The sequence below is a fragment of the Cololabis saira genome, chromosome 20 (genome assembly GCF_033807715.1).
Source record: "Cololabis saira isolate AMF1-May2022 chromosome 20, fColSai1.1, whole genome shotgun sequence".
In the NCBI taxonomy this organism is placed as follows: Eukaryota; Metazoa; Chordata; class Actinopteri; order Beloniformes; family Belonidae; genus Cololabis; species Cololabis saira.
Window position 1 is genome coordinate 34088569 of NC_084606.1, and position 60948 is coordinate 34149516.

At 38.0% G+C, this 60948-nt stretch overlaps 3 protein-coding genes across 5 annotated transcripts; 2 read left to right on the top strand and 1 right to left on the bottom strand.

The window, feature by feature from the left end:
* The first annotated feature begins 19195 nt into the window (after positions 1-19195).
* Positions 19196-20836, top strand: sst5 (somatostatin 5). The gene is made up of 2 exons (XM_061710212.1): positions 19196-19318; positions 20617-20836. Exons 1-2 carry the CDS (start codon positions 19196-19198, stop codon positions 20809-20811), a joined length of 318 nt encoding a protein of 105 aa, XP_061566196.1. The 3' UTR covers positions 20812-20836.
* Positions 20837-22290: 1454 nt separating this feature from the next.
* trip6 (thyroid hormone receptor interactor 6) lies at positions 22291-41243 on the bottom strand. Of its 3 annotated transcripts, XM_061709547.1 has the most exons (12): positions 41147-41232; positions 40675-40715; positions 40206-40320; positions 37147-37357; positions 36338-36441; positions 35379-35492; positions 31274-31852; positions 28983-29079; positions 28722-28891; positions 27083-27261; positions 26871-26991; positions 22291-24205 (listed from the first exon to the last, which is right to left on the bottom strand). In XM_061709547.1, the coding sequence occupies exons 4-12, from the start codon at positions 37346-37348 to the stop codon at positions 24074-24076; spliced, it is 1698 nt and encodes a 565-aa protein (XP_061565531.1). In that variant the 5' UTR covers positions 37349-37357; positions 40206-40320; positions 40675-40715; positions 41147-41232; the 3' UTR covers positions 22291-24073. The 3 variants fall into 3 exon arrangements, with proteins under 3 accessions (XP_061565531.1, XP_061565532.1, XP_061565530.1); XM_061709548.1 differs by lacking the exon at positions 40206-40320 and having other exon boundaries at positions 28983-29076; positions 41147-41243; XM_061709546.1 differs by lacking the exon at positions 40206-40320 and having other exon boundaries at positions 41147-41243.
* A 7978-nt stretch (positions 41244-49221) lies between these two features.
* On the top strand, positions 49222-59629 carry bcl6b (BCL6B transcription repressor). Its single transcript, XM_061709549.1, has 12 exons — positions 49222-49350; positions 49511-49588; positions 50377-50582; positions 51467-51715; positions 52515-52643; positions 52822-53014; positions 54361-54572; positions 54657-54751; positions 56025-56168; positions 56259-56389; positions 59132-59269; positions 59426-59629. Exons 3-12 carry the CDS (start codon positions 50392-50394, stop codon positions 59564-59566), a joined length of 1623 nt encoding a protein of 540 aa, XP_061565533.1. The 5' UTR covers positions 49222-49350; positions 49511-49588; positions 50377-50391; the 3' UTR covers positions 59567-59629.
* Positions 59630-60948: the final 1319 nt, after the last annotated feature.

Here is a 60948-nt window from a genome sequence, read left to right on the forward strand (position 1 = left end):
AATTGTGACTCACCAACAGCCTCAAAGTGAGGATCTTCTCCAGTGACGGTGAGATCAACAGCTATCATGAAGTAACGATCATGACACTCCATTTGAAGAACTCCTGAGGACAAATAAGGTCTATAACCAAGATCTCTACTAAATTATTTTAGACCAAAGATGTTTACCAACCTTCCTCAAGATCACCACATCTTGCAACTGACCACATAGACAGGATCAAGACCACACTGTAACAGAAGCATAGGTGACAAATATTAACTGGTTGCAGTATATTCTGTTTGGGGACTTGCATCTCAATAGCATACCCAAAGCTAAACTTGAAAGCCATAGCTGCTGATGAATGGTCAGTGTCTAACGCTAGCACAGCTGCTAGCAAACTACACCTACTGACCAACACAAGCTCAAGTAAAGCACTTGTTCCTGACCAGACAGGCACCATGTAGCACAGCCTTACACACCAGCTTTTATGAGCCCATTCCCTCATCAGCCAAACAATCAATCGATCAGGAACCTACACAGGTGCAGCTGTGCAGTCTTGTTGCACAGGTGATGTGATCATATTAGGATGGCAAAAGTCCCAAACAGAAATATAACACATAGGAGTTAATCCCCATGATCAATATGAAAGATTCGAATCGGGATACCCAATTTTAAAGCAGACATTTTGATTTTTTCTAACAACACACGTGATTCTTGCTATTTCATATTTCAATACGGCCTCCATAACTCTAGCAGTACATGAATTGTGGTAACGCTACTACCCCCTTCAATAATCCTTTGACAATGAATAAATGTACATTTAAAGCGTCAATAGGGTTTATTATTACAATATCTGAATACCTAAAACTAATACAATAATACTAATACATTACAATGATCGCTCCAGCATCCTGATACATCAGAGCATCAGTTGTAGCAGTATGGAGACAGACGTCCACGTGACTCACACTGACATTAGAGAAAAAGACAACCAGAGGTTCAGTGCTGTTTTCAAATTAATTACTTTGTTTTTACTATTCTGATTTTTTTTCTCTCCCATTTGTCTTTTATCACAGGTAGGTTTTTCCTTCTAGCTTTAACTCAGAATCCATCGGGATAAAGATAAGATGACCTCATCCTTTTCAAGGATATAGTTCATTATTTCATTATACTATTTTATCTTCAGTTTATTCTCTAAAATCTGTTACTGAACAAATGTGAGCAAATGAGCTACCTCTGGTGTAGTAGTGTGTAGATGTACTATATGAGAAGATTCTCCGCTACGTCCCAGTATCTCTTCTCCCTCTGCTTAGAACATGCAAGCAAGGGGAAAAAACAAATTTTCATTTTCTTTGTCTAGGTACAAATAATTTCAATAATGTAACACCGGTATATGATTGATGAACGAACTTGTGCTGTAATGACGTGGAATCTGAATGATTTCTGAACCTCAGGAGGTCCTTTTTTGTAAAAATTGTAGAATGACCACTACGTGAACAAATACCTATTAGATCTCTGTTGAATGTAAAAGGAAAAAAAGAACAAAAATACATATAAAATGATTTTATGTTTTAGTAGCTTATTGGAGACTTGTGGGAGAGAGTGATTCTTTTTGATGTGAATCTGGGGCTTTGCAACCAGAGGTGTCAAATAACGAAGTACAAATACTTTGTTACCTTACTTAAGTAGAAATTTTGGTTATCTATACTTCACTGGAGTAATTATTTTTCAGATTACTTTTTACTTTTACTCCTTACATTTTCACGCAATTATCTGTACTTTCTACTCCTTACATTTTAAAAACAGCCTCGTTACTCTATTTCATTTGGGCCTTTAAAAAAAAAACTATCCAGTTAAATTGCTCCATCCGGATAGAGTGAATTTGGTTGTGGTTGTTTCAGATGTTCTTGTCCAGTTTTGTTCTTACATCCGTTCCCTCAGATTCCTGCAACTAAACTTGGATGTACATTCCAATAAAGGTTAGGATAAATGATAACATGCCTCTGAAGTTTGACTTTTTGCACCATTACAATACTTATAGGCAACTAGTCATCATATCTGCTGCTCTCTGAAACACATGTTAATGCTCAATAGTACACATATATGGTTCTTTAATATATTTGCATTATACTAAGATGCATTCATTTTCAATGGCTTTTGTCCTTAATGGCTTTTTTCCCCCTTACATTACTTTTACTTTTATACCTTAAGTAGTTTTGAAACCAGTACTTTTATATTTTTACTTGAGTAAAAAACTTGAGTTGATACTTCAACTTCTACAGGAGTATTTTTAAACTCTAGTATCTATACTTCTACCTGAGTAATGAATGTGTATACTTTTGACACCTCTGTTAGCAACTAAGCAGAACCTTTCTTCGCACAATAAAAATAAAACTTACCTTATTTAAATAGTTTCACACCAACATTATTTTAAAGAAAAAGTGCTCTACATCCAAATGCATTTTATTTTCTTTAATCCCAATGGGGTAATGTTTTACATACAAGTATCAAGAAACAACACTTGAAAGGCAGATTTTAATCTGAATTTCACACACACACACAAACACACACACACTAGTGTCGACAGCTTCTCTACGTGTTTTCAATCAAACGTTGCTGGAAGACAGACATACTCGTATCGTCTGCAGGGTAGCGGCACTGGATCGTCAGCCTGTAACAGACAAAACCTCTATAAGATCACATGATACTTGCTCCATAAAAGATTCAGTTGTGCATAGTTTTCTCACTTGTATGGAGCATCCCTGTGTATTATAGGACGTTCCAACGGCAGGAAATCTTGAGTATAACTGATCTGGTTTTCATAAACCAGAAAATCTCCCTTGGCCTACTGAGATTCAAGGAGATCAGATCAAAAGGCCAAAAAGCCAATTTTTCAAGTGGATCTCGGGTAAACCAAATCCTTTACCGTGACCGTGGTGCCACAGGAGTTGAGGCTGAAGCTGAAAAGGGCTCTGGCGCTGTCCGTCTCTACGGGGACACAGCTGGGGTCCAGCAGAGTGGTTTGGTTGGGCTGGACAGGTGGGATGGTGTGGGTGGTGTCAACAATGGCAACCATCTTCCCCTCCGGCAAACAAACTGTCACAGACGCAGCGCATGACAGTCGTTGTGAAGTACAGCTGGCCCAATGTGGTGGTAAAAAATAACAACAGGCCTAAATTTTGATATTTTTCTTTCTTTTTGTACCTAGAGCTTCTCTAGCCGGAAAGTTGCATTTGTGGACGAGCCTGTCGTGTTCTTCTAAAGACTCTGCGCCCACAATAGATACGTTGACTCCAGCAACAACACCCTCCAAAGACAGTTTCTACAGAATGAAAAAGCAGGAACAGACACGACATATGATCATTACAGCCAATGTTTGGGACATTAAAAAAAAAACAAGCAGTGAATTTTACAATACATAGGTACAGGACTGTCTCAGAAAATTAAAATATTGTGATGAAGTTCTTTTTTTTCTGTAATGCAATTAAAAAAACAAAAATGTCAGAAGTGACTTTCGTTTGTTGTGGTATTCTTGATTTTTTTTAAATTTTTTATTTTATTCGTGGTTTTCTCTCTTAATTGTGCACTGTAGTACATGTGTACTCATACCCCTCTGCCTATGGACTACTCACCCTCATAGGGATTATGTGACACACGGACAATGAACAGATGCAGAAACCCACGGACTACTTCATGCTGGCACCCTTGCTGTATCTTTGGCTATATGACTGCACTATATGTCTGAACTTCTTAAAAGAAATAAAAAGAAGTTAAAAAAAAAAAAAATGTCATACATTCTGGATTCATTACAAATCAACTGAAATATTGCAAGCCTTTTATTATTTTAATATTGTTGATTATGCCTTACAGTTTAAGATTAAGATTCCCAGAATATTCTCATTTTTTGAGATAGGATATTTGAGTTTTCTTAAGCTGTAAGCCATGATCAGCAATATTAAAATAATAAAAGGCTTGCAATATTTCAGTTATTTGTGATGAATCCAGAATGTATGACATTTTTGTTTTTGTAATTGCATTACAGAAAATCACAATATTCTAATTTTCTGAGACAGTCCTGTATAACAAACAGTAAAATCCCCTCTTCTTTTTCTTCCTTCTTTTTTTAGTCAACAGAGATATACCCTTATTGTGACATGCATACATTAAAAAGACATAAAAGAGATCAAAAGGAAACTCTTTTCTGTCACTAATTGAACAACAGCGAATGTATTATACTTCCCAGAGATAAGGCTAATGAATGTGAATGTTAAGTAATTTGGTACATTGAATGAGTGAAACGACCTCATAGAACATCCCAGGGCTGTTGAAAGGGATCTTCAAAGTCAAGACGTCCTCCTGCGCCTCCACTTTGAACGCCCCCATCTCCACCAGCTCCCAGTCCAGCTGGTGGGCTCCGAGGAAGAGCTCCCACTGCAAGTCTGAACGGGCCCCGTGGTACAGCAGCACCAGCAGGTGGCTGTCTGTGCACTTCCCCTCCAGCCTCGGAGAACCTGGATCTGACACATGACAACGTAACAGAAACAGAGGAAATGCAAAATGTCATGTGTTCTGCTTGACATCCATGAAACCAAGATCCCTTGACGCTACACCAGCATCGCCTTTAGCCCGTCACATAGGGGGCTGGACCCTATTACACATCAAAAATAAATACAAGGAGCATTATACTAGGACATTTTAAAATATACAATTTATTACATTAGTTTCAGGTTGAAACTAACAAACTTAAACAGCTTTATTTCTTAAACCAACATGAGTTTGTACATGATCTGGCAACAGCCGGCGACGTGAGTGTATGAACTTTAACAAGTCTGAGAAATTAGTGCAGACGTTTATTAAGCTTGTCATGGAGATGCTCGCATGTAATTGGATCACCTGCTGTGACAGAAGATAAGTGAGACAGATGGGGTTCTGACTATAGCTGAACAGGAAGAAATGATTGTCCCCGAAGTCACATTATGTAGCAATACCACTTCTGATCACGTCGGAGCAGGATATCACAAGAATGTTTGTGTGTCAGCCCCTGGCATAAGATACAATGATGTGCACCTCCAGTGGGACAAAGTGGGATTACGAGACAGGCTGGTCCAGTGACACTTTTGACAACATAGATCAGGGGTCGGCAACCCGCGACTCTAGACCCGCATGCAGTTCTTTAGCGCCGCCCTAGTGGCTCCTGGAGCTTTTTTAAAAATGTTTGACCTTTTTTTTTTTTCTTCTTTTTTTTCTTTTTTTCTTTTTCTTCTGTTTTTCTCTTTTTTCCTTTTTTTCTCTTTTTTTCTTCCTTTTTCCTTTTCTTTTTAATCTCGACATTTTGACTTTTTCCTTGAAATTTTGACTTTTTTCTCAACATTTCGACTTTTTTCTCGAGATTTTGAATTTTTTCTCAACATTTCAACTTTTTTCTCAATATTGTACTTCAACATTAATCTTGACATTTATACATTTTTCCTCGACATTTTGACTTTTTTTCTCGAAGCGCATAATGAAAGAAAAATCTTCCTCCTCTGAAATATTATTTTTAATTTCTCCTGCCAGACGTAACAAAAAGAGTCACGTGGAAAGACATTAGCATGCTACATTTGCAGCCGAGGACCCAGTTATAACTAATATAGATCCATGCAGCATGTGTTGCCTTCATTCTAAAGCTTATACAAGACTTTTCATTTTTTGCGGCTCCAGACATATTTGTTTTTTGTGTTTTTGGTCCAATATGGCTCTTTACACATTTTGGGTTGCCGACCCCTGACATAAAGCATCTGCATGCCCCATAAGTCATATAGGTCATAAGTGGTATTACTACATATAGTGGCTTTAAATCTTAATGCTAACAAGTAAATCTCCAACTTCCCCAGTTTATATGTCAAAGAGTCAGTGAGCAGGAGAGTGAGCAAATGTGTTCTATTTTAAGTCACCTTTGTCAAAAATGTCTGCAAAATCAAAATGAAAATGTTATTTATGATAAACAAAACAAAAACACTCACCTGGGTAGTTTATGCTGTGCTGCACGTTGGCGTGATGATAAAACACGTCGCCACTGGGCGTGATGGAAAGAGTAAAGATGAGGGTGAGGCTGTACGTCTTGTACCCACCTCCTACATGCTGGAATAAGAGCACAGCGTGTGTCATCTACTCTGATTGTGAACCCGCTGAAGTCCACTCAGCGTCGGCCTGTCTCACCTCAGGGATTATTTTTGGGTGTGATGTAGAGAAAGTGAGCTGGTAGGAGTAACTCCCGTTGGAGTGAGAGAGCCTGGTCACCGTGAGGTCTGTATCACTCTGGTTCTGAGTCCAGGTTAAAAGGTCTCCACCACCATCTACCGTCACCTTCTGAAGATGCACGTCAGGAGTGAAGAAGCCCAGCGTGACGGAAAACAGCTCCTTAGATGAGACTTTATCTAAAAATAAAAAAGATCTTCAACCAATAGATCATAAAAGAGTCACAAAATTAGCAACTTCTTGGGTCACTTGGCTCACAACTTATTTCAAAACTTAAAACGTCATCACCCTGCTTGACGTGCTCTTATCACGCTAACAGAGTCTCAGTGGCTGAAAATAAAACCAGTGAAGCACAAAGCCTGCAGCCTCTGCGAACTCCAATTGTTGATAAGTTAATGTTAAGTTAATGCATTTAATTTATGAAAAAACAAATTTTGTAGAAGAAAAGTGGAATGGCACATTTTTTCGCAGACTAACACAACACGGAATATTTTGTTTTAATTTTTATCACTTAAAGCAGCACTATGTAACTTTTCCACCTTAATCTAATATTTCATCATCATCATTGTGATGGTACATCAACTTCCAACAGGTTTAATGAACCTCTGTCATGGTCTGAGGGGTCTGTATCACCTTCACTGGCACTATGTAACTTTGAGGAGCATGGTAGGAACCCTTCCACACTAAAAAACTACACATTTTTACGGCTTTGACTGCTTTACGGCATACGTCACTTCCCCCTCCTTCCCGATTCGTAGTCGAGACGAAAATGGGCGGGGCTTGGAGCTCAGAGCTCAGCAGAAGCTGGTAACCCGTTGCTGCGTTGTGGCTGCAGCAGCTCCACACAACAGACGTGGGGAAAAGATCCTAATGGTTTAACTTTTCACCGGTTTCCTGCCTGGAGGCAGAACCAGGGAGGCCGAGTATCTGAGATAACGAAGAGTCGTCGGCTCGGTTGGATCACGGCTGTAACGACCAAACATAACCTTCCACAGTAAACCATAAACACTCACACAGACCGGGGTCGGATCAAAACACAGGTTTTATTCCCCACTTCGCCAGCTAAACGCAGTTGCTGGCCAGCTCTCTGCGGTGCGATTAACCCCAATCTTCAGATAAAACTAGTTTGTTGAGGAAAATATATTAACTCTATTTGTAGCTGCAGAGGGAAAAAAAATCTCACGAGGAAAACAAAAATATTGCTCACGCCTCGGAGCCTCTTCACCACAATATAGCAGTCAAAAAAAAAGAAAAGAGAAGTAAGAGGGATACAAAACATGTACTGTATGTTGTACTATTATACTAATTTATTGAAACACATGGCGAGTCAAACATTTACCAAAGCAGCTGCCAAACACTCCTAAACAAGGTAGCCTAAGACGTGGGTTGTGCAGAACTGCGGCATCGGAGCTCCACTCTTTGATAGGGATTTCATATGGACCCAAAACCGTTAATAATCATTATTTTCTCCATATACCGCTCCCTGGATTCCTTGTTTAAGGTATCCTGGTAAATTCCAGTTTCTTTCCAGCAGTTTAACATCGTTTTTTTTGCGTTCAGTCAGTTCACTTGGTGAAACAGAAAAGTAGTTTTGAAAGTCCAGGGACAGTTTTCCGTTTTCCGGCAGTACGCGCTGGTGCTCATGGGAAACGTAGTGTTCTTTCTGGTAAAGCACTACCGCTTTTGTCCAAAGGAGCCGCCAAACTCAACAAAAGCTGAAAGTTACGTTGTGCTGCTTTAAATACACATATGATTGACCGAGGAAGCCTCACTGTTGGTCAGGGTCAGCGTTTGTGGGATGAGGGGAGTCTTCAGGTGCCTGAGGGATCGATACTGTGTGAGAGGCCACCGCTGGTCCGCCCACTGACTCATGAAGAACAGATCCACCGACATGGACTGACTGTACTGTCTCCTCACAACACGGCTCTGGAATGATCACAGCACACACAACAAAGGGTGAAAGCCATTTTACAAACTCTGCAGTACTGACTTTTAATGTCATCAGCTGGCAGAGGTGTCAAAAGTATTCACATTCATTACTCAGTTAAGTATAGATACTAGAGTTTAAAAATACTCCTGTAGAAGTTGAAGTATCAACTCAAGTTTTTTACTCAAGTAAAAGTATAAAAGTACTGGTTTCAAAACTACTTAAAGTATAAAAGTAAAAGTAATGTAAGGGGGAAAAAAGCCATTAAGGAAATTGAAATTGAAAAAGCCATTAAGGAAATTGAAATTGAAAATGAATGCATCTTAGTATAATGCAAATATATTAAAGAAGCATATATGTGTACTATTGAGCATTAACATGTGTTTCAGAGAGCAGGAGATATGATGACTAGTTGCCTATAAGTATTGTAATGGTGCAAAAAGTCAAACTTCAGAGGCATGTTATCATTTATCCTAACCTTTATTGGAATGTACATCCAAGTTTAGTTGCAGGAATCTGAGGGAACGGATGTAAGAACAAAACTGGACAAGAACATCTGAAACAACCACAACCAAATTCTCTCTATCCGGATGGAGCAATTTAACTGGATAGTTTTTGTTTAAAGGCCGAAATGAAATAGAGTAACAAGGCTGTTTTTAAAATGTAAGGAGTAAAAAGTACAGATAATTGCATGAAAATGTAAGGAGTAAAAGTAAAAAGTCGTTACTCCAGTGATGTATAGATAACCAAAATTTCTACTTAAGTACGGTAATGAAGTATTTGTACTTCGTTACTTGACACCTCTGTCAGCTGGGAACGTTCATTCCCTTTGCTCGTCTTACTTACCTTCACATGTGCACCCTGGACTCCTGTAGGAATCCTGATCTCCACCTGCCCCTCCCGCACGCCGATCCTGTACCCCCTCTCTTGAAGTTCAGGTCCAGTCAGCGTCTGGCCACTCACCCCCACTCTGATGCCTCTGTGCCCAAACTGGCCCTGAACTAGTGGAGGAATGACGTAAGGGACGCTCCACAGCAGATCAGAGCCATCGGTTGTGGGCACATCTGATGGTGAACAAGAGGAAAGACACACAGCAGATTCAGAGAGGTTATATTAAACTGCACTGCAGCAATTACCGGATGCTCATGAACTGTACTAACTCATGGCGCAGGCTACCGAGGTGTCAAAAGCCAGGAGGCTGCCTTGGTGTCTGTACAAGACTGAAGCTCTCACCATCTCTAAAGAAACCCCTTGTTCCTAAAGGAAAAGTACACACAATCAGCTGTGAATTGCAAGGATAAAACACCAACAAAAACGACAGAATAAATTAGCCTGATCTTTTCTAACACTTCAACATAGGGCTGGGCGATATGGACCAAAAGTCATATCTCGATATTTTCTAGCTGAATGGCGATACTCCATATATATCGATATTTTTTCTGTGACATAATTAGGGTTTCCCCCAAAGCATTATAGCATAGCTTCTCTGTTAGCTTCATCTTTTTCTGAGGCAAACCCTTAAAAAAACAGTCAGTTTTAATACAAAGCCTCGTGCCAAATGTCACACAGGCTCCTTTATTAACAGAGGTCTGCACAATATCAAAATGTATAAAACAAATGAAATAAAAATAAACTGCCTGCATATATAGAATAAAAAAGCTTCTTGAATAAAATAAAACAAATATCCCTTTCCTGCATAACAATTAAATTAAAATACACTGTGCAATTAATACAATGTAGACAGTAACAGGCAGACTTTTCCACTGAGGTTGACAGTTGTGACAATAACAAAACATTTGTGCAAATCTTAAATAAACATGTAAACAGATATTGCATCTCTTTGAGCAAATCTCAAATAATTACAACAACCCAACTACTGTACATTTTACAGATTTTGTGCCAGGAAAACTAACCTGTCAACACTGTCAGGTTTCAGCACACAAAGGTACTTTTTTGCCAGTGAGAGGGGTCAGCGTTGATGTACAGTCAATTTGTCGCAAAATAAGCTATATCGATATAAACAATATTGTCTTGTACAGTACTCTAGTTGAGGGGGGATGAGGGGGGATGGCATCCCCCCTGAAATAAAAACCGTCAAAATCATCCCCCCTGTAAAACTGCCATCCCCCCTTTCCATCCCTTATGTCATTTCATCAATGAATGTGGTTTTACTGCTATTTCAACATTTAGATTCATCACCAGAAAAATAACACCAGAAAAATAACTTATTTGACAATTTTCACCTGTTTCAAGTAAATTTTCAATTGAAATAAGTAGGAAAATCTGCCAATGGGACAAGATTTATCTTATCATTACAAGCAAAATCTTGTTCCACTGGCAGATTTTTCTACTTATTCTAAGTGAAAATCTACTTGAAACAGGTGAAAGTTGTTGTTTTTTCCAGTGATGAGTCTTCTTTTAAGTGTAATGAGATTTTCTTTACTAAAATGAGACATTTTAACTAGAAAATAAGACAAATATTCTTGTTAAGATTTTGAGTTTTTGCAGTGATCCATGTTACTTATCCTGTGAAGGACAGAGTCATATTGATAAGTTCAGAAAAGTGTTTTTTATTGTTGTGTTTTGATCTATTTGATGTAAGCCCAGTGGATATTTAAAGCTTACAGAAGGCTGCATTTAACTGCTGCTATGTCATTCCTGCAGTATTTCTGCAGGTGTTTTGGTCACTGCTATTATTTGTAATATATTATATTATTTGTAATCAGCACAAATTATCTGTCCCCATATGATAAAATCCACCACCCCCCCTGATTTCTTTTTACAACTCGAGTACTGGTCTCGTACCATATCGCGTTTGAAAATATATGGATATATATTAAAATCTGGATATATGGCCCAGCCCTGCTTCAACACCTTGATAGGGTAAGACCGTGAGGATGAGTAGGGACAGCGGAGCGTGAGTCGTGACTTGTGCAGGGAGACTCTGTAACCCAGAGCGGCTGCCTTCCTGACGGACACGGCTTTCTCCGCTGGCTGGTCGGCTCTGTGGAGCATGACGGTCATGTCCGCCTCGTAAACTCCCTGTTCGGTGACAACACATGCTTCATCAGAAAGCTGGAAGCGAGTACAATTTTGTAAAAAAAAAAAAGGAAAGATTGATTACCTGGAAATATGCCCTTTACTTACATTTTTTTTATTTTGGGGGAAGATAAATTGCTGGATGGACACCTACGAAGTAAAACACAAGGTCTGATGGATCGCTGCTTCCTCGTGCGTTTAAAAAAAAAAGGAAATGCCCTTAAGTCTAGATGTCCTTCTGACTTTTGATGGATCACACTGGCTGGAAACTCTGACCTTTAACCAGAGGTGGGTAGTAACGAGTTACATTTACTCCATTACATTTACTTGAGTAAGTTTTGGGAAATTTTGTACTTTTAGGAGTAGTTTTGAATCACTATACTTTTTACTTTTACTTGAGTAGATTTGTGAAGAAGAAACTGTTCCTCTTACTCCGCTACATTAGGCTACGTTGAGCTGTTACTTTTCTTTTATCCCTTTTATCCACGTACGCGTCAATCTCATGACATCACTGAGTGATTCTTTGGGAAAAATGTTTGTTTTTGCATGTTTTGTCACATTTACACAGACTCAAACACACACAGAGTTTCTATGAGTTCATGTGCTTGTTCTAGTTCTGCCTGATTAAAAAAGAAAAGTACAAAGGCTTGAAATTTTGTGCTACTTTTGCTTAATTTATTTTTTTATTCTGTTATTATTTTAATTATTTTATTATTTATTAAAGTACTTGAATTTACTTTAAGATTATTTTAATGTAAGCTATTTTTTTATTAATTTTAATTATTTTATTGATTTAATTTGCCTGAAGATGATTATTTTGTACTTTTGTCTGTTTGAATGGTTGTGTTAAAAAAATAAATCAGACGTTACTCAACAGTTACTCAGTACTTGAGTAGTTTTTTCACCAAGTACTTTTTTACTTTTACTCAAGTAATTATTTGGATGACTACTTTTTACTTCTACTTGAGTCCTATTATTCTGAAGTAACAGTATTTTAACTTGAGTACAATTTTTGGCTACTCTACCCAGCTCTGCCTCTGACAAGCAGCTCAACCTACAGCAGGGAAGCATTTACCTCCATGTAGTTTTCCTCACAGATGATCTCCCTGGGGCTCCAGGGCTCTTGCAGTGAGCAGTGGAGGGAAAAGGGGTGGGCAGCGACCTTCCCGCTCCCCTGCAGGTACACAAGCCGAAGACCAAGATGGAAGTCTGAGCCGGTCTGCAGAAAAAGAGACAGTTTTTACAAGAACAACTCCATCCAGCAAGCTATCAGAGCAGCACATTTAACCAGAGGTGTCAAGTAACAAAGTACAAATACTTTGTTACCTTATCTATACTTCACTGGAGTATTTATTTTTCAGACGACTTTTTACTTTTACTCCTTACATTTTCACGCAATTATCTGTACTTTTTACTCCTTACATTTTAAAAACAGCCTCGTTACTCTATTTCATTTCGGCCTTTAAATAAAAACTATCCAGTTAAATTGCTCCATCCGGATAGAGTGAATTTGGTTGTGGTTGTTTCAGATGTTCTTGTCCAGTTTTGTTCTTACATCCGTTCCCTCAGATTCCTGCAACTAAACTTGGATGTACATTCCAATAAAGGTTAGGATAAATGATAACATGCCTCTGAAGTTTGACTTTTTGCACCATTACAATACTTATAGGCAACTAGTCATCATATCTCCTGCTCTCTGAAACACATGTTAATGCTCAATAGTACACATATATGCTTCTTTAATATATTTGCATTATACTAAGATGCATTCATTTTCAATGGCTTTTGTCCTTAATGGCTTTTTTCCCCCTTACATTACTTTTACTTTTATACTTTAAGTAGTTTTGAAACCAGTACTTTTATACTTTTACTTGAGTAAAAAACTGGAGTTGATACTTCAACTTCTACAGGAGTATTTTTAACCTCTAGTATCTATACTTCTACCTGAGTAATCAATGTGAATACTTTTGACACATCTGCATTTAACCGCACCCACCTCACTGTTTACATGACAGGCCAGAAAAGAAGCACGAAACACCAGGTCTCCGACGGCAGTGACGAGGGCGGTGTAGCCACACAGCGTGGCCTCATGACGAGACAGGAAGTGAACTCCCTGCTGGTCTGGGGACATGTAAAACAACTTTATAGTCAAGAATTACACTTATATAATCGCTTGAGTTGGACATATGTGGTACCTTCAAAATCTATGCGGACGGTCCGACTGACGAAGCTGGATTTGACCGAAAGCCAGAAGTGACGGTCAAGACATTTGGTCTGAAATACTCCTAAAATATAGAGTAGCATCAGTTGTTTTTTTATTAAATAAAATAAGGGTGCTTGTATAAAAAACATTTCAACACATCTTGAATTGAAAAACAGGCTTTGTTGGATAATCTTGCTTCCAAAATATGTTTTTTTTTTTTAACTTTTGATCTTTATTTTAGTCCCATGTCCACCTACTGTATATTACACAAGTCCAAAATCAAAACCCCTAAAAAGAGACAAACTTAGATTATTTAATGTTTACTTTGTTACAAAATGTGGAAATAAACATTCCAAAACCTATCATCCACAAAAACACTCAAATTAAATGGAACTGCATCACATTTCCACATCAAGCCCTTTCCTATACAGGACTGTCTCAGAAAATTAGAATATTGTGATAAAGTTCTTTATTTTCTGTAATGCAATTAAAAAAACAAAAATGTCATACATTCTGGATTCATTACAAATCAACTGAAATATTGCAAGCCTTTTATTCTTTTAATATTGCTGATTATGGTTTACAGTTTAAGATTAAGATTCCCAGAATACTCCAATTTTTTGAGATAGGATATTTGAGTTTTCTTAAGCTGTAAACCATGATCAGCAATATTAAAATAATAAAAGGCTTGTAATATTTCAGTTGATTTGTAATGAATCCAGAATGTATGACATTTTTGCATTACAGAAAATAAAGGACTTTATCACAATATTCAAATTTTCTGAGACAGTCCTGCATTTACACCTTTGGATACACAGGTAATTTCTCCGCAGGTTTTAAATGATCCGGTATCAGAGTTGGGTCATTGACTTGGATATAGTCACACACTCTAATGTTTTTTAGGTGCAGGAATATTTCTCCCTGTTTATGGATGGTTTTGTAAAGGCTGATTTATGGTTCCGCGTTACACCAACGCAGAAACTACGGCGTAGTGTACGCGACGACGCCCACCGTACGCCGTAAACTACGCCGTCGATTTAACGCAGAACCATAAATCAGGCTTTAGTTTCATGTGTCTCACCTGCTGGGATTGAACTGCTGCCGCACAAACAACCGGCGTGGAGCAAGAGGACGCTGAAACAAACACATTATATCACTTAACTGCTACGAACTGTACTGTTACTAAAATAGCTCAAACTTACCCATAAAATGTGTAGAAAGTGATTATTGTACGCCTCTTCATGGTAATTAATTAAGACAGAATGACAGTCGTGTTTACGGGTCCTTCTTCTTCTTTTACTTAAATGTTGGTAAATCAATTCTGCTTTCTCTAATGTTTTCTTTATAAATATGACATTTAAGCATTCACATCTGTCTAAGAAGTTACAAAAAAAAAAAATCAAAACGCAAAAAAAAGTATTCCTATACGCATTTATGTAAAGCGTTTATATCGTTTAACGTAATTATTTAGATGTTAGTTAAAAACAGCGACACCTGGTGGTCAAGTAGTGACACGTCACTGAGCAACAGCGAACTGAAGCGCAAGATCCACTTTACACATACAAGTCATTTTCTTCAAAATATCATACATTTATATCAAATTGTAAATTATACAATATAAATCAAGTAAAATGTTAATTTTCTTCATAAACATTCCGCAGCCTCAACCACACAAGGGCAAAATACCGTCTTAGGGATGATTGAGGCCCCAGATCACCTCAATGTGGCCATCTTTAAATAAAAGTGATACAAAACAAAAAAAACATGGATTTCCAAATGAATACAAATGCATAAAATGTTTTTTACTGTACAGACCAATGTAGTACTAGTTGATCAAGGCTTCATCTGATGCTGAATTGAAATAATAACAATAACGATGATGAAACTGGCTGGTAAGCAGTCATTTAATTGAATCATCAAACCTGTGTCCCCTTGTCAACTTAAACTGTAGATATTGCACTTTGAGAAGAACTGTTGCACACCACTGACCTAGACACAGGAATTCCTGCAAGGACAAATGGATACCATTACATCAACCAAAAGTTGAAAGACTTGAACTGAATTGAAATAAATACTAACACGAGTGCATTAACTTGAACAAAACCCCTATTCAATGCACACTCGGCCACTAAAGATATCAACAAAACAATTTCAATCTGCATTTTACTCTTTTAATGCACCAATCTTTTGAAAAAGCAGCAGGTCTTGTCTTTCTTGGTCCTCTCTTGGTCTTGTTGAAGTCTGACTTACCATCTGCAAATAAAGCTGACGTAATAATACACTGGCAACCTTAAACTTCCCGAAACACTTGAGAAACTTTGACAACATTTCATATCATCTAACAGCAGGTACTGAGGCGTCATCTCCATCCCCGGCAGCACAGCTGGAAACCTCCTTCAAGCGCAGCTTTCACTTCTTGGAAAACGCTGGCGGGAGTCAAGTCGTGTCATTATTAAAAACCAATTATCTGGCTAATCAGCGAGAGTCCTGTGGAGAAAAATCAGAAGGGACAAAAACATAGTCATAGAAAAGGTCACCATCGTCTATTTAAAGAACAAGATGTGAAGATTTGGTCATTATCTGCTGTGAGACACCACCACTTGACAGCAAACTTCCACTTTCCCACAGTCTGGAAAATTCATGTCTTTTTCATGTGGCAATATATTTACATCTTCAGATGATCTATGATGATGAGGGGATGTCTCTCTCTGGATGACACTCTACTGCACATACAGTATATGCAAACTATATCAATGTCAACTATGCAGACAAAAAACACTTCTCCTTGTCCTTTGTGCACATCACTACAATCAATCAAATTCAGTTTTACTTTCACTCCCAAACCGACTTGAGGGAGTTTGTATGACTTTCTGCAGCTCCGTCAAAGCATTTTCTTCACCTACGACTGTAATAGTTGTATCTCGAATGCTCCGAATGGGATTCCCAACTCTCAAGTTAGTGCAATCCACCAACACTTACCTTAATACCTAAAGAAGGGATGAACTTCCGTGAAAAAGTACCATATTTTCCGCACTATAAGGCGCTATAAAAGCCTTCAATTTTTTCAAAAGCTGACCATGCGCCTTATAATCCGGTGTGTCTTATATATGGATCAATATTGAGCCGCAACTTCAACCACTTCTTGACAGATCAGCCTTCCGCATCAGTTCCGAAACAGCTTTTTCTCTCTTCTCCCTCTGGATATTTTTCAGCAAAGGCTCTATGTGTATTGTTGAAATGTCTTGCGACATTTGACCGTTTATTGTTAGGCAGTTTTTCTCCACAAATTAGGCACACTGGTAGGCCACTCTCATCAGAGGTAAATGCAAATGAATCTGCCCAGGCATCATTGAATGTTCCATTTTCTTCAGATATTTTTCTTTTCTTACATTTCTCCATACTTGGCCTTGCTGGGGTTGAGAGTCGCAACAATGGATGACGTTTTGGTGGGTATACCGGTGTTGTGCCGGATTCAGCACCCCTGCCGTGAAAAGCACCCCCTCGTCGTATACACAATGACAAAAATTATATTCTCATTCCACACACTCACATGAACACATACTTGAGAGTTTATATTCAATGATAAGTAGACCAAGAAAAAAAACTTGACACACTGACACTTCAATATATTTATATATACACACTCACACAAACACATACTTAGGAGTTTATATTATATATATTTACAAATATTATGGAAGACAACACAGTAAGCAGGCTATTAATTAATGACATCAATAACCATTTTCCCGATTTTTGTTATCTGTGACTGTGATTGTGGGAAAGTATGACTATTGTGGAATCCATGAGCGCATTTAAACATGAATCATTAACACAAAACTGGACGCTAAACAGTGTGTACGACGAGGGGGTGCTTTTCACGGCAGGGGTGCTGAATCCGGCACAACACCGGCTTTCGCGAGTATGACGTTTATTTTGAGCGACGAAAAACAATAAAATATATTTATTCTAATATGTCAATGTAGCAGTGTGAGTGCCACGGGGCCCGACCGACAGGATGGAGAGACACGGAGTTTAGTGCAGACCCTTTTTATTTGTCACCACACACGTGCAGAAGCACCTTCACACAGCTTCTCCGACCAGCAGCTCCTTCGACCCCTTGCTGCTGTCCAGCTCTGCCTTATAAGGCAGGCAGGGTGGAGAGCGGCAGCCACTCAGGCGGATGGGACACAGCGTGTGTCCCATCAACCTCTCCACCCTGCCACAGTCAAGATCACAATAATCTTCCAATTTAGAACTAAAATATTAAAGAACTAACACAAATAAAATACACTTCAATTAAATACTTTTTTTTTTTTTTTTGTAATTTATTTTCCCAAGCCACTCCGGAGCCGCGGGTTGAGACCCTTGGTCTAATGGATGCAGAACGTCACCCCAGCCCTACTGTAGCGTCTTATAATGCGGTGCGCCTTATAGTGCGGAAAATACAGAAGTTATTTTCTAGTTTAGTCTAAAAACGCTGCACAGCAACAGGTGTGGCATTTAGATGTTAATTCTCCTTTTCCTTTTCTCCCCGTTGATGTAAAGTGATGGGGTAGTGTTGGACAGGTCATCAGGGTCCAGGCTGCCTCATTAACATTTGAGTCACACCGTGTCATTAACAGCACCGCGCAGCATGCAGCTCCTCACACGACCAGACCCCTGCAGAGATGCTCGGTCCAGCTGGGACTGATACAAGCCGTTATATCAGACTACACTCAGTACTCGAGTTGTAAAAAAAAAAATCAGGGGGGATGGTGGATTTTATCATATGGGGACAGATAATTTGTGCTGATTACAAATAATATAATATATTACAAATAATAGCAGTGACCAAAACACCTGCAGAAATACTGCAGGAATGACATAGCAGCAGTTAAATGCAGCCTTCTGTAAGCTTTAAATATCCACTGGGCTTACATCAAATACATCAAAACACAACAATAAAAACACTTTTCTGAACTTATCAATATGACTCTGTCCTTCACTGGATAAGTAACATGGATCACTGCAAAAACTCACAATCTTAACAAGAATATTTGTCTCATTTTAGTAAATAAATCTCATTACACTTAAAACAAGACTCATCACTGGAAAAAACAACAATTTTCATCTGTTTCAAGTAGATTTTCACTTGAAATAAGTAGAAAAATCTGCCAGTGGAACAAGATTTTTTAGCTTGTAATGAGAAGATAAATCTTGTCCCACTGGCAGATTTTCCTACTTATTTCAAGTGAAAATGTATTTGAAACAGGAGAAAATTGTCAAATAAGTTATTTTTCTGGTGTTATTTTTCTGGTGATGACTCTAAATGTTGAAATAGCAGTAAAACCACATTCATTGATGAAATTACATAAGGGATGGAAAGGGGGGAAGGCAGTTTTACAGGGGGGATGATTTGGACCGTTTTTATTTCAGGGGGGATGCCATCCCCCCTCAACTCCAGTACTGACTACACTACTTTCTTTTGCCTTTAATATTTAAAAGTTATTATAATATGCAAACATATCAACACAAAATGCTGAAATGTAGTTGCTTTGTTTGGATGCTCGTTGGGAATCAGCACGGCGGTGACCTTATTCTGTCCGCTGACACCACAGGCCACCTCCTTCGCTCTCAGCCAATCTTCTCCACCAATCACATCAATGTGCTGGCATGAGGATGAGGAGGATTTGAAGATGAAGAAACCCATTTGTCACCTCTTCCACCTCCTACACTTGTTAGTTAGGATTTGTCACGTCACCTGTGTCAAAACAGCCCCCGGGGGAATATAAGAGTGGGACTCGGCTGATAGTTGGATCTTAGTGAAGATGTTTTCCCCTCAGGTGCTTCTGGTGGCCGTGTGTTCGTCTGTGTTGTCGGTGAGGGTCAGCGGCGCTCCCCAGAGGGATCAGCTCATAGAAACACCGACACTAGACTTTGGAAACAATAAGGTGAGTTATATAAATGAGTATATATAAGTGTGTGGTCCAGTTTAGGAAAAGTGCTTTTAGCCAGTCTGCATTTTCAATCGGGGCTGCTCGTGAGTGGAACTTCATACCAACTGAGATTAGAAACCAATCAAATTATGCTTCTTTTAAATTTTATCTAAAAAAGTGGTTAATTAGTGGCCAAGGCTGTCAACATTAAATTTTAGTGCTTAATTTATGTTTAATTAATGTAGGTGTTTGTCTGATCCACCTGTCATGTTGCCTATTAGTTTGTCTAGACCAGGGGTCGGCAACCCGTGGCTCTTTAGCGCCGCCCTAGTGGCTCCCTGGAGCTTTTTCAAAAATGTTTGACCTTTTTTTCTTCTTTTCTTTTTTTCCTTTTTTTCTCTTTTTTTCTCTTTTTTCTTCTTTTTTTCTCTTTTTTTCCTTTTTTCTTCTTTTTTTTCTTTTTTCCTTCTTTTTTCTCTTTTTTTCTTCCTTTTTCCCTTCCCTTTTTAATCTCGACATTTTGACTTTTTTCACGACATTTCGACTTTTTTCTCTTAATTTTGACTTTTTTCTCAACATTTCGACATTTTTCTCGACATTTCGACTTTTTTCTCGGCATTTCGACTTTTTTTTTCGGAGTGCATAATGAAAAAAAAAATCTTTCCCAAGTTATAACTAATATTGATACATGCAGCATGTGCTGCCTTCATTCTAAGGCTGATACAAGACTTTTCATTTTTTGCGGCTCCAGACATATTTGTTTTGTGTGTTTTTGGTCCAATATGACTCTTTCAACATTTTGGGTTGCCTGACCCCTGATCTAGTTACACTGTTGCTTTTTGTGCATGGCTTTTATTCTGTGTTTAGTGCTTTTGTCTTGTTAGTTTTTGGCCTGTTAGTGTGTTACTGTGTCTTGTGTTATTAATGTTGATGTTACTGTTGCTGCTTCATGTTATTTCTGTTTTCGTTTGTAGCAATTGTCTGTTGTTGAGCTTATGTTAACCTGTGTGTGTATGTATTTTATCTTAGTCTCTTACCTTTTAGTCTTTATTCTGATGTAGCTTTCTTATTTGGAAATGTTTTTATTGATTATATCTTAATAATTTTTCTTTTATGTTGACTATTTTACACCAGTCCAGGGACAGCAGATGCAAAATAGCCTTTTTGGCTAATTCTGGCATATTTTACATTTGTTTAAATGTATTATTAATGTGCATTGTCCCTGATAACTAAACCTTTAAATAAATAAATTTAAGTTTTCCACCTGTCAGGTAGTACGACCTTTGGGATTTCTTTTCATTTGACACCTTTAGGATCCATCACGCTTGCTCCTGCTGAGGATCGTGTCTGAGCTGATGGCATCGCGAGCAGAAGAGATGCTCAACCTGCTGGAGGAAGAGGAGACGGGAGGCGGGGAGAGGATGATGAGGCGACACATCAACTTCTCCCAAAGAGAGCGCAAAGCCGGCTGCCGCAACTTCTTCTGGAAGACCTTCACCTCGTGTTAACTAGGCCTGTGTTGAAAAAATCAATTTCCCAATTCTAAATCGATTCTCGTATTAATTCCTAAAAATCGATTCATATGTCTAAAGATCGATTTTTTATTTATTTATTTATTTTTTAAATGTATGTATTTTTTTCATCATTACATTACAACTTTTGGTTATTTTTTTGTTTATCCCCAAAAAAGGAATGTTTTGTTGGACACGAGAATAACTGGTGCCATGTTTTTGCCTTTAAATATGTTTAAAGGTATGAAAACATTAAAGTGTTAGGTTATAATTGCATAAATTGTCTATATTTCATTACTTTATATACTGTTTTGGGGTTACATTTGCAAAAAATGCTAAAAACCAAATGCTCAAAAATTAAAAACCAAAATAGACCGAAAATTGAACAAATAAAAACGGAAACCGATTTCATCCGTCTCTGTTTCCTCCCTGGATCTGTTTGATAATTCTGACCCACGATGTTTCTGTTTGCAGTTCTATCAGCATTCTGGGAGCTGATTGGTCCTTACAGGATCATTAGCTGCAATACTTGCTGTTTAATCTCAATATAATACTAGTATTAATATGTTGCAGAACTACAGTCATATAATTCATGCAACAGCTCAAAAAACAGTTTTAATAACACTAACCCAAATCAATATCGGAATTGAATAGAATCGGATCGAATCAAATCTTGATAATCGATCCTGAATCGAATCGATCCCCCAGCCCTAGCGTTGAGACTGTTCAAGATGAGGGATTTTTATTTTATCTTAAAAAAAAAGGACAAACCAACACGTGTCCACTCCATGGTAACAAGATCATTTACAAATGTATTTTCCAGCTGTGATTTGAGTCTGACTGGGATGTGCACCGTATGTCAAATAAAATTTCCTGGTTTAAATGTTCGCCAAACTGTCTTACCTGCCGGAGTTTTGAATCGCATCTTCAGAGATGCTTAAAATGAGAAACGTTAACTTAGAAGTATGGAGGATTTTTTGTGACAAAATTAAATAAATAAATAAATACATCATTAATTAATTAAAATGTGTCATTAAAATTAGATTTAAACTGACAATTTTACATTTCATGATTCCCACGCAGCAACACGAAATCATTAATTAAATGTGTCATTAATTAATTAAATGCAATTTTACATTTCATGATTCACACACAAAATCATTAAATGTGTCATTAATTAAATGCTGAAATAATAAATATATTTTTTTACTTAAAATGAATTGTATTTGAATTAATTAATGACACATTTAATTAATTAATGTTTCATTCCCATTTTAATTAATTAATGATGTATTTATTTAATTTTGGCACAAAAAATCCTCCATATAGAAGGAACAGAGAGAATAATTTCTGTCACTTTAAACTCTTGATCCTTCATTTAACTTTAATTACAGTCACCAGCATGTTTGGTTCATAAACAAAAATAAACAAGTACATAAGATTTATATCTAAAAAGAAAGATGACAAACACACTAGTTCTGACTTGCCAACAATTTAATAATAAAGTACAATTCTACAATCAGAATTAGGAAAAAAATCCATTTGTATCCACATGTGCTTGACATTCATTAAACTAAATGCTGATTGTTTGTCTGTTTTGTTGAAAATACGGTTTATCCAGTACAAAACATCCTCCGAAAGAAACGACTCGTGTCACAGAATTGTGGACAGATTTATTCTACAAGCTCCGGTTCACAGCGTTTGAAAATTAGCACAGATGAAGCGCGATAAATAGATGAAACAAGATGCACGAGACACAAAACTGATTCAAGAACACAAGAGTCGGCATGATTTAGGACCGTAAAAGTACACCTGAAACATTTATGAAAACGATCATTTCAATGATAATGCAAATATAACGTATCAAGAGACAGGAAGAGAGGAAAAGTCTGAACCGTTTTCGTATCAAGATCAAGGTCTATCACAAAAAAAAAAGTAAACAAAAGCTGAATTCACAGTCAACCTCGTTTCAAAAATGAAATCAAATGAAATCCTTGAGGTAAAGCTTTCACACGTGTAGCCCTTTACGTTTCACACGTACGAAATGTGGACGGAAAAGAGAGACGATCGTAGCAAATACCGTCTCTCCGAAAGTCGAGCGCGACAACTCGGCCCACGAGTGCAACGACGAAAGATTTACTTCACGAGTGAAGAGTTAAGATCATGAACAAAAACCCGTCCTGAGGGGAAAAACCGTCACCTAATACTGAACATTCATCATCCTGAACTAAAAGCCATTATCCCTTCACCCTTTTTAAACCGGATATTGTTTTTATTCTGCAACTAGAGATGGGTTTTGGATCTTCGTCTGAATGGCACGTACACAAAACTCTCCACGTAACTCAAGCTCTACAAAAGTGACTGGCACCCTGTTTTCCTTCAGAAGACAAGACGTGTTCGACTTCATTGCACCTTCATCTTCAATGTAACAGTCAAGTATCAAACAACGGACAAACATAAAGCCAGACAAAAAGTGTTTTATAGACATTTAAAAAGGTAAAAAATCCTTTTGTGAACTTCAACTAAACAACTCCACGACACAACAATGTAACGATAAATGATGTTGTTGAGCGTTTAATGAAATCTAAAGGAAAAGAAAACCTGGTTGTCAAGGTAACTAACACATTCCTTTTGTCTACATTTCTTGTTTTTTTTTTTTTTGCGAGGCTACTTTCACTGCAAGTTTCACTCCTTCCTCTAAAGGCTAAAAACTTTCCAAAACAACCCGACTCACGATCAAACCAAAGCAGTATTTTATGTACAGTCACATTTTGTTGTATTCTGTGCTTTTAGAAGAGAGTTTGGAGGCAAGTTCAGCTCTCAATGACAGCATTTTACAAAAATACACATCTCATTTTTGGGATATTTTTGGACAAGTCCTCGTCTTAATTGCTGTGTGCATCAAAAATTAGTATCCATGTATTTTTATCCATATGATGAAGTGAAACGTTATTTGTGAGCAGTACCGATGTGGATAGTGGAGCCCAAGCTGCCTGCAGGTCAGGCTACCGTCGTACGAAACAATGAGCTCAACATGATCTACAATGTACCGGATTTAGAGAAGAAAAAAGAAAAGTGAAGGCATTGGAGAGGAGTGGATGAAAATGTGTGCATTACAATTCTCATAGCTATAGCGAAACATAAGACAAAAAAAAAAGAAGAAAGGTGAAAAATGGCACGCCTGTCTGTGCTATCAGTAACCCGTGGGCTGTGAAAGGGCTGGAGAGGTGGATGCGGAGCGGGTGCGGGAGACGCGGCGTTAGCAGTCGGTGGAGATTTTGGCGGAGAGGTCCTGGATGCGGCGAGCGCTGCAGCTCTTGCACAAGATGTGACCATCCAGCGGGTAGCAGCCCCGACCCTCGCCCTCGGACGACAGCAGGAGCCCACATTCCTGGGGAACAGAGACACTCGGACTCAACAGCAGCAGCGGAAATATTTCTCATTAAAATGGAAGTTCAAGTAGAGAAAGGAACATTAATGCACAGTTTTGCAAAACCTGCCCAAAGCTTCAAACTTTTTGGACCAATATATTTGAGTATCTTTCCAAAGTACTGATAACAAAAATAACTCAGAAACCAATTTCTTATTATTTTTGGAATACTGTGTTAAGAAAAAGCACTTTGAGTTTGATGACATTTGGGGAAAGTTCTTAGCTTTTCTTAAAAATGGTGATATTGATGAGGCCTTGTGAATAGTGATGCACCGATTGTTTGGTAACCGAAATTGTTCGGCCGAAAATGGCAAAAAAAACTGTTTCGGTGTTCGGTGGAATAAGTGGGGAAAAAACCGAACAATTAATAACAGCGTTGTAATATAAGGAAATAGACTGGCCGCTCCGTAATGGTTGCGCACCACATAAATAGTTGGTCAACCAAAAACTAACCACATAAGAATTTTACCTAACATTCACCAGCAGGTGGAACCAAAACAACATAAATCAATCTATTACAGGTGCGTTTAGATGACGAAATCAAACAGCGAAGAGCGTGGAGTGAAGTGGTGCGGTGCAAACATGTCAGCAGTGTGGAAGTATTTTAGAGTGGCAAAGAATAATACAAGAATGGCTGTTTGCAATGAATGTTCTGCTCAAATATCTAGAGGGGGCACATCTGCAAAGTCTTTCAGCACTACAAGTTTGATTTATCATTTGAAATGATAAAAAACCCTGAGCGCTTTAATGCATTTTTATTGTTTTAAGGCCTATGTTACAATGTTCAGTCAGTTAAGCCTAATGTAAGCTCAAAGATGGCCAAAAAATGTATTTTGCTAATTTATTTATTTTAAGTTATTGTTCTTTGCTGGTATAATGTCTGCTGGAATAGTTTCAGTTTTTTATGTTCAACAAATGTTTTCTACCTTGTAATTTTGTAAAAGATTTTTTTCTTTGAAACTAAATCAAATTTATTTGATTTATGCAATGGTGAAAAAATTGGCAAAATAAATGAAAAACTGCGAAGAACCATGTTCGGTATTTGGCCAAGTGTTTATTATTATTTTCGGTTTCGGTTTCAGCCACAAATTTTCATTTCGGTGCATCACTAGTTGTGAACATGACTATACTGTGAGGTGACCAGAAGAGGCATCGTGGAGATAATTTACACTTTATTTAAATACTTACATTTTAATTATGCCTCATATTTTTATAATAACCAATTATAATGACCAAACTGTTTTTTTTTTAATGTAAAGCTGCATATTCTATTTATTTTCATATTTTTAAGCACTCAAGCACCTTTTTAAGTTAAAATTTAGTTTTAGTTAAGTTGAGTTAGGACGTTTTAAAACTATCATTATTTGCTTTTCTGAGCCAGAGGCAACGAAATTTCGTTTCCCAGTGCACTGTGTGTTACATGTGTCCTGAAAATGACAAATAAAAACTTGTATCGTATCATATTTTGAGTTTATTTATTGATCTTTTTTTTTTTTTACCATCTAGTTTGTAATTGTTATTATGATTTCTGTTATAAGCTTGTTTTCATTTTAAGTTCATCCAGGTAATTAGGGGACTTCAAACAGAAGATAATCATTTAGTCCTTGATTTTCAATTGAGTTTAAACTTTTTATATTAAAACAAAATTTAAAAAAAATTACTTTTGTACACTGCTGGTATTTCAAAGTCTCTTTGTCTAAAACTGTAGTTTACATTAAAAATAAGAATAATACATTTGGTGTTGGAGATCGTGTGGAGAGGAACAGGCGACTCACTACCATGTGTTCTGGGCCTGCCCACTGCTCGGGCAATATTGGAGACAAATCAAAACTGTCATGGAAAAGGTATTAGGAGCAACAATCCCATCCTGCTTTGAAACATTGTACTTAGGTTCCAGACCAGTTACTGTTAAGGGCTTTGAAAACAGGTATATGTTTAATATTTTGTTGTTGGCGAGTTAGAAGGCTCTCACGATAAAGCGGTTGCAAACTGAAACTCCCACCGTTGAGGACTGGATCAATGTTATCCATGACATTTGTACTTAGACTTTAACAGGAAAAGTTTGAAGACTGCTGGAAGTCATGAACTGAATATGTATCCTCCTTTAGATTGGACTTTAAGTAATCTTTAGTAGAAGAGAATAATCCACTAACTCCCCCTAAGTTCTTGAGCTACTCTACTGTCGTTTTTAATATTTTGACTCTGTGATGTTTCAAATATTATATTGTTTCAGGTGGACATGTTTGTAACTAGTCCCCCTTCCTTTTTTATTTTCCCTTTTCCCTCTCCATTTTCATTGCTATGATACTAGGAAAAGAGCAGGTAAAAGATGTGAGAAATATTGTTTTTTTCTTTCTTTTTTATTATTATTTTAATTTTAGTTTTATTATTATTATTTTACTTTTTTTTCCCCCTTCCCTTTTTTATTATTTTTCCCCCTTTTCCCTCTCTTTATGAATGAGTTGTCTTTTTTTTATTTTATTTGTATTTATATAAAAAACAGGGACATGATGCAAGCATGCAATATTGTATGTATCACCTTTGTTCCAAATAAAAATTTGAATGAAAAAAAAAATAATAATAATAAGAGCCCACTAATAAGCTCCACTGAACTCTGCCGACTCACCTCACAAATGTAACAGTTGACGTGGAAGCTGCGGTCCAGAGCGACGATCCTCACCGTCTCCTCCTGCCCCAGTTCAGGCATGATGGGCTCGCCGCACACCGAGCAGCGCGGCGCGTACTTCCTGTCAGGGAAAACCGGCATCAGAAACATTAGCGGGAACTCAGTGACGCCTCTGTATGCGCTGTAACAAATGTGTGTACGTGCAGACGTACCGGTGGAAGTCGTCTATGCAGTGGATCTGAGACGTGGCGTCCACGGTGAAGGGAACCCCGTCCAAGCAGCAGTTACAAACCACGCAGGTGAAGCACCGGGGATGGTAGGCCTTCCCCATGGCACGCAGGATGCGGTCCAGGATGGGCTTGGAGCATTTCGAACAGTGCTCTAATGTACTCTAAAAAAACAACAAAGATTAAGATTATTATCCCAATACACCCCCTACTTTCTACCACTAGCCCTAAAAATGAAGCCACAGGATTAGGGCCCTTGTAATCTTCTCTAGGGATTGGGACACCACTTGCTACGTCACTGCGTGGTTGACGTTCGGGTACGTAAGCGACTGCGTAGTTACGTTTGCACATACGTCACACCATATCAGGAAGCTGAGAGATAAAAGCTGTTTTAATTTCCGCTGTAGCGCTTTTAATATGCCACTTTATTAAGTTTTAATATTTTTTCAGGTGTAAAAGTAACCGTTAAGATCCCCAACCTGGGCTCAGTTTATCCAAATAACGCCTGTTAAGAAATTTGATCCGATGTTTTCGGGGATGAGAAGAGCCACCAGCGATTTATGGTTCCGCGTTAAATCGCCGTGTAACCTTCGCCGTAGTCTCTGCGTTGGTGTAACGCGGAACCATAAATCAGCCTTTATTCTGGCGAGATCTGAAGATACAACGCAACAACGACCAAGCGAGTGATTATGTACATTCACTGAGTGAATATTATGAAAGTAAAATATATACCGTATTTTCTGGACTATAAGCCGCTGCTTTTTTCATAGGTTTTCAACCATGCGGCTTATACAAAGGTGCAGCTATTCTGTGGATTTTTCTTCCACCGCTCGGGGCGCTCTAACTGGAATTAGAATCAAAACTAAGAAAAATAAATCCACAGAAGAATACGCTACTTCTTGTTTAGCAGATAGAAGTAGGTAGAAGCAGATTTCAAACAGATAAATAGATAAATAAATACAGGTTATTTTCTCTTGGTTCTGTCCCGTTTTAATCAGCAAAGTTGCTGCCGTGTTAAAAGGATCTATTAGGTACAAACATGTACATCATTTACAGTTCAAAATCGTTCTGTACATGTAGTAAAAATCTAATCTAACAACATAAATATATGCGGCTTGTATATCTTTTTAAAAAAACATTTTGTAAATAGAGCGGATGCGGATGCGGCTTATATTAAGGTGCGGCTTATAGTCCAGAAAATGCGGTATTTCTCACTAGAAATGTAATCAAAATGCATTTTTATGCAGAAACTAACTCAAAATATTGATTTTATTCACTTAAAATTAGAAATGTCTGCCATATTTTTTGTTTGATTCAGTCTGCAAATGATGACGTAAAGCATTCTGGGAAATTTTTCTGGCCCTCGGTCGCAAAGTCAGCATCTGAAATCCCTCGCTCTGAAGGGCTAGATTGATACACACTAGCCCTCGTTATGTCCACTACCCCTAAATGCAAAGAGGAATTGGGACACCACTACCCTCACGGGAATGCGCAAAATTTAGGGGTAGGACTGAAAAGTAGGACTAGGGGGGGGAAGGGAATGGCCCTAAATCCCAATCCATTCAGGACAGTTGGGATTACTTGGTCAGAACAGAAGACAGATCTGTATCCGTCCTTCACTTACAATGTAACAGCTCTCACAGTAACTCTTCTTGTCAAGTGCGTAGAAGGGTTGCCCCCGGAGACGGGCGTGACAGGTGATGCATGTGAAGCACTCCACGTGGAAAACCTGCTCCATGGCGATGCAGCCACTGCCATCGCCCACCACGTTGTCCCCGCAGCGCGCACAGCGACCTGAGGGCACAATGTACAGAAATGTTAGACGAGGTTTTCTCCGTCACAAACCAGAATGATGATTTGACTGCGGCGTTCGTGGTTTCTGTACCAAAAAAGTCTTCTGAAGGTGGGTGGTTCATATCATAGACCAGCTTCTTGGTGAGACGATCCAGCTCTTCTTCAGGCCTCATCGATGCTGCCCCCTGCTGGAGGAAACAACAACTGATGTTTGAAACTGCAAGACTCTAATCCTTCAATGGACCTTGTTTCAGTTTTCAACTTAAATGTGCTCAAGGCAGAAAATATCAAGCACTTCACTTACAAAAGTACGGAAGAGTATTAGGGCCATGCAGGAGAAAAAATATTTGTGAGGGGAAGATTTTTTTTTATTGTGCACTTCGAGAAAAAAGTCGAAATGTTGAGAAAAAAGTCGAAATGTCGAGAATAATGTTGAAATATAATTTCAAGAATAAAGTCGAAATTTCGGCTTTTTTCCTCAACATTTCAACTTTATTCACGAAATTTTTACTTTTTTCTCGAAATTGTATTTCAACATTACGATGGAGTATTAGGGCCAAACTAAGACAAAAAAGATAAATTGGAAATTATGAGAATAAAGTCTTAATTTTACGAGAATAAAGTCGTAATATTACGAGTATAAAGTCGTAATTTATGGAGAATAAAGTCGTAATATTATGAGAATAAAGTTGTAATATTATGAGAATATAATTTATGAGAACTCTAACAGGAAGAGCATCTTCTCTCTGTGTAAAAATGAGGAATATTGAGCATCTTGTGAAGTTATATTTATAATATATTTAGTATTACAACTTTATTCTCAAAATATTACTTTATTCTCGTAATATTACAACCTTATTCTCAAAATATTATGACTTTATTCTCGTAATTTTATGACTTTATTCTCATTTCCATTTTTTTGTCTTAGTTTGGCCCTAATACTCATCGTCGTACAAAAGACATTTCTCATATGAAATTTTCAGACTAAAGGTTGGACTCACACTTCTCCAAAATCAAACACACCAAATAAATGCTGATGTTGTATTTAAGGATTGTTTTCTTAATTTTAGCATATTGAAAAATATAAATAGTTTCACAGAGCTCAAGTTTGCTGTAAATCTAAACAATTCATCTTAAAACTGTCTGAGATGCATATAACTCTGTTCCTGAAGAGGAAAGATTATGTAGTGTTTGTGATGGAAATGTTGTTGAGGATGAACTTCATTTTTTGTTTCATGTCCATTATATGATGAAGCCAGGCAGCTTTTATTTCAGAAAATGCAAGATTTGAGACCTGAGTTGTTTTGGACTGAGGATGAAGCTAAGTTGGAATGGTTTTTCAGAGATGAGGTTTTCTCTAAAGCTACCTTTATAAAAAGAGCCTGGAAACAGAGAAAGGACAAATTATATGGAAACTGAGAAAGGATCTGTAATTTGATCTGTAATGTAAAAGTGGAATTTATCATTTTGTGTTTGTGTTTGTACCCAGCTGATGTTTGTTTGCTGGCGTAGTGTATCTGTGTCTTGTAAGCCCTTATAGGCTGGAACCTTAGAGGTGTATGCAGTACTGGAGTTTAGGGGGGGATGAGGGGGGATGGCATCCCCCCCTGAAATAAAAACGGTCAAAATCATCCCCCCCCTGTAAAACTGCCATCCCCCATTTCCATCCCTTATGTCATTTCATCAATGAATGTGGTTTTACTGCTATTTCAACATTTAGAGTCATCACCAGAAAAATAACTTATTTGACAATTTTCACCTGTTTCAAGTAAATTTTCACTTGAAATAAGTAGAAAAATCTGCCAGTGGGCAAGATTACAAGATTTATCTTCTTATTACAAGCAAAAAAATCTTGTTCCACTGGCAGATTTTTCTACTTATTTTAAGTGAAAATCTACTCGAAACAGGTGAAAATTGTTGTTTTTTTCGAGTGATGAGTCTTGTTTTAAGTGTAATGAGATTTTTTTTACTAAAATGAGACATTTTAACTAGAAATAAGACAAATATTCTTGTTAAGATTTAGAGTTTTTGCAGTGATCCATGTTACTTATCCTGTGAAGGACAGAGTCATATTGATAAGTTCAGAAAAGTGTTTTTTATTGTTGTGTTTTGATGTATTTGATGTAAGTCCAGTGGATATTTCAAGCTTACAGAAGGCTGCATTTAACTGCTGCTATGTCATTCCTGCAGTATTTCTGCAGGTGTTTTGGTCACTGCTATTATTTGTAATATATTATATTATTTGTAATCAGCACAAATTATCTGTCCCCATATGATAAAATCCACCATCCCCCCTGATTTTATTTTTACAACTTGAGTACTGGGTGTATGACACATTAATAAATAACAATTCAATTCAATTCATGCAGATTTGAGCTCTACCTTGCTTGACTGGTAAGCAGGACTCTGAGTGACTCCAGCCTGATTATTTTCCATCTCCCTCTTGGACATGGGAAGCTGGTTAACTCTCCCCGCTGGCCCCGAGCCTCCGCCCTTGTACCCGTCAGAGTGCATCTCCTGGACCTGAGAGCTGGGGTGTGGGGGGTACCAGCTCTGGGAGCTGCTCTGGGTCTGGGGCGGGGGTCTGGTGGTGTGCTGGCGAGGAGGCGGCGGCGTGTACGCCTGCTCGGCCTGCCTGCCGGTCTGAGAGTAGGTCACGGGCTGGGCCGTTTTCACCTGCACGCTGAACCTGGGCCCGGTGGGGGTGGAGGCGGTGGTGTAGGAGGCCGGGACGGGCTGGGGGTAGGGCTTAGGACTGGACGAGCGGTAGTAGTCCTGCTGGTGGGAGTACTGGGGGCTCTGGTGCTCACTGGGGTAGGGGGGCGCCGGGTGGTACTGGCTCTGCTGGGGGTGAGGGCTGTAGCCCAGGGAGGGCCGACCCTGAGGGGGGACCGGACTGTGACGCGCCGGCTTGTAGTGATCCCCTGAGATGTATTTGTTGTAAGGCACGTTGTCGTAGAGCTGTGGAGAAGCAGAGATCAGAGGTGTCAAAAGAATTCACATTCATTACTCGGGTAGAAGTATAGATACTAGAGTTTAAAAATACTCCTGTAGAAGTTGAAGAATCAACTCAAGTTTTTTACTCAAGTATAAAAGTACTGGTTTCAGCAGGGGTGTCAAATGTGCGGCCCGAGAGAGATATCCGATAATATATTTCTTCTACAAATCCATCGTTATTCCACAAATAGAGCAGTTTGACATTTGTTTAGTTTTCTAGAATGCATTTGACGATTTATTTCTTTGTAGACGGTCGTTTATTTTTATTAACTGACTACTATTATATATTTTCGCAGGAAAAATATCACTGCTAAAAAAGATGATAGAAGATATTTATTCGGAGAATTTCAGCTTTGAATACGAGGATAGTGACAAAGTAAAACAGTTAAAAAAGAAGTGCTGACTTTTTCGGCACACTGGCGTAAATATCTGCGCCAATTTTTAAAAATAAATACACTTAATTGTACTGGAAAAATCTCTAAATCACAAAGAAACACTCTCGGATGTAATAAGAAAGATTTTGATTTTAATTAAATTTCCTATAAAAAAAACATACTTGTTTCTGTTTATCTTTGTAAAATGATAAAAAATGAGAAATTTCAAGAAAAGATCCTGAAGAAATATATTTTACATAATTAGAGTGTAAACAAAGTGCATATTTCCTTTAAAATTAACTAAACTGATATTGGATTAGATAACAATAGTAAAAAAAATAATAATTACAAAAAAAAATTTTCGCACCGTTTTTGTTATTTTGAGCATGCGAGAAAAAAATGGGTCAAATCCGGCCCGCCAAGCAAAATGAGTTTGACACCCCTGACTTAAAGTATAAAAGTAAAAGTGACGTAAGGGGGAAAAAAGCCATTAAGGACAAAAGCCATTGAAAATGAATGTATCTTAGTATAATGCAAATCTATTAAAGAAGCATATATGTGTACTATTGAGCATTAACATGTGTTTCAGAGAGCAGGAGATATGATGACTAGTTGCCTATAAGTATTGTAATGGTGCAAAAAGTCAAACTTCAGAGGCATGTTATCATTTATCCTAACCTTTATTGGAATGTACATCCAAGTTTAGTTGCAGGAATCTGAGGGAACGGATGTAAGAACAAAACTGGACAAGAACATCTGAAACAACCACAACCAAATTCACTCTATCCGGACGGAGAAATTTAACTGGATAGTTTTTATTTAAAGGCCAAAATGAAATAGAGTAACGAGGCTGTTTTTAAAATGTAAGGAGTAAAAAGTACAGATAATTGCGTGAAAATGTAAGGAGTAAAAGTAAAAAGTCGTCTGAAAAATAATTACTCCAGTGAAGTATAGATAACCAAAATTTCTACTTAAGTAAGGTAACGAAGTATTTGTACTTCGTTACTTGACACCTCTGGCAGAGATGCATCACAAAACCATTCACACAGTGGCGGCTTGTCAATAGGGGGCGCTAGGGCGCCGTCCCCATTAAAATCACAGGAAAAAATATAGACACAATACACATACATTATGTAATAAACAGTGGCGAGTGGGGATTACAACACAACTATAAACTCTACTTGAACATATTTTTTCTGTTATTTTTTATTACATATCACTACATATACATGTAGCATATTTTACATAAACATATTTAACATTTTTCAAGTAACATATTTGAACAATTTTTTCAGTTATTATATAGAGATATTGACAGATATTGTCTGAAAAATGATTCAAATATGTTATTTGAAAATTTTTAAATTTGTTTTGTTGATGAGAAAATATGTTTCTCTATTTTTCTTAGTTTTGTGAGGGGGGATATATATTGTTTTTCGGCACTACCTTGTTCTCTATAGCTGATATAACATGAATTACTCCTATGTGGGATCAATAAAGTTCTTATTTTTGTCATCTGAGAAAATTAAATATATTATATTTGGTGCCTAACTGTTTCCCAAGTATATTAGTGCGTGTGTGAATGAATAAATGAGACGTAAAACGTACATTTCTTTGTCACATCTGTAGACTCATAAAATGTGTCTGACTTTTAATTTTTCAAGCCTTCCCATCCCATACTGGGTTTATTCAGAGTAGTTTTTTGTGCAAACCGAAATAGAAAGGTTTCAATGGCGAAGGGCGCCGGCCAAATGAGTGTGTATTGTATGTTCTTAAACTTTTCTTCCATGTGACTTCATGCTGGTCTCTAATTGGTTACTCAAAGACTCTCCTCCGGGCGCAGCTCTCTGCGTGGCCAATCAGCGTGTTTTCTGTCATTCTTCATCCAATCTGATTGATTCATGAGCTGTCAATCAAAGTCACACCTCTGACAGTGTAGACGCGCGACTGCATCTGTCACTCGCTACAAACGGAGTCACAACGACAAGACAGGAGACAATGGCAGCAAAAAAACTACATTCGTAACCCTAACCCACTATAGATACACTTCAGGTGGAGCTTTGTTTGGTTTATTACACACACACACACACACACACACACACACACACACACACACACACACACACACACACACACACACACACACACACACACACACACACACACACACACACACACACACACACACACACACACACACACACACACACACACACACACACACACACACACACACACACACACACACACACACACACACACACACACACATAGTCATTTAGTCACATGCACACACACACACACGCATGATCATATACATACACACACACACACACACATAGACATACACACTGGCTTGTTCACCTGCATGCTGGCTCTCTAGTTTTTGGGTTTAGGTAGCGGTAGCGATAGCTTAGCTCAGACTGCGATCAGATCTCAAGATTTAGGTCGATTGCTGTTATTGTTTTGGTTGGCTCCGTGCCGGTTTCGTGCTTTGTTTGTGGTTTTTTGTTGCAGATTTCCAGTGCTTGACGTGTGTCTCCGTGTGTTCCTGCTTCCTGGATTGGCAGTGGATGTCGTCACCCCCCCCCCCCCCAAAAAAAAAAAAAAAACAAAAAAAAAAACACTGGGTTTGTATGTGTATGTTTATGTATGTGTACGCATATGTGTGCGTATATATATGTATATATTACATATAGTAATAATGCACATATATACACTTTTGGTTTCTACCGTCATGGTATCAATCAATAATATGTGTGCAGACAAGGTAAAAAAAAAAAAAAAAAAAAAAAAACTACATTCGGTTGTTTCATTAGAAAATAATAATTTCACGAGGCGTTCGCCGGAGGAAAAGAAGCTGATTAAGGAGCTTGGACCAACCAGACCTAAGAATCCAGGCAAGTGAAATGGCAGATTTCAATCAGAAAGTCATTCAAAAATTTGCTGACCTGAAGGAGAGGACAGCAAAATTTATGTTCAAGTAGAGTTTATGTTGTGTTGTAATCCCCACTCGCCAGTGCACCCCCCCAAAATCTTTTATCACCAGTCGCCACTGCATTCACATGTACACTCAGATTTTGTCCCCCTACGGTGAGTCACGTGTTCGGTCGTACCTGAGCGCTGGAATCCTGCGGGTGGCTGTCCAGGTCGGCCAGCATCCCGGTGAGGGAGTCGATATCTGCATCAATCTTGGAGTGATAGGTGCCGGGCTTCTCTGGACCTCGGTGCTAACAAAGAAACATTACAAGAAGAGAGGTGATGAGGAAAATTTTGAGTTTTAAAGCAGTAACGCAGACTCATAGATAGGCCTGTGTTGAAAAAATTTCCCAATTCTAAATCGATTCTCATATTAATTCCTAAAAATCGATTAATATGTCTAAAGATCGATTTTTTTATTTATTTATTTATTTTTTTTTATTATTTATGTTTTTTCCATCATTACATTACAACTTTTGGTTATTTTTTTGTTTATCCCCAAACTGGTGCCATGTTTTTGTCTTTAAATATGTTTAAAGGTATGAAAACATTAAAGTGTTAGGTTATAGTTGCATAAATTGTCTATATTTCATTACTTTATATACTGTCTTGGGGTTACATTTGCAAAAAATGCTAAAAACCAAATGCTCAAAAATTAAAAACCAAAATAGACCGAAAATGGAACAAATAAAAACGGAATGTGGGAAAAAACAAAACCGATTTCATACGTCTCTGTTTGCTGCCCTGGATTTGTTTGGTAATTCTGACCCACGATGTTTCTGAAAGCAGTTCTATCAGCATTCTGGGAGCTGATTGGTCCTTACAGCATCATTAGCTGCAATACTTGCTGTTTAATCTCAATATAATACTAGTAGTAATATTTTGCAAAACTACAGTCATATAATTCATGCAACAGCTCAAAAAACAGTTTTAATAACAAATCTATATCGGAATCGAATCGGATCAAATCAAGATAATCGATTCTGAATCTTAAGAATCGGAATCGAATCGATTCTTGACATTTGAATGGATCCCCAGCCCTACTCATAGATGGGTTCACTTCTATTTCCTGAAGCTGCAGAATAATGTCACCCACCATCAGGTCATAGTTGTCCATGCGGGGGCTCCAGTTGCGGTCGTCTTTGGGCCCGTGGGGAGGAGCGTAGTAGTGATCACCTGAGGAGTGATGGATGGGCCCACCTGTGAAACACATGTACGTCATCTTTTCTCATCAGCAGAACATTATTTAAAAATGAACCGTAGGTATGCTGGCCCTTATCAAACGACAGATTTATACTTGATATTCTTTTGTACCATTACAGGTAAAAAAATAAGGGCAAAAAAAAAAAAAGAGAACCATCCCGATGATAGTTTAAAATATTAGCTCTAAGCCAAAGGCCGGCTTCTACATGACTTTACTTTCTGTGTGGATGTTTGTTCACATCCATCTACACTTTCACACTTGATGTATAACGTACAAGTTAAACTAAATTTGATGCTAAAATAACTTTGCTAGATAACAACTGATGAAGCTGCGGGGTGAATAATTTACACTGAAATTGTTTCAGTAGGGGAATTTCTCTTAAACTAGCAAAGATACAAATATTCATAAACTTGTCAATTATGATTTGTAACCACAAGAATCCTAGACTGGATAAGATGGAGCTTCTTTCGGTGCACCAAACACACGTTTAGAGGACGTGATGTGTTTACAGTTCCTGAAAACACTCAATGTCTTCCTCTTCTGGGCGAGCCATGTTCCTTCGTACAAAGTTCCTCTTTGTCACAGTTATAAAAAGAGCACAGAGAACAGAAATAGTTTCTTATAACGCTGCCAAAAGAGTATGACTTTGTAGATTTTTCCTCAAAATGACCCCAAACCCTGGTTCCAGTTGGTCGTCTCACCTGTGGGTCCGGTAGCCATGTACCTGGTGCCCATCCCTCCGCCTCCGTTCTGGTCATACTGGCCATATTTTGGTCTGAAGTCTGACGTGCCCTTCTTGTTCGGGGCTCGGTAGATCGCTGCCCCGGCGGAGTGGGACATCTGGGGGACGGCTCGGTCTGGGCTGTCCAGAGTCCTCGGTGGTAGCCAGGTGGGACCGGACATGGCACGTTTCTGAGATCAAATAGCAGAGGTGTCAAGTAACCAAGTACAAATACTTCCTTACCTTACTTAACCAAAATTTCTACTTATCTATACTTTACTGGAGTAATTATTTTTCAGACGACTTTTTACTTTTACTCCTTACATTTTCACACAATTATCTGTACTTTTTACTCCTTACATTTTAAAAACAGTCTCGTTACTCTATTTCATTTCGTCCTTTAATAAAAACTATCCAGTTAAATTGCTCCATCCGGATAGAGTGAATTTGGTTGTGGTTGTTTCAGATGTTCTTGTCCAGTTTTGTTCTTCCATCCGTTCCCTCAGATTCCTGCAACTAAACTTGGATGTACATTCCAATAAAGGTTAGGATAAATGATAACATGCCTCTGAAGTTTGACTTTTTGCACCATTACAATACTTATAGGCAACTAGTCATCATATCTCCTGCTCTCTGAAACACATGTTAATGCTCAATAGTACACATATATGGTTCTTTAATATATTTGCATTATACTAAGATACATTCATTTTCAATGGCTTTTGTCCTTAATGGCTTTTTCCCCCCTTACATTACTTTTACTTTTATAGTTTAAGTAGTTTTGAAACCAGTACTTTTATACTTTTACTTGAGTAAAAAACTTGAGTTGATACTTCAACTTCTACAGGAGTATTTTTAAACTCTAGTATCTATACTTCTACCTGAGTAATAATGAATGTAAATACTTTTGACACCTCTGTCAAATATGAGTCTTTTTATGAATATAAATCACACCTTTAATCTGGAATTGTAAAAATAGACATAATTATGATCATGAGCATATTTGAATAGAGCAGGGCTGTTGCGTGCGTTTATGTAAAAGGTAACCAATGGAAACTACGGGATGCTTGGGAGTTTGTTTCCTATGGCAACAGCTCCAGACAGAGCTCAAACAACAGCCTTTGAGTTGAGGAGGAAAAGAGCGGCCCTTCTAATGCTCAGGGGTTTCCAGCAGGTTTACACGTGCACGAAAACACATGTGAGCGTGCGCTTCATCACACAAACAATTAAGCCAAACACTTCCAGCACGTGTGCGCACACAAACACACACACACACACACACACACACACACAGGTGCAGATCCATGGCTACCATCTTGGCTGTTATCCACAACAATAGTTATTGTGTTTGGATGTTTATACACCAGTATCACGTACTTCTAAATGAAGCTGAAACAAATACAGGCCGGGAAATATTGTGTAAAGATGTGTATCTGTATACAACCCGACACCTGGCTCATAACAATATCATGTATTCTTTGTGGGATAAATCACAGCTGAGCTGAAAAAGTGCTGAAACTGACGGCCTTCAAGATGACACTCTTATATAAAAAAGGTCATCCAGTTTGAAAAGAGACCACGTAGTTTAGGAATGGGTGATATTTTACCGTTCACGATATACCGTCAAAAAAATTCCCCACGGTAAGAATTTGTCATCTCGCGGTAAAAATGATAAATTCCCGTTGACATTTTTGTGTAAAAAACATGGCGGAAGGAGGATCTGAGAGTGAGGAGCTTGTTGTTAAACGAGGCTCCAGCTCCGTTATCCGGAACTGTTTTGGATTTAAAAAGATGTGACGAGTAGAAAACATCATCTATTATATGCAGAGTCTGCAAAAACAGAAGGAAATGGTTGTTACATTTTGATACGTTTGAACGTTTGACAATTACGAAAAAAAATTGCAATATTATCTAATTTGTGGCATGTTCCAACCATAGGTTAATTTGCACATTTTATTTATATTAGAAGAGGTCATCACTGATTGGATTTTATTTTCAGTGAACTTCTATTTATTTGTCCTGTTTCTTTATTTATCAAGTTGTATTTTTTTCTACTTTGTGATTTTATAAGCTAAGAAAACTTGTTTTGGGGGCTCCAAAGACTGAATGTGGTGATAGATTTATAGTTAAAAAGATGGAGTTGAATTGGTATTTTTTTTTATCGTCATTTTTATCGTTATCGGGATAAATGCCAGAAATTATCGTGATACATTTTTTAGTCCATACCGCCCATCCCTAACGTAGATTACTTTAAATTAATTTTAAAGGGCTGTTGGAAATTGTAAGAAACCAGGGAAAATTAGAAAATACAAGAAATGTTCGTAAGGTTATATTTTCAACACCACAAAAACTAACTTAATTTAATGGACTTTCAATTTTACAATACAACTAATTCATTTTTGTATTCTTATTACTTAAAAATGAGGCCAAACTGAAAAAATGTATACTTTAAAGCCTTTATTTAAAAGTGTGGATGCCTCTTGACATCTGTGCATACATCTACTGCAACAGACGACACATGATGGACTAAAAATACAAGCAGGGTCATTGCTGTTGTGACCCCATGCACAAAGATATCGTGTCGCTGACAGAAAAACCCTAAATAGATTGCAAATACGCACACAGCCGATGGGATTTAATAAAAGCATGTTCAGTGTCAAATTAGTAACCCACTCAGACTGATTGTTTGTGGGTCTGTTAGCTTCCTCTCTGATAAGAAGATTATAATGACAAGTGACACGGTTAGGTGCACACACAGAATTACAATGTTTAATTTAACACTTTTGTATGTGTTTTTCATGATTATATGGTCTATAGTTTCCTTTAAACCACGCATTTTCAGCATTATTGTCGCCCACGTGAAGGGAAAGAGTGACCACCACCACTATCAACCCAATTTAACAGTCTGTCTGAATCCGGATGAGCACACACTCAAATCCGAGGTTTGGCCTGGCCGGGAAAATTAATCTCAGCAGTTTCATCACTGTGTGATTTTAATCCATGTGTTGTTCCTGCGTGTTTGCATCACTAATCCCTCACATTTATCCATCAGGTCAGATGGGACTCTTGCAGACTGAAAACTCCTGAAGTGTCACAGCTGAGCAGAGAGGGAGGCGACGGCGAATAATCAAAGAGGACTTCCGGTGGCCTTTCACTTCAAAATAAAACACAACACCAAAGTTGCTGCATCAGTTACACAAAAATTTTATTTTTAAAACGTGAGACTACTAAGAAGTATCATTGTTAATTACTATTATCACCTTGACGGAGGTTATTGACATCCTTTTTTTTTTAAATTGACCGATTTAACTGCTTTTATTTTGAAGGCAAAGGGTGGTGGTTAGATTAACATATTTGGCATAATATGACTTCAATAAAGCGTTATGTGCTGCTTAAAATGAATAAAATAAGAACATTTAAGCAATTTAAATCCGTGAATGGAACAAAACAACCACAACAATTGCATCCTTATAACTTATTTAAAAAAAGAAGAAGAAACGTGACCTACCTTTCACAGTACTGTTATTGCTCTCTTTTCCTCAGTGCCATCTACAAAATAAAAACAGTAAAATGAATCAGAGCAGCTCAATAACACACGACACTGTTTTATTTAGCCGCTTTGAGGTAATAAAACCATAAACTCCCTCATAAATATCCATCTGCTCGCCCTGATGTGTCTGTACGTTTAAAACAAAGACATTGAGGGGGTGAATCTCCCATGCTGGATGAAAATGACCCATGCTAAAGCCCAGTGAGAGGCTTGTTTGAGTAGTTTGCGGGTTCCAACTCGAGCACAGCTCGTGCTTTTCGCCCCCAGGCCAACTTTCAGCCACCAAAGAGGAAGCGACGCACAATAATCGGACACCTACCGTCCGAAATAAGGCACGCACAAGCGCGACTACAGCTCCGATTAAACGGTCAGAGATGACCGAAAGTTGTCCCAGACATACTTTCCTCCTGCCGAAGCGGGATTCACCTACTTTGTCCGGATCCGGAGGCCTCTATCTCTGCAGCTCTGCAGCCATGTCTGCAGCGGAGCCGCATTCCCCACCGGTGACGTAGCAGGCTGGCCTGCAGGGAAAAGTGCTGCTCAGCTCCTGACGTCAGCGCTTTTACCCTCTTTTTCAAAATAAAAACTTTTCTGGACGGAGAGCCAAATTATTTTGACTAGTCTTCGACTAGACAAAATAATAATAATTGGAAATTACGAGAATAAAGTCATAATATTATGAGAATAAAGTCGTAAAATTACAAACATAAAGTCATAATAGAATAAAGTCGTGAGGAATATTAAGGCCAGGCAGGAGAAAAATAATATTTTAGAGGAGGATTTTTTTTTTCATTATGCACTTCGAGAAAAAAGTCAAAATGTTGAGAAAAAAGTCAAAATTTCGTGAATAAAGTTGAAATGTTGAGAACAAATGCGAAATTTTTACTTTATTCTTGAAATTGTATTTCAACATTACATTAATCTCCACATTTCGACTTTTTTCTCGACATTTCGACTTTTTTCTCGAAATTGTAATTTTTTCCTTTTTTTCTTCTTTTTTTCCTTTTTTTCTCTCTTATTTATCTTTTTTTCTTCTTTTTTTTCCTTTTTTCTCTTTTTTCTTCCTTTTTCCTTTCCTTTTTAATCTCGACATTCCGACTTTTTTCTCGAAATTTCGACTTTTTTCTCGACATTTCGTCTTTTTTCTTGAAGTGCAAAAAAAATCTTCCCCTCTCAAATATTTTTTCTCCTGCATGGCCTCCTGATACTCTTCTACGACGGAGTATTAGGGCCAAACTAAGACAAAAAAAAATCATTGGAAATTACGAGAATAAAGTCATAATATTATGAGAATAAAGTCGTAAAATTACGAAAATAAAGTCATAATGTTGCGAGAATAAAGTCGTAATAGAATAAAGGCGTAATATTATCAGAAAAGAATAAAATCGTAATATTATGAGAATATAATTTATGAGAACTCTAACAGGAAGAGCATCTTCTCCCTGTATTAAAATGAGGAATATTGAGCATCTTATGAAGTCATATTTATATATTTATAATATATTTAATATTACGACTTTATTCTCAAAATATTACGACTTTATTCTCGTAATATAATGACTTTCTCGTAATTTTAAGACTTTATTCTCATATTATTATGACTTTCTCGTAATTTCCTTTTTTTTTTTTTGTCTTAGTTTGGCCTCCGTCGTAGTATGGCAAATTTCACATACACAAATGTAAATACTCCAACACTCCACCCCACTTTAAAGGTTTCTTACTTGAGTTTAAAGTGTACATTAAATCCCTTAAACTAATTGACACTAAAAAAAATATAACATCCAACGATATATACGAGAAGTTTAAAAAAAAAAAAAGAATAGCCTACTGTATTTACATTTTACTTACCGGTATTTATTTTTTAATTTACTTTTTTTTCTTTTTTTCTTTATTTACTCGTTTATGTGTCATTCTCTCTACTTCTGTTAATTTCACTAGAATTATATATTTATTTTTTGTTAAATATATTGTTGCACTTGTCTGATGTTCTTTGTATTTAACTTCTTCTCAATAAAAAAAAAAAAAAAACTTTTCTGGGTGAAAATGAATTAACATAAGATGTAATAAATGTTTCCAGAAATTTTCTAATTCTTCGGGTTTAAGCCTAATTGTGAAAAGGAAAGGGAGTTTATCACGATATATATGTTTTATCACATATAATGTAGATCAGAAATGGATGGCAAAAATCCAATATATGGTATAACTAGGAATTTCTAACTGTAGAAATCTGTCATAAAGAAATCCAACTAAACTTGACTCATTAATCCCAAAAATATCAACAACAACATAAAAAGAGAGGGTGGATTGTGGGTTGTGGTTAGCACTGTTGTGTCACACCAACAGGGTTCCTGGTTCAAATCCCAGCAGGGGCTTCTTGTGTGGAGTCTAAAAATATGTGTCATGATGATTCAACATTTCGATCGGAGTGTGAGCGTGTGTGAGTGTTTGTCTATACATGGTCCTGCAAAGGACTGGTTGTATGTGTTTTGCCCAAAGAGAGCCAGGACAGCCTCCACAAACCCCCGTGACCTTCATTAGGAATATCAGGAATACATGATGGATGGAATTTCAAAAGAAATTTGATAGGTGCCTCATGAAGCTATAACAGCTATAACATACTATTATCCAAAAACCGAAGGCATTTAGTCTGTCCAGACAAAGTAGTAGATGCTTCAAATTCCTTTTTTAAACATGTATTTTCTTTTTTCGTCAAATTTCCATGACGAAATGTCCTACGTAATCCTTTTTAAAAAGAAGTCTTGATGCAGTTTTGATGTAAGGAAGCTCCCACTTCCATCCTCTAGCTTCCACAAACAGGTTATTTTATTTTGTTGCTTATCTGCAATTTTTCGCTTCACAAACAGTGAATGTGGATCAACATATGAATACTGGGTTCGAAATGATATGCTCTTTATTTCCCTGGTTTTAAATAACACTGGTCACCTGCTTAAATGCAAGATTTTCAAAGAAGTTTGGTATTCCAGTGTGAGAAGTCCTCATTGTGTTTGATGCAATACCTGCATGTTTCTTAAGAATTATTAAAAAAATAATACTTCATCTAGTACAGGAGTCGGCAACCCGCGGCTCTAGAGCCGCATGTGGCCTTTTAGCGCCGCCCTAGTGGTTCCCTGGTGCTTTTTCAAAAATGTTTGACCTTTTTTTTCCTTTTTTTCTTCTTTTTTTCCTTTTTTTCTTCTTTTTTCTTCATTTTTTCTTCTTTTTTTCCTTTTTTTCTCTTTTTTTCTCTTTTTTTTTCTTCCTTTTTCCTTTCCTTTTTAATCTCGACATTTCAACTTTTTTCTCGAAATTTTGACTTTTTTCTCTCGACATTTCGACTTTTTTCTCAACATTTCAACTTTTTTCTCGAAGTGCATAATGAAAAAAAAAATCTTCCCCCAGTTATAACTAATATAGAAACATGCAGCATGTGTTGCCTTCATTCTAAGGCTACTTTTCATTTTTTGCAGCTCCAGACATATTAGTTTTTTGTGTTTTTGGTCCAATATGGCTCTTTCAACATTTTGGGTTGCCGACCCCTGATCTAGTACAATGTTCAATGTTATCATTACTTGTTATTACTGAAGATGAGAAATATGATAACAAATATTTCATACTCCAGATATTTCTCTTTGCAGCTAACATTGCAATTCTCTCTTTGAAAATATTAACTGGAATTTGAGTTGGAGCAACAAGGACAAAACAAAAATGATTGCCTCATTACAAAGTAACAGACATTGGAATTCCACCGTACATCAAGACTACTGATGGACTCACAGTAATATCACCTCTTAATCTCTTTATATTTTCACATAAAAAGATACCACTCCAATAGTGCAACAGTAGATAATCACAAGGAGACAAGCTGAAACAAGCAGGCACTGCAGAACGGATTTATTTTTTGTTGTTTTCTCCACACATGCAGATCTTAACATAGAGGTCAAGTGCTCACTTTATAATTTTGCGCTTCATGAGATTTGGGTCAACTGTCCCTCAGCCACTACCCCACCCCTCCTAGTTCTGCTTCTCCTTCTCCCTCCACCTATAATCTTGCAGGCCTCCTGCTTTTCCCAAGGAACTTCTCCAAGGGGAAGGGGTTTCATAACGTGCTGATTTATTTTTCATATCTCGTGTGTCTCTGCCAAAACGTAGGCAAACATGCAAAGCTGCTCCCTCCCTGGGATCTCCCCACTTCCTCCGGCTCCTCTGCGCCGCGCTGTGCCGTTTGCCCATATATGTCCACAGAGCTCCGCAATCACAGGAAAAGGCAACTTAAGCAGATCTGTGTTATTGTTACCGCGAGCTATCAACACTTTGGCACCAGCTCAGGGTTTTGAAGTCAAAGCGGGGTCTCAGTCTATATGTTCCCAGGTAAACAATATAACTCTGTCCAGGCAACCAGGAAACCAACAAAATGAGGGGAAGCCCTTCATGTGGGAATAACAGGGGGTCAACGTGGCTCTTCAGTTTGGTGCTAAAGAGAATCAGCTCTGTATTTCATTTCAAATAAGGCCAGTAGGTCATTGATTGATACTGACAGATGGGGTAAAATGCAAAAACCCACGGTTGAGCGTTGCCCCGCTCAGCCAGCGGCACCGACTCAATGGCTTCCGGCCATTGGTGAACCCTATTGGTAATGTTCTCACTTTTCCTCAACCGCCCCCATCATCCGTTGTTCTCACAATGCCTGGAAGTAGCCTAGACCTACATCTCCCACTCTGTTTTCTTAATCCTTGTTTTCCTTTATGGTTTTTCCTTTTTTTTTTTTTGCTTTTTTGCTTGTTGAAACCACACAATTGATCCAACTTCCATCCAAACACATAAAAGCACAAGGACACCCATATGCACCTCAGATCCCATGAAAACATTGTACTTCCGACTGTTATTTTCAAAGGATTCGCATGCAAATACAAGTCATATTGGGCACAAAACATGTAATAAAATGATATGCTACTACTGTATATTTCATTAAATTTGGTTTAAAACATTATTCTTTTTTTTTTTTTTTTTTTTTTTTTTTTTTTTTTACATTCAGTTAGTAAGCCGTTTCTATTCGGCACATAACGTCGGTGAACCTAGACTTGACCATCATTTCACACCCTTGCCATATTGAAGCCTTTTGGTTGTTGATTAGCCTCACTGATAAGTGGTTTCCACAGCTTCTGCACAGATGTTTAGTTCAAATAGATTAAAATCTCTTCAAAATATTCATGTGGAAATGCTTAGTTTCACTTTTTTTTTTTTTTTTTTTTTTTCATATTGGTATTTTTTGGCAAAAATAAAATGGTACAAAACAAAAATCAAAATCAACCCTATCCAATATGCCATGTTTTAAACTAAAAAAATATTCTTGTGCGTTGAAATATGTCTTTAGTTTGCACTTATCAGACAAATGACATGAAATGGAGTTAACAGAGTTGTTTTTATGGTTCATTAAACCCATTTTTTGATTTGGGTGCAGTCCTGTCAGTGACAGGAAAGACTGGCTTTTCTTCATTAGTTAACTTCCCGCTAAGTTCATGCTGGAGCATAATTTCCCTCAATTTATCTGCAAGATTGCTTTCTTCCTCTTTCAAAGTCTCCTTCAGTGAAACACTTTGCTAAAAGGAAATGTTTTAGTTCCCAGTTAACCTTTTCTGTGCCTATACCGACTGGCCCGTGATTCACTGTGAAGCCACGTCCGTACGATGAGGTGACTTTCCACTTGTTTTTTTGCAACCTTTGTGCCCTGCACCCCCCTCTCAACACCACAGCCACTTCTGTTCCTCCTCCATTATCTCATGCTCGCTTTATTATTGACGGATGTCCTGCACCGGCAGTTTTCATCCATGTCTCTGAGCAGCTTCGCAGGATGTATTCATGTGTGTGTGTGTGTGTGTGTGTGTGTGTGTGTGTGTGTGTGTGTGTGGGTGTGTGTGTGTGTGGGTGGGCGTGTAGGGAAGTTCCTGCACATCTGTCGGCTGCATTTCTCTCACTCTGGGTGGGGTAAAGGTTGTTTTTCAGCACCAGGAGAAGGTGTCTCCCCATCTAGAAAGATCAGGTTTGTCTAGCTTCCTTCCTCTTGATCTTCATAACACGTCGCCTCTGCTCTGTGGCACCGGGCCAGAGGCTTCCGGGCGGTGCAGGGAGCACTTATTACCTCCGCAGCCGGGTCATGGGTACGCTCGGTTTATCTGAAGGGCATCGCCAACCTCACGAGCCATACAGGACTGTCTCAGAAAATTAGAATATTATGATAAAGTCCTTTATTTTCTGTAATGCAATTAAAAAAACAAACATGTCATACATTCTTGATTCATTACAAATCAACTGAAATATTGCAAGCCTTTTATTATTTTAATATTGCTGATTATGGTTTACAGGTTAAGAATAAGATTTTGAGATAGGATATTTGAGTTTTCTTAAGCTGTAAGCCATGATCAGCAATATTAAAATAATAAAAGGCTTGCAATATTTCAGTTGATTTGTAATGAATCCAGAATGTATGACATTTTTAGGGCCCGAGCACTGATAGTTCGAAGGCCCTATTGTATCTGTAGGAATTTTTCTTTCTTTTTCTTTCTTTCTTCTGACGAAAGGAGGGCCTTTTTGCCCCCCTAAACGTGGCCCAAAAAGTCACCAAATTTTGCATGCAAGCCAGGCCTGGCAAAAAATTTGATATTTAATGGTTTACATTAATGGGCGTGGCAAAATGGCTCAACAGCGCCCCCTAGAAAACTTTGTGCCTCAAGCCCCTCAATACGGCTTGACATACATGCACGGAAATCGGTACACGCCTGTATCATGGCACAACTTAAAGAAAAGTCTCTTGGCGTCATGTCGAGAAACCGAACAGGAAGTCGGCCATTTTGAATTAATCGTGTCATTTTGGCGAAATTTATGCCATTCCTTCGGCAGTTAATACAACCCGAACCGTAACGTGCCCCCAAGTGTGTTATATATCAAAATTTGCGTCTCTATCCTGCGACGATGTGCATTACTTTTCTCTTTCAAAAGCGTTACCGTGGCGACGCTAGATGCCAAAAATCGTGCCCACCCTTCATCTGATTGGTTCAGACAGAAAAAACGTTGTGCCTCAAGCCCCACAATATGGTTTGACGTACATGAACGAAAATCGGTACACACCTGTATCATGTCGCAACTTAAAGAAAAGTCTCTTGGCGCCATGGTCGAAACCAAACAGGAAGTCGGCCATTTTGAAAATTCTGAATTAATCTCGTAATTTTGGAGCAATTTATGCCATTCCTTCGGCCGTTAATACGGCCCGAACCGTAACGTGCACCCAGGTGTGTTATACATCAAAATGTGCGTCTCCATCCTGTGACTACGCGCATTACTTTTCTCTTTCAAAAGTTTTACCGTGGCGACGCTAGACACCAAAAAGCACGCCCCCCCCATCTGATTGGTCCATATTTGATAGTTCCCCAAAGGTCGCCAAATTTTGCATGCAAGCCAGGCCTGGCGATAAATTTGATATTTCATGGTTTGCATGAATGGGCGTGGCCTAACGGCTCAACAGCGCCCCCTAGAATACTTTTCTCTGCCATAACTTTTGAATGGTTTGACATAAAGACTCATGGGTGTTGTCATCGGACTCTGGATTGAGTCCTTGAGCTTCATTGGCCTGAATTAGTCCCGCCCCTTCTTCTGATTGGTTCTCCCTATTTTCTGTTGTAACTCTTGAATGGTTTGACATAGGAAGTCGTGGGTGATGTCATTTCTGATATGCTTATGGGGGACGGTGGGCATGAGTGCGAGGGCCCGTTCATCGCTGCTTGCAGCTTTAATTGTTTTTGTAATTGCATTACAGAAAATCACAATATTGTAATTTTCTGAGACAGTCCTGTACAGCTATGGTTTTCAAGCAGCATTCAAAAGCACATCATCATGTTTCTTTTATTCAGCCACAGCAGAAATGTGCAGTTTCAGACTTAATATGTGTCCATTCAACAGAACCGGTCAAATGAGCAAATTAACAGACAGATATGAGCACTATTATGGTGTTATAGGACACGAGGGGGGATTGTGCATCCAAACATATGTGTCTCCTGCATGAATGAAATACATAAATGGAATCTTCTTTAGGGTAGAGTTGTAGTTATGAGGGCACAGCTTGTTTATCCAGTAACAAGCTGGTGTTCCAGCTTCCTCTCAAGCAGCTTCCTCAGTCCTGGAGAGGGCTGGCGGGGTCAGCGAGCGTTGGTGGGGGGGGGGGTTCTCCGGCCTTACCCTGGACACGTACCGCATCTCCCCCAGGGTCCAGGTATGTATTTTCTCAACAACACTCTACGCTTTCCTGCCATTACTTCTCACAGAGCCATGGGGGTTTAGAAAAACTAATAGTCCACTAAAAATACTTAGAGCCTGGAGCCTAGGCCACGGCTTTTTCCTGCGCCGCTTCCACTGTACGCGTGGGCCATTGAGGAAAGAGGAAACAAGTGGCCCTGGTTGTAAGGGAGTTTCCTGTGAGACGTTATAAAGCGCTCCCCAACGCCAGCCCCACACTCACACTGTTGCTCTGAGTCGGCAGAGACCGTCAGCGAGCTCCCGCTCCTCGTCTTTGACTCATATCTCCACACCAAGACAAGGGTTTGACGGCCGTGCGGTGCACGTTAGTTCTCGTCCCTGCTGGTCGGGGTGAGTCCCCAGTATTTTTACTTATTTTTACTTTATTATTTATGTATGTGATTCTGATTTATTTTAGCACTATTAATATGGGAATTACAGTACAGGTTTATTTTTGTTTCATTTTTGCATGCATGTAAGATAAAATTGATTTTTTTTCCCTTCCATACAGGTACGAGTAGGGAGCTGGTCTCACCTAACAGATGTGTCTGGCACACTCCAGTATATTTATTCTGTCAGAAACACACAGGTAAGGCAGTATGAAACTATATTCACACTAATGTTCATAAGTCTTTATCCAAATAACCAGGGCTGGGGATCGATTCAAATGTCAAGAATCAATTCGATTCCGATTCTTAAGATTCAGAATCGATTATCACACTTTGATTCGATCCAATTCGATTCGATCCGATATTGATTTGGGTTACTGTTAATAAAACTGTTTTTTAAGCTGTTGCATGAATTATATGACTGTAGTTCTGCAACATGTTAATACTAGTATTATATTGAGATTCAACAGCAGTTATTGGCAGCTAATGATGCTGTAAGGACCAATCAGCTCCCAGAATGCTGATAGAACTGCTTTCAGAAACATCGTGGGTCAGAATTACCAAACAGATCCAGGGAGGAAACAGAAACGATGAAATCGGTTTTATTCTTTCCCCATTTATGAGAATTTGGTTTTTAACATTTATGCAAATGTAACCCCAAGACAGTATATAAAGCAAAGAAATATAGACAATTTATGCAATTATAACTGAAAACTTTAATGTTTTCATACCTTTAAACATATTTAAAAGCAAAAAAATGGCACCAGTTATTCTCGTGTCCAACAATATATTCCTTTTTTGGGCATAAACAAAAAAGTACCAAAAGTTGTAATGTAATGATGAAAAAAAAACTTTTTTTTTTTTTTTAATCGATCTTTAGACATATGAATCGATTTTTAGGAATTAATATGAGATTCGATTTAGAATTGGGAAATCGATTTTTTCAACACAGGCCTACAAATAACGTTTTTTATGAATTTTTCCACAGATCCAAGTGAGCCTCATGGAAGTGTTGGAAGGATACAGAGGGCAGCCGATGAGGGCTGAGGGTTTTGTGAAGGAGTTTACACGCCACTCTAATGATGTGCTGCTGAACCTGAACGAGCTGCGGCACCGAAGCATCCTCACCGACACCATCCTGGTGGTGGGAAACGTGCACATGCGTGCACACTGTGCTGTGCTGGTTGCATGCAGGTCAGTGCTCAGGTCCAGACATTACTTACCAACAGAGGTGGGTAGAGGAGCCAAAGATTGTACTCTAGTAAAAGTACTGTTACTTCAGAATAATATGACTCAAGTAGAAGTAAAAAGTAGTCATCCAAATAATTACTTGAGTAAAAGTAAAAAAGTACTTGGTGAAAAAACTACTCAAGTACTGAGTAACTGTTGAGTAACGTCTGATTTATTGTTTTTAACACAACCATTCAAACAGACAAAAGTACAAAATAATCATCTTCAGGCAAATTAAATCAATAAAAAAATAAAATTAATTAAAATTAATAAAAAAAATAAAAAATAGCTTAAATTAAAATAATCTTAAAGTAAATTCAAGTACTTTAATAAATAATAAAATAAATAAAATAATACGATAATCACAAGTAGCACAAAATTTCCAGCCTTTGTACTTTTCTTTTTTAACCAGAACTAGAACAAACATGAACTCATAGAAACTCTGTGTGTGTTTGAGTCTGTGTAAATGTGACAAAACATGCAAAAACTAACGTTTTTCCCAAAGAATCACCCAGCGATGTCATGAGATTGATGCATATGCAGAGAAAAGGGATATAACAAAAAAATTACAGCTCAACGTAGCCTAATGTAGCGGAGTAAGAGGAACAGTTTCTTCTTCACAAATCTACTCAAGTAAAAGTAAAAAGTATAGTGATTCAAAACTACTCCTAAAAGTACAACATTTCCCAAAACTTACTCAAGTAAATGTAACGGAGTAAATGTAACTCATTACTACCCACCTCTGCTTACCAAGATTCATCTCCACTATGTCAGTTAGAAATGTGCATAGATGCACTCATGAATGATCTTTCTTACCATTTTATTTCTGTTTTCCTCTCTACCTGCAGTGGATTCTTCTACACTCTGTACTCCCGCCGGGTGTTGCATCAGGGGCGGGGCGGCAGCGAGGAGCAGCCCATAACTGTGTCTCTCCCAAACACCTTGGATCCCTCGTGTGTGTCCCTGCTGCTGGAGTTCATGTACACGTCCCGCCTCCCTCTGACTCAGAGCATGGTGTCCGGAGTCCTGGCTGTCGCTGCCTACCTGCAGATGGACCACGTGGCTGATACCTGCAGGGATTTCATGCAGCTGCACTGGTGAGGTGCCTGTTCTAGACAGTAGATTATTATTATGATGTAGGAGACGGTTGTGCAAAGAACAAGAAAAAAACCTCATATACAGGACTGGTCCAGAAAATTAGAATATTGTGTTAAAGTCCTGTATTTTCTCTAAAGCAAACATGTCATACATTCTGGATTCATTACAAATCGACTGAAATATTGCAAGCCTTTTATTATTTTAATATTGTTGATCATGGCTTACAGCTTAAGAAAACTAAAATATCCTATCTCAACAAATTAGAATATTCTGGGAATCTTAATCTTAAACTGTAAGCCATAATCAGCAATATTAAAATAATAAAAGGCTTGCAATATTTCAGTTGATTTGTAATGAATCCAGAATGTAGGACATTTTTGTTTTTTGAATTGCATTACAGAAAATAAAGAACTTTATCACAATATTCTAATTTTCTGAGACAGTCCTGTAAATACATTTGAACTCAACCCTGAATCATATCTTAAACTGGCCATTTTCCTGGTTTGAAAGTGTGAATGTTTTGATCGTGAAAACCTTTTCATCATCATGCTTAAATAAATAAATTAATTAAACTAAATTAATTTAGTGATTCTTTACTTAGAGTGCAGTAGAGTATCAAATATATGCTGGAAAACACGAGTGAAAAGATTAAAGAGGAAAAATTAGAAGATGGATTTCCTCTTTGGAGGGCAAAACATTAAACAATGTATAGATAGAGCATTATTAATAAATAAAATATTCTAATTTTCTGAGACAGTCCTGTGTATATATATAAATATTTTTTTTTTTTCCTTTCAGCACAGATAATATAAATACTGGATACCCCCAGTTGGAGCTGGACTCCAGGGTATCTGTGGCCTCTGTTGCCCTCAAAGAAGGGGAACTGCCACATCTAGGCATCCAGCGATCACTCCCAGGACAAACAAGGTACTTAAACTAGCCACTAACTAAATATGGAGATTTTCATTCTGTCTGTGTGATTTTCTTGTCTTCTCACTTTGAGGATTTGTTCGTATATTACCAGAAGTGAAGCTTGTGTAGTTTGCATGCCTTTGTCTTTTGACAGATTTAGTTCATTACACCACTTCCTTTGTTTTCCCCGCAGGTTCCCTGTTGTTGTGCAGGGTTCTCTCAAGCCGGGGCCTTTCCTGCCCTGCCAGCCCGGGTCAGGCGAGGTGAAGGAAGATCCAGAGTCACCGCTCCTGGGCAGCCCCACTCCGTCTCCAAACAGCCCCACCCGCTCCAGCTGCCAGCCCAACTCTCCCGCCGAGTCCAACACCTGCATCAAAAACCTCCAGGTATGACACAGTCCTGTGAATTAATCCTTCATTTTTACTTACCACTCTCAATGTTGGAAAACTACAGAATTTGTAGAATTTGTAGAATGTATTATAGGATAGCCCCTTGAGATGTAACATCTCATTTTCAAGGGGGTCCCATAAAACATACAACATTACAATATATCACATTACAGTACAGACATACATGGCATAAAACAAACCCCCTCCCACACACACAACCCCTACACACATAAGTCTAGTTACAAAGTAGGCTGATTAAATAACCGAAACAATGAGATAAATATAACATAACAGAGAGAAAAGAAAAAATAAATAAATTAAATAAATAAAAATAAATAAATAGAAAAAAGGACTGAAGGAAGATTTTTCTTTTCATTATGCACTTGGAGAAAAAAGTCGAAATGTCGAGAAAAAAGTCGAAATATCGAGAAAAAAGTCAAAATTTCGAGAAAAAAGTCGAAGTGTCACGATTAATGTTGAAGTACAATCTTGAGAAAAAAGTCGAAATGTCAAGAAAAAAGTCGAAATGTTGAGAAAAAAGTCGAACTGTCAAGAAAAAAGTCAAAATTTACAGAAAAAAGTCGAAATGTCAAGAAAAAAGTCGAAATGTCGAGAAAAAAGTCAAAATTTAGAGAAAAAAGTCGAAATGTCAACAAAAAAGTCGAAATGTCGAGAAAAAAGTCAAAATTTAGAGAAAAAAGTCGAAATGTCGAGATTAAAAAGGAAAGGAAAAAGGAAGAAAAAAAGAGAAAAAAAGGAAAAAAGAAGAAAAAAGAAGAAAAAAAAGAAGAAAAAAAGGAAAATAAAGGTCAAACATTTCTGAAAAAGCTCCAGGGAGCCACTAGGGCTGCAACATAACAGAGAGAAAAGAAAAAATAAATAAATAAAAATCAATAAATAGAAAAAAGGACACAAAAAATACATTAATAAATTAAAAACATAGGCAATTTGTTTTAAGATGAGAGTATTACGACAACTTAAAACAATGAAAAAAGGTAATAGAACGCAAAAAGAGGGGAAGATTATTCCAATCTGATGGAGCTTTAAAATAAAATGATCTTTTCCCAACCTCTTTTAAAATTCTAGGAACAAAGAAAAAAGGAAAATTCCTATGTCTGAGTGAGTATGGAGAGTTATATAGAATCATGAGTTCTTTTAAATATGGAGGACAGTGAAAATAAACCCATTTAAAAAGGAACTGAAGCCAGTGAAACTGCCGTCTAGATTAGGCATTACAGGAAGCAGTGCTGAAATACACACTTATTAAGAAAAACGTTGAGCAGTTTCAATAAAACTGAAAGTAAACAGATGGATTTTGTTCATTTGGTTAATTTTTTTTTCAGAGTGACACCAAAACCACACCGGACCCAAAGGCCTGCAACTGGAAGAAATACAAGTATATTGTCCTGAACCCTCTCTGCACCGCTGCGATGGTGAAAGTAGAGGAGACCGAGGAGCTTCAGTGTCAAGCCCCATCCTCTGCTAACAGGATGGGCTCGACACCTACAGCGCCAACAGAGGCGTGGTCTGGAGAAGTGCCTGGTCAGATTGATAGGTACACCCACAAAACAATCATTACACGACAAAAAACAGAAAAAAAAGTGTTTTTTTTTGTGATATTGAACCCCCCTCTCACCAGACAGGGGCAGGCCTCCTGCTACGAGGGTTCTGGCCGAGCCCCTCCCCTCGGACCACCTCCCTCTGTGGACACTCTTCCTGACAAGGACGGACCAGGTAGATATACACATACAAACACATTCTTACATTACATTCTCCAATAGACTTACTAGACCAGGGGTCGGCAACCCAAAATGTTGAAAGAGCCGTATTGGACCAAAAACACAAAAAACGAATATGTCTGGAGCCGCAAAAAATGAAAAGTCTTGTATAAGCCTTAGAATGAAGGAACACATGCTGCATGAATCTATATTAGTTAAAACTGGGGAAAGATTTTTTTTTTTCATAATGCACTTCGAGAAAAAAGTCGAAATGTCAAGAAAAAAGTCGAAATGTCAAGATTAATGTTGAAGTACAATCTTGAGAAAAAAGTCGAGAAAAAAGTCGAAATGTCGAGAAAAAAGTCAAAATTTTGAGAAAAAAGTTGAAATGTCGAGATTAAAAAGGAAAGGAAAAAGGAAGAAAAAAAGATTTAAAAAAAGGAAAAAAGAAGAGTAAAAAAGAAAAAAGAAGGAAAAAAAGGAAAAAAGAAGAAAAAAAGGAAAAAAAAGGTCACACATTTTTGAAAAAGCTCCAGGAGCCACTAGGGCGGCGCTAAAGAGCCGCATGCGGCTCTAGAGCCGCGGGTTGCCGACCCCTGCACTAGATCCACCCCATTGTTCCAATCCCTTAGTATTCTCCCTATTTCTGTTTTTCAGATTTGTCTTTTTGTCTATCAATCCATCCACAAGCTACTTCCAACCTGTTTTCATTCTTTATTTCAATTCAATTCCAAAATTCATCACTTTAATACTAGGTCTGCAAACAATCTCCATCCCACCTTTTTCAGGACTACTTTTTCCCAATTTTCAGTTACTGTAGGTTCAGAGGTTCCTCTTTATTGGAACACCTTACCACTCAATATTAGAGAACGCTCGAGCACAAATCATTTCAAAAAACAAATCACAACTTTTTTGCTAACCCTGCTTAGCAAAGCTTAACCACTAATTTCCAGAACTTCTCTGCACATCCTCATCAAATTGTTTTTCTATTAATTTAGCTTATTCTCCTTAGTTGCCCTATGTTTTACATATCTACCTTATAGGAGGACCACTCGACAAGCCCTTATGGGTTTTTTTGGTTCCTCCTGCACATTTTTTTCTGTTACATTGTATTTCTTTTTTTTGTTGTTGTTTCCTTTTTTTCAACATACTGTTTGTCTGAATTTTTGGAGGTTGTATACTTTTTTATGTGCAAATAAACTAAACTAAACTAAAATTCTTCCTTATAAGATCATAAGCAATGCAGCAGTCTCTTAAATACATTTCCCCCTTGCTCTTTATGCGTCTAGTTTCCCCTGGCACCATTTTCCCCCAACTGCATCCTTCTGGCCCCGAATCCGCCCACACCAACCAGCTGTCAGTCAAACGTGAGAACAGCTACGTGCCCTTTTGCTACTCTGGCAACCTGCAAGGAGCCAAGTCCATCTGCTCAGGTAAGGCAACCACAAAAATCATCTCTTATGAGTCTCCTGTTTCAGAATTTGAAATGAAACTCTTAACATGAGTGGATTTTGTTGTGACAGGAGACAAGCCGTACCGCTGCAACGTGTGTGGAGCTCAGTTCAACCGGCCAGCCAACCTGAAAACTCACTCCCGCATTCATTCTGGGGAGAAACCTTATCGCTGTGACACCTGTGGTGCACGCTTTGTTCAGGTGAGCGCCACACGACTGAAGTTAGTCTTCGCTTTGTCCCAGAGCACACTCTTTTCGTTTCTTTTCTTCAGTTATAGGGGATTTTTAACTCATATAAATGTTACAAGAGCCCAGAAATAGTCCTGAACTAGCAGAAAGGCCTTGATTGTAGTTCACACATGTCCACTCTTGCTTGGCTTCTTTTAAGCCTTAGAATAATACCTGCCTGGTGGCGAGTTCAGCACACGTCAAACAAGGAATAAAGTGCAGGGGTCGGCAACCCGCGGCTCTAGAGCCGCCTTAGTGGCTCCGGGAGCTTTTTCAAAAATGTTTGACCTTTTTTTTCCTTTCTTTCTTCTTTTTTCCTTTTTTTCTTGTTTTTTTTACTTTTTTTCTCTTTTTTTCTTTTTTTCTCTTTTTTACTTTTTTCTTTTTTTTCTTCTTTTTTTCCTTTTTCTCTTTTTTCTTCTTTTTTACTTTTTTCCTCTTTTTTCTTCCTTTTTCCTTTCCTTTTTAATCTTGACATTTCGAGTTTTTTCTCAACATTTCAATGTTTTTCTCAACATTTAGACTTTTTTGTCAAAATTTTGACTTTTTTCTCTAAATTTTGACTTTTTTCTCAACATTTCGACTTTTTCTTCACATTTCGAATTTTTCATGAAATTTTGACTATTTCCTCGACATTTCGACTTTTTTCTCAACCTTTCGACTTTTTCCTCAAAATTTTGACTTTTTTCTCGACATTTCGATTGTACTTCAACATTAATCTTGACATTTCTACTTTTTTCTCAACATTTCGACCTTTTCTTTACATTTAGAATTTTTCATGAAATTCTGACTATTTCCTCGACATTTCGACTTTTTTCTCAACATTTCGACTTTTTTCTTGAAGTGCATAATAAAAAAAAAAATCTTCCACCAGTTATAACTAATATAGAAAAATGTAGCATGTGTTGCCTTCATTCTAAGGCTTATACAAGACTTTTCATTTTTTGCGGCTCCAGACATATTTGTTTTTTGTGTCTTTGGTCCAATATGGCTCTTTCAACATTTTGGGTTGCCGACCCCGGCCTTAGAATAATACCTGCCTGGTGGCGAGTTCAGCACATGTCAAACAAGGAATAAAGTACTGCCCTGTACCAAACCGTCTTGAGAAAATCAGTTGACCAATCAGAGCTGAACTGACATTTTGAGAGTGACACATTAAAGTCAAAGTAAATTACAGAAAACATCCTCCGTCAAAACATAAATGATTAAAAACAATAGGTATATGCTGGGTAAGAAGGCTAGGTATCTGAAATTAGACCTCCAGGTTGAATTAACCCCAGTTCATTGTGTTTTAATCAAGTCAAACTCATGCATTGCAAAATAACAGAAGCATACTATAAATATAAAATGGTTGCCTTCCAGTTGTGCAATAAGTTAACAGCAACGTTAAAATTTGCAGTCTTATACGTTCATATCCTAAGATGTCCGCACAGTGAGTGTGCCAGTAGGACAGGAACCAAATTGCTGCAGTTAAACTCTGAAAGTGATGCACTTATAACATTTCAGCTGTATTTATTGAGAGATTATAAAACCAGCAGCAGATTATAAAACCACATATGATGAATCAAGGCACAGAGCATCCACTTACTATAGTAGCTTAGGTTTTCTCAGTAGCCGGCCCCATCTGGCGTGTGGTGTGGCTGCATGCAGTTAATCCACATTGCATTACTTATGCATAGTGTATAATAGTCCGGTGAATAAGTGTAGTCCCTCAAAAAATGTGCAAAGAAATATACTAAGTACACATTTGACTCACTGAGCTGATGTGTAGCCCTCCAACATTTGAGGTGCTTCATCTTAACTGCTCTCTACAAATATTTAAACAATGTCTTATTATTATTGTTAATACTCCTCTGCAATATGAGTCAGCTTCCCAGGTCCTATAAATTATGGCATTCAGGGAAAATCCATGTCTGTGATGAAATCAGAGCAGCTGTTAATAAGATTCCCGACTCGTTCAAGGTTAAAAGCAGTAGGATTATCTAGTGCAGGGGTCGGCAACCCAAAATGTTTTAGAGCCATATTGGACCAAAAACACAAAAAACAAATATGTCTGGAGCGACAAAAAATGAAAAGTCTTGTATCAGCCTTAGAATGAAGGTAAACACATGCTGCATGTAGCTATATTAGTTATAACTGGGGGAAGATTTTTCTTTTCATTATGCACTTTGAGAAAAAAGTCGAAATGTTGAGAAAAAAGTTGAAATTTCGAGAAAAAAGTCGAAATGTCAAGATTAATGTTGAAGTACAATGTCGAGAAAAAAGTCGAAATGTTGAGAAAAAAGTCGAAATATCGAGAAAAAAGTCGAAATGTTGAGAAAAAAGTCGAAATGACGAGAAAAAAGTCGAAATGTCGAGAAAAAAGTCAAAATTTCGAGAAAAAAGTCGAAATGTCGAGATTAAAAAGGAAAGGAAAAAGGAAGAAAAAAAGAGAAAAAAAGTAAAAAAGAAGAAAAAAAAAGAAAAAAGAAAAAAAAGAGAAAAAAAAAATTTTTAAAAGAGAAAAAAAGAAGAAAAAAAGGAAAATAAGAAAGAAAAAAAGAAGAAAAAAAGGACAAAAAAGGTCAAACATTTTTGAAAAAGCTCCAGGAGCCACTAGGGCGGCGCTAAAGAGCCCCATGCGGCTCTAGAGCCGCGGGTTGCCGACCCCTGATCTAGTGCTACAATGTTGTTTACTTCTACATCTTTTGAACCTGTGTTTTTGTCCTCTGTCAGGTTGCCCACCTCAGGGCCCACGTCCTGATCCACACCGGGGAGAAGCCCTATCCCTGCCACACCTGCGGGACCCGCTTCCGCCACCTGCAGACCCTGAAGAGCCACCTGCGCATCCACACCGGAGAGAAACCTTACTCAGTAAGTCCGAGCGAGGGGGCCGTCTCTCTTTGACGTGCAGGGGTTTTTATCAGACAACAAAAACCGCGGGAAGCGTCACAGAGAAAATCCCACAGTGCACTTTTCATTGTCCTGTCACGTCCCTGATGTCTAATCTGCGGGGTGCTTGTTTTTCAGTGTGAGAAATGTGACCTCCATTTCCGACACAAGAGCCAGCTGCGTCTGCACCTGCGGCAGAAACACGGAGCCGTCACCAACACCAAGATCCGCTACAAAGTGCTAACAGAGCCCTACCAGCCCCTCCTGCAGGCCTGCTGAAGAGGACATGAATCCAAACAAGCTCTCAAATAAGCAGCACTGAAATATGTCAAATGAGCAAACATTCTCTTTTGGACAGTTATTAAACTCGGAGAGGGAGAACACATTTTCAAGTAACTTTTAGTAAACTGTTGGCGTAGAAAAGGAGCTTTGAAACAAATGCATTAGAGGTTAAGAGGGATGTTAGAAGAGGTTTTAAGCAAGTATTTCTGAAGGTTTGTGCAGAGATTCAGAGAAGGGAGCAGCGCTCGGGACAACTTATGTAAAGTAAATTATTGAAACGAGAGGATGTGAACAGTTGGAAAGAAGGACAAAGGAAGTTTGATGACGAGGTGGTGTGTTTAGAGATGTAAGGAGTGAACATGGATGTAAAGTCAGACGAGGCACTTGATCATTTTTTTCTATTAAATGTTTATTTAACTCAGATTTATCTTATCCTTATGGCCTGGGGCCTGCGTGTTATTAAAAAGAAACATTTATATGTGTGCAGTAAAATCTGCTGTTGCAGTAAAAGCAGCCAAAGGACCGGTTCTCTTGTACTGAATAAAAAGTGTAGAAATCAAGATGTTGTTTATGACAAAGGCATTTAAATACAGTACAGCGAAACAAAGGAAATCAATTGAATTGTTGATAGTAATGTTGAATTTGTATTTGTATGAATTCATTTGCAGGACAAATATAAATTAAATGTTTTTTTGGATCATATGGACATTTAGTGTTTGAGTCTCTGACAGAATTCCAGCTTTCAACTTGCAACACGCTGTCTTTCTGGCACACTTCTCTCCTTCAGCCTTTCTCCTCCCTGCACTTCCTTCCTGCCATTAGCCAACTCTTTTCTGCCCCTGAATTACACCGTCTCGTTGGTCGAATCCATCCCGCCATTTTTGTATGTTGTTATTTTGTATTTTGTAATTTCGAGAAAAAAGTCGAAATGTCACGATTAATGTTGAAGTACAATCTTGAGAAAAAAGTCGAAATGTTGAGAAAAAAGTCAAAATTGTATCAGCCTTAGAATGAAGGCAAACACAAGCTGCATGTATCTATATTAGTTATAACTGGGGGAAGATTTTTCTTTTCATCATGCACTTCGAGAAAAAAGTCGAAATGTCGAGAAAAAAGTCAAAATTTCGAGAAAAAAGTCAAAATGTCACGATTAATGTTGAAGGAATGTCACCATGTGAATCTTGAGAAAAAAGTCGAAATGTCGAGAAAAAAGTCGAAATGTCGAGAAAAAAGTTGAAATGTCACGATTAATGTTGAAGTACAATCTTGAGAAAAAAGTCGAAATGTCGAGAAAAAAGTCGAAATGATGAGAAAACAGTCGAAATGTCGAGAAAAAAGTCAAAATTTAGAGAAAAAAATCGAAATGTCGAGGAAATAGT

Coding starts and splice junctions, on each gene's coding strand:
- bcl6b (XM_061709549.1), top strand. CDS start 50,392: ATGGAAGTGTTGGAAGGATACAGAGGGCAGCCGATGAGGGCTGAGGGT. Junction 52,644..52,821: donor TCACTCCCAGGACAAACAAG/GTACTTAAACTA, acceptor TTTTCCCCGCAG/GTTCCCTGTTGTTGTGCAGG. Junction 56,169..56,258: donor AGCCAAGTCCATCTGCTCAG/GTAAGGCAACCA, acceptor TTGTTGTGACAG/GAGACAAGCCGTACCGCTGC.
- trip6 (XM_061709546.1), bottom strand. CDS start 37,348: ATGTCCGGTCCCACCTGGCTACCACCGAGGACTCTGGACAGCCCAGAC. Junction 35,493..36,337: donor TGGACAACTATGACCTGATG/GTGGGTGACATT, acceptor TTTCTTTGTTAG/CACCGAGGTCCAGAGAAGCC. Junction 24,206..26,870: donor TCAACTGTTACATTTGTGAG/GTGAGTCGGCAG, acceptor TCTGTTCCCCAG/GAATGTGGGCTCCTGCTGTC.
- sst5 (XM_061710212.1), top strand. CDS start 19,196: ATGTTTTCCCCTCAGGTGCTTCTGGTGGCCGTGTGTTCGTCTGTGTTG. Junction 19,319..20,616: donor TAGACTTTGGAAACAATAAG/GTGAGTTATATA, acceptor TGACACCTTTAG/GATCCATCACGCTTGCTCCT.